General features: G+C 55.5%; 11 protein-coding genes across 11 annotated transcripts in view; 1 reads left to right on the top strand and 10 right to left on the bottom strand.

Moving 5' to 3' along the window:
- The window catches only part of VOLCADRAFT_106083 (uncharacterized protein), a gene marked incomplete at its 3' end in the record, with an annotated part of 4,022 nt that extends 3,246 nt beyond the window's left edge, over positions 1-776 (bottom strand). The window contains exon 1 of the mRNA XM_002953603.1: positions 267-776. Within this exon, the coding sequence (XP_002953649.1) occupies positions 267-294 (28 nt within the window). The 5' untranslated portion in view covers positions 295-776. The remainder of the gene's footprint in view (positions 1-266) is intronic.
- A 235-nt stretch (positions 777-1,011) lies between these two features.
- On the bottom strand, positions 1,012-5,316 carry VOLCADRAFT_75951 (uncharacterized protein). Its single transcript, XM_002953602.1, has 9 exons — positions 5,129-5,316; positions 4,824-4,916; positions 4,278-4,375; positions 3,847-3,895; positions 3,443-3,551; positions 2,738-2,923; positions 2,227-2,372; positions 1,768-1,904; positions 1,012-1,316 (listed from the first exon to the last, which is right to left on the bottom strand). Exons 1-9 carry the CDS (start codon positions 5,294-5,296, stop codon positions 1,187-1,189), a joined length of 1,116 nt encoding a protein of 371 aa, XP_002953648.1. The 5' UTR covers positions 5,297-5,316; the 3' UTR covers positions 1,012-1,186.
- Positions 5,317-10,875: 5,559 nt separating this feature from the next.
- VOLCADRAFT_121209 (uncharacterized protein) lies at positions 10,876-15,969 on the bottom strand (the record flags this gene model as incomplete). Its single annotated transcript, XM_002953601.1, has 8 exons — positions 10,876-11,554; positions 11,853-12,023; positions 12,409-12,629; positions 13,218-13,293; positions 13,778-14,128; positions 14,833-14,966; positions 15,342-15,521; positions 15,727-15,969. 8 exons carry the CDS (start codon positions 15,967-15,969, stop codon positions 10,951-10,953), a joined length of 1,980 nt encoding a protein of 659 aa, XP_002953647.1. The 3' UTR covers positions 10,876-10,950.
- Positions 15,970-16,615: 646 nt separating this feature from the next.
- VOLCADRAFT_109897 (uncharacterized protein) lies at positions 16,616-17,996 on the bottom strand. The gene is made up of 3 exons (XM_002953600.1): positions 17,675-17,996; positions 17,392-17,603; positions 16,616-17,136 (listed from the first exon to the last, which is right to left on the bottom strand). The coding sequence occupies exons 1-3, from the start codon at positions 17,941-17,943 to the stop codon at positions 17,003-17,005; spliced, it is 615 nt and encodes a 204-aa protein (XP_002953646.1). The 5' UTR covers positions 17,944-17,996; the 3' UTR covers positions 16,616-17,002.
- Positions 17,997-18,560: 564 nt separating this feature from the next.
- On the bottom strand, positions 18,561-24,811 carry VOLCADRAFT_94488 (uncharacterized protein; the record flags this gene model as incomplete). The annotated part of the gene is made up of 10 exons (XM_002953599.1): positions 18,561-19,562; positions 20,110-20,399; positions 20,725-20,886; positions 21,562-21,613; positions 22,083-22,248; positions 22,672-22,861; positions 23,322-23,541; positions 24,062-24,427; positions 24,592-24,654; positions 24,779-24,811. Coding segments are annotated over 10 exons (2,544 nt in total), but the record flags the coding sequence as incomplete, so codon positions are not given.
- A 1,712-nt stretch (positions 24,812-26,523) lies between these two features.
- On the bottom strand, positions 26,524-30,176 carry VOLCADRAFT_75942 (uncharacterized protein). The gene is made up of 7 exons (XM_002953598.1): positions 29,878-30,176; positions 29,667-29,814; positions 29,432-29,592; positions 29,151-29,293; positions 28,576-28,653; positions 28,103-28,240; positions 26,524-27,542 (listed from the first exon to the last, which is right to left on the bottom strand). Exons 1-7 carry the CDS (start codon positions 29,999-30,001, stop codon positions 27,213-27,215), a joined length of 1,122 nt encoding a protein of 373 aa, XP_002953644.1. The 5' UTR covers positions 30,002-30,176; the 3' UTR covers positions 26,524-27,212.
- Positions 30,177-30,587: 411 nt separating this feature from the next.
- Positions 30,588-39,728, bottom strand: VOLCADRAFT_106076 (uncharacterized protein; the record flags this gene model as incomplete). The annotated part of the gene is made up of 16 exons (XM_002953597.1): positions 30,588-31,724; positions 31,947-32,096; positions 32,393-32,539; positions 32,752-32,784; positions 33,451-33,549; positions 34,047-34,166; positions 34,501-34,584; positions 34,864-34,946; positions 35,197-35,278; positions 35,630-35,707; positions 35,825-35,881; positions 36,471-36,599; positions 37,168-37,354; positions 37,767-37,912; positions 39,427-39,617; positions 39,686-39,728. The coding sequence occupies 16 exons, from the start codon at positions 39,726-39,728 to the stop codon at positions 31,176-31,178; spliced, it is 2,178 nt and encodes a 725-aa protein (XP_002953643.1). The 3' UTR covers positions 30,588-31,175.
- A 2,113-nt stretch (positions 39,729-41,841) lies between these two features.
- On the bottom strand, positions 41,842-44,269 carry VOLCADRAFT_118445 (uncharacterized protein; the record flags this gene model as incomplete). Its single annotated transcript, XM_002953596.1, has 6 exons — positions 41,842-41,931; positions 42,124-42,177; positions 42,234-42,399; positions 42,893-43,070; positions 43,633-43,986; positions 44,263-44,269. 6 exons carry the CDS (start codon positions 44,267-44,269, stop codon positions 41,842-41,844), a joined length of 849 nt encoding a protein of 282 aa, XP_002953642.1.
- Positions 44,270-45,779: 1,510 nt separating this feature from the next.
- Positions 45,780-46,568, top strand: VOLCADRAFT_109895 (uncharacterized protein). The gene is made up of 3 exons (XM_002953679.1): positions 45,780-45,925; positions 46,030-46,162; positions 46,310-46,568. Exons 1-3 carry the CDS (start codon positions 45,822-45,824, stop codon positions 46,370-46,372), a joined length of 300 nt encoding a protein of 99 aa, XP_002953725.1. The 5' UTR covers positions 45,780-45,821; the 3' UTR covers positions 46,373-46,568.
- A 1,819-nt stretch (positions 46,569-48,387) lies between these two features.
- Positions 48,388-58,129, bottom strand: FAP125 (kinesin FAP125-like protein; the record flags this gene model as incomplete). Its single annotated transcript, XM_002953595.1, has 16 exons — positions 48,388-48,470; positions 48,853-49,126; positions 49,522-49,644; positions 50,336-50,854; positions 51,110-51,265; positions 51,732-51,842; positions 52,222-52,359; positions 52,528-52,608; positions 52,757-52,846; positions 53,354-53,899; positions 54,238-54,627; positions 55,111-55,173; positions 55,751-55,824; positions 56,222-56,369; positions 56,776-57,076; positions 57,660-58,129. 16 exons carry the CDS (start codon positions 58,127-58,129, stop codon positions 48,388-48,390), a joined length of 3,567 nt encoding a protein of 1,188 aa, XP_002953641.1.
- Positions 58,130-59,342: 1,213 nt separating this feature from the next.
- VOLCADRAFT_82431 (uncharacterized protein) lies at positions 59,343-66,655 on the bottom strand. The gene is made up of 11 exons (XM_002953594.1): positions 66,404-66,655; positions 66,037-66,165; positions 65,607-65,756; positions 64,893-64,998; positions 64,101-64,183; positions 63,753-63,848; positions 63,055-63,138; positions 62,312-62,437; positions 61,679-61,900; positions 61,100-61,180; positions 59,343-60,414 (listed from the first exon to the last, which is right to left on the bottom strand). The coding sequence occupies exons 1-11, from the start codon at positions 66,572-66,574 to the stop codon at positions 60,292-60,294; spliced, it is 1,371 nt and encodes a 456-aa protein (XP_002953640.1). The 5' UTR covers positions 66,575-66,655; the 3' UTR covers positions 59,343-60,291.
- Positions 66,656-66,783: the final 128 nt, after the last annotated feature.

Below are 66,783 nucleotides of genomic sequence, written 5' to 3'. Positions count from 1 at the left end.
GTAGGATTACATGGTTCATACAGATCAAAGCCGAGATCAAGGCGAAGGCTGGCAATGCACTTGTCAAGGCACGCGACGCCAGCAATTCTACCTCGGTGGACCAGCATTCCTAGCCTTTGCATATTTACCCCTCGGCTTTCGCACCTAGATAGATCTGACCGACCTAGATAGAGCTGACCGACCTAGATAGAGGCTAGTAGTCGGCGGAGCGAAGAATAAAAAGCGATACGAAGAAATGTTGCAACGGCTCGTACAATACGGCCCACCGAGCGAACTGCATCCAAAATCCAGCATTGAAATGACAGGTAGAATCCATCCAATTATTCCTGCCTACATTCACGTCATATTTGTCGTGATTAGGACGAAAACAGACAACCAAATCCAAGCAGACACCAAAATAGGTAGAAAAAAGAAAGGAAAACTTACAAACTCTCACTCTTGAAAAAATGCTTCTACAGCCGCGTCTGCAGGGTAGAATTACACGTGTCCATGCATAAAAGCCGTAATCCGCCAAAACTGCATCCTGCGTTTTGCTTCTTCGACGCATGTATACGCATACGCGCGCGCGCACACACTAAGTATTACGCACATTGCCCATGCACCATGCTACGCTACAATCGAAGTACAAAATCAAGGAGATAAGAGACCACAAGCAACGAGTGCATGCACCTCACGCACAGCAAGTTTGCACCCTTTGCACGTATATTCGCACATATCACCGTTTCTGCCTAGTAAACCGCTTACCTCCAATCCTCCATACCAAACTCTCAAAATCGTTTGATCGCTGTTATATATATGGGACATGCGCGCCGTCTCACAGGCAGAAAGATCACGGCCGTTTGTTCATCGCACTCGCCACACGTACACACTAACCCCGTATGGTACCCACCGCACGTGCGCAGAGAGCCATCGGCTTCCCCGGTTTGCCTCATATTTCCCTAGCTAATTAAAAATTGAATGCACACATCCATGCATACATATGCATACTCTGTACGATCCAATAAATTTTCTGGCTGTACCAGCTGGGTCAACTAAGCGCAAGCAGGCGGCCCACACACTCAAAACGAGCCGAATTGCTTGCCCTCAATATCGACACCCGTAACCATCCTCCTGCTGCTGGGTCTGTGCACTAGCATCTGTCGCCCGGTATCCTGCCTTGTCAAATCAAAGTGCAAAGTTTGTCGACCTACGATTGGCGGTGTCCAGCGACGGGTGCCACAGCGGCTGCATTGCAGGTGGTCCAGCCTGCAGTGACGCGGTCAAACTGGGGCGTGCCGATTTCCGACATGCGCCGGCCCATCGCCGAAACCACAGTCCTGCGAGCACACACACACACACACACATACACACACACACGCACGCACACGCAAAAGAAGCACGGGCGCAGCTTTTAAAACTAAGCAAACGACGATTGTGCTAGTGGCAGAGCTAACGCTGAAAACAAATTTTTCCGGTCCAAATGTGGATGGTGGCTGAATGGGGGATGTGGGCCAGGGGGACCCCAGTGCGACCGTCGAAATGATCCCTGCCAACACCGTAGGATGCATGACCGCATTACTGTAGCTGAGCAGCTGAATAGGCACGCACGTACTTGCATACATACATGCGACAGAATGACCAGGGTTGCACACACACCGTCCGGCCACGAGCAAACCAGTAGTGCAAGATCCGTGCTCGCGAGCACAAAACAAGGTCTAATGCCGGGAAACTCACAGAGCACACACAGAGCACACGTAAACAAGAAGTATTAACCGTGGGTTCACGTACCGAATGGCGGGGAGCGCTCGCGAGTAGCTTGGAGTGGGATTCGTTAGTGCTTGGCCCAGAGCTTGAATGTACGATGCACGCATGTTGCGCGCAAAAAGCAGGGGCTCAAGGTATGTCCAGTGTACTGTAATCATGGCCTGCGACAAGTACGAGTGATGACGACGTAGCATGTAAGGGAAAACGGTGCGGCAAGTTGTGGATGCAAGTGACGTATGTATATATACCAGGCAGCGTATCCACACGCGGCAAAAAGAATGCTTTGATAGTGACACAAGTGGGTGGCATCACTTGGACGACACCCATCGCACATTTACAGGCATCCACGTAAGGTGGATAGCGGGAATCAGCTCCCTTTTCAGCCAGACCCTCGGCATTCGCATTCGAAGAAGGCCCTTCAACGGTGGCATGCATAAATAGAAGGTTTGCCTGTGCACTTATTAGGCACTACTACACACACACCTTGGCTTCTGCGATTTGGGCCGCAGAGCGCTTGCAGGCCACTGCGGCTTCTGCCCGGTACAAGGAGCGGACTACTCCCTGGAGCCCCATCACGGTGATGTAGCGTTGCACCATAGCGCGGGTGTCGTTATAGATGTCAAGGTCCGCTGCGGATCCGTCAGTTGGTCGAGGACATGCGGGCAAGAGCACGCAGGCGACGTGCAGGGGGGTTAAGCAAGTAAACAGAGCACACTTTATATACACATACGTACACACACATACATGCGCAATATACACACACGGACAAAGTGTTAGGCTATCATGGCCGCCGCCACCCCCCATAGTCGGAAACCTCCCGAATACCCCCTCACCAAGAGCTGAAAGGGTTAGCGCAAGAGTAGAATGCGGAAGCACATACGGCGTTCTCCCATCTTACATCCTACCTTCCCCCTTCCCCACACCCAACCCGCACACGACCATACAGATGGTTTCCAATGACCACCCCAGCACCCGACGCCACTGCTTTGCGTACCGGTGCGTGACGAAGCCAGCAGTTCGTTCAATGCCAGCGTCATGGCGCTGTTGACGAACGACTTGCCAAGGAAGGTGGCGTCCATATCCGAACCCAGCCGTGCCGCCCAGCCCGACAGTGTGCCACATGCCCTGGGGTTGCCACCAGCCCAGAGAGCAAAGGCCTCATCGACGTTGTGGGGTGCACCTGTATGTGTTTCCGGGCAGGAAGACGGAAGCAAGGGATGGCAAGATTGGTTTAGCGGAAGGGACGGAAGAGGTGGTGCGAGAGGGAGGGGCGGAAGGGGCTGTAAAGACCAGCCAAGCACCGGACCCCCCCTCGGTCCTATTACTGCCATCACCATTCTCTGATACCTGAGTGTCGGTCACAATCCAGCAGGGGCGCGTGGTGCCAGCCGAGGTATGCAGATCAAGGCAAGAACGGAGGCAAACAGAATGAAACGGGACAATGCAGCCAGGTGTAAGGCATTCAGGCGTGGGCTGTGGTATAATGCCGGGCCATGGGTGCAGGTCCCGGTCCAGATTGCTGGCTACCTATAGTAGTACAGCAGTATAGCAATACGATAGTATACACGCAAGTCGATCATGTCGCTGGCGGTCCTCGGTGGTAACAGCAGGCAAGGGGGACAGAGTTGCATGAACGTTCTAAATCTGGTACACTCGTGCATGCACAACCAAGAGACAGCAGCTCCATGCGCGCACGCACCTGTTTCATCGCTAATGAGGATGTCGTTGTTCGTGGGGTCCTGGAAATATGTCCGGATCTTGTTGAAACCCTCATCCACCTCATGGAGGAAATACTTCAGTGCGGCGACCTGCATGGGCAGGGGGGGGGCTAGCATCATCAAAGCATTCATCAGCGTATACATGGAGCAAGAGACTCTCCACATCCTGAAAGATCGGATGGATGAAGCTACACGCACCCCGTCCGTCGGACTAATAATGCAAAGACCGACCGACCCAGCTACCCCCGACGTGGCACAGTGCATCTATACGGTATTTGGTTGGATTTGGCGGTGCATATACATACGCACGCACAGTTGCACCTTCCCGCCACCGAACATGATTAATCATTGTATAAATCACACAGCCACCGGCATAACTCATCACCTGGATGAGGCCAAGAGTCAGTGGGCCGTCGCGCTTGGAGATGGCATCTCTGCAGGTGGCAACAGCAGCATTTTCAAAATTTCAAATTTAGCAGGTCACGCAGGGGGGGGGAGCTGCAGTACATTTAGGCACGCAGCACGTGTACGTGCACGTGTAACGCAACATGCAGGGCGAGCGTGCTTGGGCCTCGTCCGTCCCGCCGACGACTGGGCGTGAAGATTACCTTTGCCTTTCATAAACCTAAAAGCTGCAGGAAGCGCCGTCGGTATGTATGTAGGTAGGTGCGTCCAGGAAGCACATCAGCAGTTACGGCAGCTATAGAGGTGATCGCACGCCGATCGCGTCCCCAGCCCAAACCCTGCAGATATATTATTCCTATGTGCCGCCGTGTTGTAGATTATAACCAACGCTAACGGTACGTGCAAACTCACTTGATTAAGGTATCGAGCCATGTCGCGTTACGTCCCGCAGTCAAGGCGTCATGTAGAGGCTCCACAACACCAGCCGCCGGCGCGAAAGAGGCAAAGCGCTGGGATAGGAGCACAGCAATGCGTCGTACATGGGGGCCAGCAGACTTAATGTTGACATGACAATAATGTCATCCACACGAATAAGCGGCGGCAATTAATACCAGGAAATATGTAGCTATGGCCACCAAACGAGATAGCGCCGGCGCGGATAGCGTTTGGCCAAAGCACGTAGACATGTCAGCAAGCATATATATCCAGCAGTTTGTCCTCGTTGTGTCTCATTGAGCATAGTAAGCCACGGAACGACGCTCGCCATGGGATACATACACATTGTGCAAGGATGGGCGCCTTGAGAGCACCTAAAACCCACAGTACGGTAGCATGTAGAAGGTGCTGGCAACGCCTATAAGGGGTGTGTGTGTGTGTGTATGTGTACATTTATATTCACGATTACATGACACTCATAGGGAGATGGCAAATATGTCTTGTGCTTCTGAGTTCACTTACATAGAACGTGCGGCGCGACAGACCAGAGTAGGAGTTCTTGCCGGTTGCATAGATCTCTAACGCAGCAGTAAAGTTGCCGGTAGTGATGGCAGCCTGGTGACAGTTATGCATTCGATGACCAGAAACAGCACAAAACAGGCTTCAGCAAGTTTACTTGCAATTTCATCGCACGCGCCCAATGGCTGCGCAACCGCGGCATCTGCATAACAGCACCTTGCCAACAACATTGAATTACCTAACAGTTGTAACCCCTCTTTGAGGAATTCGCTGACTCTGTTACTTTAATCCAACTCCTACCCGCTTACCTGTATGTCACAGTAGTCGAGAGTCATGTTAACATATCCTATTACGTTCGAAGCATACGTGTATCCTTCGAAACGTGTCTTTAATGTTGTTGGCTGCGCTTGGGCTGCACATAGCAAAGCCACTACCGATACAGTAATAGCAGCAGTAGTCATGCGTCGATTAAACATGGTGACCAAACAGATAAAACACAATCCAATATAATTCATATGTAAGCTTTGTCCCATAGATGCTTTTATGCTGCATGTTAAAGATCATCGCCCGTGCCTGGCGCGCGCCCATAGGCCTTCTGCCGACTCCTACCAGACAGACCGCACGCGCTCCGCACATGTTTATGATAACGAACGTAGAGGTTGACAAGCAATTGGTGATTCATTATAACTAAAATATATATTACTGTGCCCTACTTGTAAATATTTGAAGCAGCTGCTGCTGCAGCAGCAAAAGTAGGCAAACCTTATGAACCAGAACCCCATAGCGTGCATAGAAACATAATTTAATTGACTACCTTGTGTCACATTTTTGTATATAGGTACACGGCGATCTTGATTTAAGCTTAATTCAAGCATAGTTGACAGGTGTTGATGCATGTGCAAGCAAGTCGGCGGTGTGTTCCATACATGCAGCTAATATCATTTGTATGCTAGATGTTCGTTTTTGCCCCTGGGATGATTGGCTTATGACAAGGAAACTCGGCATATGCGTCCTCGCTACCCTTGAGTTGGACATCGGCACAGGAAGTCATCCAGTTCTCGATTGCGAGACGCGTTGAAAGTCATTCCATTAACTTGTGGATGGAATTGAATGTACGCAGCATGTATTTACCCTGGTCGGCAGATTACTGCTGCCGACCAACTGTCATCGTCCAGGAGTATGGTCCTCCTGCCGAACTGCCAGAATTAAGACGCAATTGCGCGGGGCGCCGCCATTCGACAGCTTGATCAGCTCATCACTGCTCGTCTTGCTCTGCGGAACATGGGGGGACATCTGCCTGCAGGGCAACTGCCGTGTGTAACACCAGGCAAAGAGTACTCAGGGAGATGCCAAGGGAGCTGAACCCTTCTTACATTCCCTCCCCCCTCGAGCGAACGTCCTCGGGCGGCCCCGGGCATATCCCGTAGGATTTTAGTTGTTTGAGGTCCCGTAGGATCGTGTAATGTTGGTTATCGTGACATTTCGTCAGTCCCCGTCCGAGATGGGGCCTTTGTTTTTACTCAGCTGGTAGACTTCTCGCCCACCCGGGCATCCACCTTTGGGGTAAGAGTATGCCGCATCGTGCCTGGTGTGCAATTAATTCGCAACCGGATTCGATCTGGGGAGTTCCCACCTCCTAGCAATTCTCACCAATGTAACACCAGGCAAAGAGTACTCAGGGAGATGCCAAGGGAGCTGAACCCTTCTTACACTCTGTAAACTCCCAGGGAAGCGGCCACGCTGCATACACACCCACACACCCTAATCTAAGCATCAGCACCTTCCCACAACGCGCTTCACTCCATCCTTTACGGTGTTCGACATTTTTAAGTGCTTATTCCCCTCGCTCGATCACGCATTCCTTGCATTTGCCGCCAGTACCGGACTTATGCATTGACTGAACTGAACTAGGCCAAAACGCTCGGGGTCCCTGCCCGAAACATACATACATACATACATGCATAACGACCGACAACGCGGATGTGCAGTGCATGCATTTGCGACGTAGCATACATTAGGACAGGCCACTTAGTCGAGTCGCTGTCAGGTACTGTCAGCAAGCATATACCTTTTCCGTCCTACGTGCTCTATCTGGCCTTCTTAATTGGGCAAAGGTGATCATCAGTATTGTGCGGTGTATGGTACATACATACACAAATACGTACATACATACATATATACATGCGAATGCGGTGTTTTGCAACCCAAGTCCGAGCAATTCTGTTGTATGGCTGCCAGGCGTGGGGCCCTTTTGCGCTGGCAGAGGTCGTGGACAGGGCGGGAAGGCGGCGGGATAAAGCCAACCTTGCGGAGGGCATGTTCGAAGCCTGTTTGAAGGATAGTGCAGTCCAGCTGCAGATTTTATTCATGAGGCAGGTAGTGGGGACGGCACGGCCATCCCACAGGCTGTTGTACGCGGAGCTGGCTGAACTCCCCTTACAATATTACATGGTGAAGCAGATTCTCCGTTTCTGGAGCCGCCTTCAAAAACAAGTGGGATCCATCGCTCATGCAGTTTTACGGCAGGAGATAACCGATGCCCTGACCAACCCGGAATGGGAGGGTTGGGGAATCTCAATGTTACGACTGTTTTCCTTCTTGGAGTGCAACATTTGGAGCGGAATACCGCAAGAAGTCGTGGGGGTAAAGGAGCGTGTTGACTGGTTGTTGAGTAGACCTCTACCAGAAGGAGCGATAATAACGGCACTAAGAGAGCGTTTGATGAGCGGCTGGGACCATACGCGTCTGACTGTCTTGCCAGAGGAGTACCCATCAGATGGGAAGCAACCGGGAGTGCAAATGGCGAAGTATAAGCACTGGATGGGNCTGCCCTTTTCGGGAGCCGCAGCCGTCATGTGGCCAGCACATGCTAAGGTTTTCATTCCTCGTTTAGCACATCGTAAGCTAATGCAGTTTCGTTTATGTTGCTGGGCTTTGGAGGCGAACAGAGCACGAAGGGGCAAGTACCATGTTCCCAGGGGGCAGCGGTTTTGCCACTGTTGTGGTCCTAATAGCCGAATTGAGGATGAAAAACACGTGTTATTGGAATGCCCAGCCTATAATGATATTCGTGCTGAAGAGGGATTCGATCATCAACAGAGTATGTTGGAGGCCATGCAATGGGAACCCGCACGCCTGGCGAGGATGTTGGAACGTATGTGGGCTCACCGAAACTCAATTACCCCCTTTGGACGCTAGTCTGGGCTGATGTGCGGTTTTTTTTTCCTTTTCTCCGTGGCTTTTAGGCGTTGTAGTATTGCCCTTGGGCCTTCGGCTCGTATGGGTAGTCTTACAGGTATGGGGTCACGCACCCCCAACCATGTAACACACACACACACATATATACATACACGATCCGATTGATTAAACCCCGATAAACTTTAGGTATCATGTTGATGGGTTGGCATAAGCTCCGAGCTTACGAAAGGTGTGAGTCACACCTTTCTTTCAAGATTCGCATCGTGTGCGTTCGTACGTCACGTTGGATAGACACGCAAGTGCGTCCAAGCGATGCCGAAAGAAGCTTTAAAAATGCACGCATACGCATGAATGAAAAAACATCATCATTAATCAATCTGATTTGGGGTGGCACAGAGGTATCGAACATTCCGGTGCACCGGTAGTGAGCATATGCACAGGCTGATGCCCGGTGGCCCGGTGCTCAGCTTGCTCCATCGTGCTCAGGCCGCTAGTCGGTCCCAAACTTTTAAACATAACAAACATGCTAATAACGCGTCCTACAAACTTCCTAAACTCAAGAAATTAGTACCCCCGGAGTTTAGCACAGACTTCACCGGTGCACCGGTTATGAGAGTGCCAGCTCATTCCTCACGTGCTCCGCGGTCAGCCTGGGTCAGTGCAAGACCAGGTAGCGCCTCTCATCAGCAGCAACACTGGGGCACGACCTACCCACTGAGCATGCTCACCACGGGTGCACCGGTGAAGTCTGTTGGGGGGTACTAATTTCTTGAGTTTAGAAGGTTGGTTGGACGCGTTATTAGCATGTTAATATGTTTTGAAAGTTTGGGACCGACTAGCGCCCTGAGCACGGTGGAGCAAGCTGAGCACCGGGCCACGTAATTTACCGGTGCGCCGGGCATCAGCCTGTGCATGCTCACTACCCACTGATCGTAGTCACGTATAAAGAAGATCGCTTATACGGCGCACCGGCATGTTTGTTAACTGTGTCACTTATCAAATACTTTCTAGCGTGTGCCCTTCTTACATACTAATTGTATCCAAATTACTCCAAAAGTATATGTCGTGGAAAAGCAAGACAGAGACATGTGGAAGCAAACAAAGCCCAATAAATAATCAGCAGACCACACAAGAAATCAGGGAGAAACCGCAACATGTAGCAAAACCTTGCGATCATCAGGAAAAGAGAGAGAGAATAGACACTAAGCGCCCGCCCCTGCGCTGTGTTTCGGCCTGGTCAGGGCCCCCGGTGCTCAACCTCACTTGAGACGAGCCGCCCACAGTGTAACACCCCACCAACTAGGCACACCTCCATGTCATCTGCCGCCGTCTGATAAAAAATTGATATTCCATAGAGCGAGCCCTGGTCTAATGAATATGGACTACTGTCCATCCTATTACTAAACCAGGGTGCGATCTTAAGACGACCAAAACTATTACAGGCGTGCCATAATATAAAAGATTATGACCTCGCTCGCCCATTAAACTTAAAAAAAGAACAAAAAAGCAGCGTACAGCTTGTCGCGATAATAATCGCCATGCAAGCGCGGATGGAGCGAGGCCTCCGAACAGCAGAGAAAGCAAAGATATCACCGAACATATCACTCATTAGCAATAAGTGAAAAGAGAGAGATCGAAACAAGTGAAAAGAGAGATTTAGCGGGTCGAGCAGATTCTACGCCACGTCGGCCCCTGCCGGGGCACTTCCTGTCCGCATGTGTTCCGCATGCACACACGCACGTACGTGTACATCCCGCGCCTACCGAGCACGTGCTCCGCCCCATCTGTCCAAGACAACCAAGCTCCTCGCTCCTATGCCCACTGGGCGAGGTTGCCATCGCGCCCAAGCAACCCAGATCGCCTCCCCTTGCCATCCAGCCGCATTCCAGGGCGCGTCCATGATGCCGTGCTCGCATCAATTCCTTGTACCATCATTACCGACCAATTACCTTGTGCCATCACAGGCGGTACGACATGTTTGTAGTAAACCACCATCTACCCATCTAAAGCTCCTACATATCCACCCGCCTGCTGCAGGCAAACTAAACATGTGGCGAACGAACCACGACGCGTGCTTACGATGAGCACATACATGCATGCAAGCATACAAGACAAGTGCCCATTACAAATAATCACAATGGACGGTCGTGTGCATGTGCGCCATGAATTGGATGCCTGCGTCTTATGAGTGAAGAGGATGCCAACCAACAAACAACTCGACCCCGCCGCTGCTGCCCAGCGGTGCAGGTGAGCGCCGCCGCTGGCCTGCTTCATGCACAACTGCTGCTGTGTTCGCACACCCCCTCTCACCTCTCACACGTATGTATGTCCTTTTTGGAGAGCCCTAGGCTGCTGACCCTTGGAGCCCTCTCAGGGCTCGTATGGGCCCGTTACACGTCCGGAGAGTAACGCAACTCCAGGAGGTGTAACACACACACACACACAGACACACACACATGTACTTAAAACACGCAAACCTATGTGTTTTTACACCACATCACGCAATAAGAATGGTGCTAACACCATTCCGGCCATCCACTAAGCAAGTGGCGCGGCTGAATGATGCCTGACCCGTGATGATGTGCTGCCGTGTGGTGCTATATATTCGAGCGTTGTTACTATTACACTCGTCCGATTGCACTGCACCAACCAGGGCGTCCTCACGAAGGCTTCCTCACCTGCATTTGCATGTGCGTATGTGTATATATAATACCTACCATATGCATTTTCGTCTCTTAGCACTACTCCGTTCATTCTATTCTTCGTCGCGTGTGTCGAGCTGAGAATTGCTGCAGCAAGTAGCAAGCACGCAATGTACTCTATCATCCTCTGTATTACACACCAGCAGGCACTCTCTCACACATACACACAAAACAACACGCGTACAGACATGCACTGTGTCGCCCGGCAGCTACGCCTCCAAAGCAAGTCATCACCGCATATGACTCGGGTGATCCGGTCCAACCGCAACCTGAATGGCCGTCTGGCCGCTGCTGCTCACCCCGCTGCTGCTGGTGCTCATGCCGGAGCGCACTGCCGGGGCTACGGTACCCCGAGACTTCGGCTCCGACGAAACCGGCGGAGGCATTTGCATGGCAGCCGAAGCATCCAGAGTTCCGACCCCAAACCTGCCCGCCATCCTGTCGCTGGCCGTACCGAACCCGTTGCCCGGAGCAGCTACCTGTATGGCAGGCAGGTACGGCATCCCCGTCCCTGCTGCCACTGCCCCGGCTTTCGTAACAGCCACAGGCGCTGCTAACCGATGAGCGCCAAGATCTCGGAGCCAAGAATCAACTAGCAGAATGAGGCCCATGACGATCGCCACTGGAACGACCCACGGGACGACGGGTCCGCGGTACACCATGTCACGATGTAGGACGATGCCTGTAAGTACGGCACACCAAGCCACCAGGGTACAGGCACGGCCTCCGAGCTTGTGTACGGGATTCCAGACGAATTCCCGCATCTTGGTGCCGGGGTCGGGTCGTACGAAGGCCAGGATGACCTGTAGTGCCGCAAGCCCCGCTACCACATACCTGCGTGGGCGGGCGGATGCGGGGAAAAGATTGAGCGAATAACGGATATGAATTGACCGCGATGGTTAGACTGCGAATGTGTTTTTAATATCCAGTAGGCAAGCAGGCACGTAAACAGCCCCAAAGCACGACTCCACATTACACGAATGCGTGACCGCCCGTGTGTCATCAAAGCGCGCCCATGACGGGCCCACCTTGCTTGCCTTACATCATTCGAAACTTAGATTTACTTTCCGCACACGTCCTCCACCTCAAATGAACACAGGCAATTCCAACCCTAACGGAACGCTCCACCCACCCAATGGCTGCGTGCGTGAAGTGCAAGGAGTCTGACGAGCCTGGCCGGCGAAAATACGCCATCGCCAAAACGAAGCCCACAGCGAAGGTCCCAAAGCCGCCTAGCTGCATGCCTATATGGGTCCAATACCACAGCGCCTTGCCGCCAACTTGCCGTCCATCGAACAGCCACCTGAGGATTTTGACGAGCGAGAATTATATTATTATAAGAATTTTAGTTTTAATTAAAGGAATTTATTTAGTTTTAATTGTAATGATTTACCGAAGAGCGAATACCATCGACGGACATGCATACATACGTGTGCTTACATGCAGAGGCGAGGACAAAACGTTGCGACATAAGCTTTTGCCTGCTGTTCTGAACATCAAATAGGAAGGCCGCTGTATGCTGACAGAGAAAACTGTTTAAAATGCGCTCAGTGCGTCCTCCCTGACATTCGCCCATCATCTATTTAGGGATCCTTCAATCCTTACCTTCCCATTCACTTTCCCCCCTTTTTAAATCCTCGAGTCCGGTTGCATGGGCCCCCCCCCACGGCCCCATACCCAAATCGTACCTATGTGCGGGCACCATGGCCCCGATCGGCAGCAGCAGCACCCAGGCAATCGTCATCAGCACACCATGCGCCAGTACGGCAGCACGGCGACGGTTAGAGACCACGTCCAGCTCCGTGACCACTCCGGAACGCAGATCCACAAGCCCGCCTCCGAAGCCGTCCGCCGGGTGCTCAACCAGGCCGTCCTCAGGACTGACTGCCCAGCTGTACTTGAGAACGCCCTGTCGGTACGTACACATCCCAAGACTTACAATCCTGAACTTTGAATTTAATCATTAATAACACTAATTGATCTCTTATTAACAAGACTCAATTTCCTATAGATAAATCTATCGGACGACGTTTGACTGGTTCGATTCGTTTTTTTTAATGCTCGCCCCTAGAAAGGCCCCCTACCCTCGATCCCTCTTCGAATCCCGGTAGCCCTAATTTTACGAAGCATTATATCCAATACAAAATACATAACATAAAAAGCTTTGCTATTGAAGTACATCAACAGGAAGGGTAAGGACATCCTTCCTGGGTGTCTTTTATTGGGGGGATGTGCAGCACTGTGTGCCCGTTGTATCAGGCTACGAAGCGGGGCATTACGGCAGATCTTTTCCTGGGCATGCTACCATCAGATGTGGCGCCTGCGCACTTGCCTGTTGAGAAGATTCAAGGTCCAGTAAGCGCGACGAGCTCTTGGCCCGGGGATCCGAAACCGCGCGGCTAAAGCACATCGTGGTATAGGGTTTCGGGGCTGCGTCACCGGGGCCGGCTCGCTTCTCCTCCACCACTGCAGCCCCGATCGCCCAACTGGGACTCACGACGTCCGCGGCCGTCATCTCGTACGACGTCACGTGGTAGGTATTCACGACTCCGCGACCGTCGGCGTTCACCCACCTGCATTTACATACATGCATACCCAGTAGGTGCCTTGGCGTATCACTCCTAGCAGAATGGCTCTTAAACAAGAGAACGGACAAATTAGGGACACGTCAAAGGCAAGGCGCGCCCCAGCACAGTTCAACGAGTTGCCCTCTGCTGCTTGGGATTTGCAAACTGGTGATATCCCTTCGTTGCGGGGTAGTGATGGTGTTGTTGTTGGTGGTGGTGGGATCGGCCGGCTGGGAGCGGAGCTCCCAGTGAAAGCTGCTGGATATGCCTTTTTGGGTGTCGCAATATGTGGTCATAAAAATTTGAACCTTTCAGCTTCAAGGTGCGTTCCAAGGTATTTCCAACGCATTTCCGGTGCCATATTTCGGGGCTTTTGGCGGCCTCGCAAATGTCGAGCCCCTAGGTAGGCTGACAACTACTCCCCAGCAGCATCGAGCGCCCCGTCTTAAGTGCCTACTGGGGGCTTGAGCTTGGACTTCATAGGACCCACCCGAGGATTACATCAGCGTCGTACATCCGTGCTGCATTTTCCGGGAAACCCAGGGACACGTAGCCGCCTACTGCCGCCTCCACAGCAAAATGCACCAACTTCCCCAGCTCCTGTTGCTGCTGCTGCGTTTTGCTGATAATGTCGCTGCTGCCTGTCCCCGTACATTTATTAGATGGAGGCACGGAACCGCCGATCGTCCAATGTACAATCACCTTCCCTAGAGCTTTAGAGCAGGCGTAGCCGAGAGTGGACACCTCACAGGCAGCTGGCGGAGCGGGCGGCTGCGGAGGGGTGGGAAGCGAGGGTGGATCCATCATAAAGTCAACCAATTGGCGCGGGGCGTACGGCGGCCTAGGAGGAGCCGGAGGACGTCGTGGCGGGCGTGGAGAAGGCGGAGCGTCTGGCGATAGCGGTGGCGGCGGCAACGGACTTGGTGGGGGCGGTGGAGGCGGCGGCGGCGGCGGGGGCAGCGACGGAGGCAACGAGGGCGGCAGAGGAGATGAAGGCGGCGGTGGTGAAGGCAATGGTGAAGGCGGTATAGGTAGCGGCAATGACGTCGGTCGAGGGTTCGCGGGCGGCTCGAAGGGCGCATTGACGTTCCGTGGTTGTGAGGGGGGGAGAGGTGGGAAGGGAAGAGGCGCGGATGGCGGTGACGGCTGTGGCGGCGGCGACAGCGGTGACGGAGGCGAAGGCAGCGGCGGCCTTGGCGATGGTCTTGGGGGCAGCGGCAGTGGAGATCGTGGCGGCGGGCGTGGCGGCGGCGGTCCCGTCGGCCTGCATGCCGGTGCTGCGCAAGCTGGATCAACCATCACAGTCCAGTTCGACACCCTGCATGATACAACGTTCGCCGTCAGTCGCGGGGAAGAGGCGGTACAGCTAATACACACGCGAGTAGCTGTGCAGCTATGCGGAAGTGTAGCAGAGCAACTGATAGACAGCTAAGCAAGTGCAGAGTAAAAACCAACCAATGGGACCCTTAACAGGGGTACTTGGACAGGGTCATGGTTATTGTGCAGACTCCCCGCCACGGCCAGCTAGCTCATCCGCCCGCTCACATGACATTGGAGTAGCCGCAGTTCGTCAAGCACTCGTGCGTTGCAGAAGACGATTTCAACACCACCGTCCTCCCTGCCGCATTGCACGGCAGTCTCAATTGTACATCGTACGACGAGAAAATCTCTTCATCAGGCTGCAGCAGCACATTCGGGAGCGTCCGATGTCAGTTAAAGGTAGTTAGGTAGGTTTGCAGGTAGGTCAATAAGTAGGTAGGTAGGTAGGTTGGTTGGTGGGTTGCCAAAAGGAGGAGTAGGTAGGTAATTAACTGAGGCTGGCGAGTGCATGTAAGTCACGCAGCGAGATCCGCACAGCATGAAACAGCCGAGTCCCCACCGTGAATCTGCTGGTTACCCCAGCAACCCGATACGGTAGGACCTTGCTGGTGCGCCCACTGTACGTTACCTACAGCTGCACCCACACGACCGCAGAGACAGAACTCCACGAAATGTAAATTTCCCAACTCCCCACCAAGACATGTAAACACACGCGGACCACATGGCCTCCACACCTCAATGTAGCCCGGCAGCGTGTTGCTGTGAGGTGCTAGGATTATGCGGTTCTCGCAGCGAGGGTCCCGAAAGTACCCTAACTCCCAGTCCTGGCCGGAAGGGCTGTGAACGGTGCCCAAGGTGCTCGTTAACAGCGCCCGCCGCTTGTCGGGAGCGCCGTTGCGAGCCGTGTAGGAGACCTGTGAATAAAGAGGCGAGAAAGCGATAGACAAAGCCAGAAATTTTGAGCGCTTTACGCTTACTCGCCAGCTCGTGAAGGCGCCATCAGGTTTGGAGGTAATACTCATTACTGTTCTTAAACTTATTAAGTTTTGAATCAAATTAAATAAAAATTTAGTTATTTGGTAATAGAGCCCCTCATCGGTCGACTGGCAGCCTGCTTACCGTGATGGTGTGCGCGTGACCCGGACACAGGCGGCTATCGAGCAGTTCGCCGCCGAGATACGCTGTCCAGGCCGTTCCAATCGGATCCGGGACAACAAACCAGTGGTGTGGATACACCTCCGCCCTAGTGGGGTGGTCATGGCAACTGGTAAAGTCTTCGATGAGGTCTGGATAAGAATACGTCCGGCGAGTGAGCGCTGCAAGCTGCAGCAGCAGCAGCGGCACGGCCCCTAGGTACCACATGTCCAGAGTGCGTCGCCGTTCGAGTTTATTTCGCATTTGCGGAAATGCATGCAGGTTAATTGACATCATACTTGAATTTTTCGGGCAGCAGCATACATCATCACACGAACGAACTATCAATAAACTAGCATTCTTACCTGCAATTCATCAGGCTATATAATCATTATACCTGACACATGTATTAGAACTTTTCTTCAGTCTGTCAACATGTGCGGTCGTGTGTCTCAGCCATAAAGGCACGCGCTGGCACGTGTCGACCCGGACGTTGCTTGCCGCCTTTGCCATGAATGACCCTTTGTTGCTAATTCCCTATTCTTGCTGCAAAGCAACGTACGATAATATAGTCAATTTTGCACTAAGAGCTGTACAATTGCCACAGATTCGTAACCATTTGTCTCTTTTGCTGGCGTTGTAGGCATATCCACATCGCATACCAAGGTAAAATTTTAAAGCCTTCTTCCGCACGGCGTTCCTTTGGTTGCGCATTGCGATTTGCCTGGGTCGTTTGTTTGTCGGTTGTTCGACTGCTTCGTCCAGTCAACCGTCGGAAACCTACGCAGTGAAAGGCGGATAGCGTGGTAAGATCCGCTGCTCCTCCATTTCTGCATAAGTCCTTGCACTCATGTGAGTGGCCGCGGGCTTGAAAGACAGACATTTTTCCTTACATGGGCGAACAATGCGCCAGGAACGAATGACCAACAGCCGCATCCGCCCGCATTTCGTCAGCCAACCTGCACGAAGTCCGATGCTGCCCAAATTCACGACGAGGGAATGCAGAACGCAACCATCCAATGCTATATTCGATCCATTGCTACTGCCCATGATAACGCTCTGACTTGCCAATCAAAAACGAACAAATAAAGGTTTCAAAAGCGTTTGCGGAAAACTCCTCCCTGCATTGCTCCAACATCTAAAGACACCTGACGTTCTGTGTCCACAGAAGTCCGGCAGAAGACGAACTCATAGCGGATATGTCTAACTAGCATGGCTACGGATGTGGGAAACATCAGATCCTCCCTGCAAAGCATGTCAACTAGCTAGCTGCAACGCCGGTCGAGCCGTAGCCGTTGGCACCTCGCTCCGTGGCATCCAATTCCTCAACCTCCTCAACGTCCGGTGTGGTGATCTTTTCCAACACGAGCTGCGCGACGCGATCGCCAACTTTGACTGCGACGTGCATGGAACACAGAAGGTAGTGTGAAATTTAAATGCTTTCAATTACTGGTGAAGTCCTAATGATAATATTGACCTAAGTGCGTTTGCAATAAGGTTCGAAGCTAAGGGGGACAAATATCTGATGGCATGTGCACATGTTGATATGCGAGGCACGTATTGCAGAAGGCCCAGCAAGGGAGACCTACAGCGGATTACAGTCAAGGGATGTGGCTCTTGAGGCGGAAGGGATTCTGAGTCAGCACATACCGGGGAAGTCCGTGTCTGAATGGTTGAAGAGGAGGACGCCGACGTTGCCTCGATAGTCCTCGTCAATGACGCCCGCACCAGTATCGATGAAGTTCTTGGCGGCCAGGCCCGAACGCGGAGCAACACGTCCATAGGTGCCCTTGGGAACGCGGATGGAGATGTCCGTCTTGACGAGCGCCTTCCCGCGAGCGGGGATGACCGTGTCCTCCGCGCTACGAATGCCAACCAGGATCGGAAGACGTTGGACAATTGCGATGGTTTTAGACTCTTCCAGGCCTTTTACCTTGACAAATCGTATCCAGCTGCTCCCGCGGAACCTCGCTTTGGCAGCGTTGCCTTGTCCGACAGCTTCTTAACAAGCAGCTTTTCCTCGCCTTCTATCCGTGGCATTTTTGCGGGCTTGCCAGACGACAATGGCGCATCCCTGGTAACGTTTTCGTTGCTCTCAGCAAGAATCTCCATCGCTATTCGTTTAAGAGCACAGCACAGCTGGCGCTTGTAGAGAAGCTGTGGAATCGAAATCTTACAATAGCCTAACTTCATAGCTTTCATTTTATCGCACAGCGAAATGTTTCCCCGCGCATATCACGTGGCTCCGGAGCAAGTCCGCTCGTTTGGTTGTCCTTGCGCGGCCTGGGGCCAGCACTTCAAATTTTGCACGGTACGGCAACAATTAAAAAGGGTTGATATAAGAGTTAGCTGGTATGCACTCTCGTAATACTCTCGTATTGAAGCAAGACCCTTCTTACTAAGCTGTCTTTCGCTCGTCACATTTGGCGTTCGGCCACCCATACTCACAATTAGTATAATTATTACAATGTTGTAGTAATTCATCACAAACGTGCGTCATGGTTGACGCAAAGACACGTCTTCTCCTGGAAGACTTGAACACAGATTCTCCTTGGTTGTTTCGGGTTGCATATCCGGCCTGTCCCGTCCGGCGAACCCATAGCTACTATAAAACTAAACGATATGTCAGAACGCGCATTACGGCTTGCAAGAAGCTAGTTTTAATGCGTCCTTAACTTGCAGAGCCTCCGAAACATACCTGCGTCCGTTTGCATAAACTCGAAAAGTTAAAAATATGTAAGAGCTTGGAATACGAGACGCCGATGATGCTGAAAATGGCATGCCAGCGAACATTTTCTGGTAGGGTCTGCTGTTGCAGTTTACGTCAGGCCAAACAAAGTGCCCACGTCCAATAACTCCAGACCCTCGAAGCCGCTTTCCGTGCTGGATGGCTCCAGCTCCGCCCCTAACCTCAACCTTGGCGCCCTGCCAGCAAAGCATATCATGCAGCCCGTCGGGGTCATCGGCGGCCATGCTGCGCTGGCGGCATCAGCGACGCGCCAAGTACCCAGCTCCCCTCCACAGCCGACGCCACCGCCACCGCGCTGCATCAGCCTTGCCTTCGGCGGCGCCGCTACTGCTGCCAGCCGTTCACCATGCAGCGGAAACCACAGTTCCAGTGTTTGCCGCCGGGGCGCGTACACTGCCAGCAGCAATACATACTCCGCGCCTCCAGCTCCGCCACTGCATCCTTCATCAACCCCAGACCCTTGAACATGCTCTGAACCCTGGCATCCGCGCACATCTTCCCCTGCAGGCGGCGGCTGCGGCGGCGATGACAGCGGCTGCTGCATATCTTCGGACGCTGCGGATGCGGCTGCTGCGGCAACAGATCCGGTGGCATTATTGGCCACCACATCTGAACCATGGTTCAGTCGCGTTTGCCCCCGATCGCGAGTCGCCCTGCCCGAGACCAGACCTCTCTTATGATGCCGACCCTCGCCATCTTCATGGTTGCGGTTCCGTTCGTGTCCATTCCCATGTGCGCCACCGCCGCTGCTGGCCGTATTACCATGCCCCCCAGTGCCACGGCGGCTACGGTCGCACTGAAACGAGACACCAGTACTGGTGCCACCATCGCCGCCGTTGCCTTGATCCGGACTGGGCCCCAGCCCCGGAGCCCCCACCGCATCCTGCTGCCCTCGCTGCTGCGGTGGTGACGGCGGCGGTTGGCAACGGCTCTGCTGCTGTTGCAGCTGCGGCGATGGCGGCAGCGGAGGCTCGTAGACGTCGCTCCGTTGTGCCGTCCGCTGCCGCTCCAGAAGCCTCGCTACCGCTTGCGCTTGCACCTCCAGCCATGCCACCTGCGCGTCGCGGTAGCCCTTGCAGGCGAGAGAGAACGCGGGGGAGAGGACGCAGCGACAGCAGTAGTGGCAATGGCAAACGGAAGCAGCAGTCGTGGGAGGCCCAAAACGGGAGAGTGGAATAGGGGAGAAAGAAGCAACGCGAACCCAAAAGCCCCAAAGGCCCCCAAAAGCTCGAGCTTGTACGACGAGTGGCCCAACAGAAAAGCCTCTATTTTGTGAGTGTGCGGCCGAGGCGAGCTGACGGTTCAGAAGTCAGGACGGCCATGCGAAGGCAAGATACGATGGCACCAAAGTGTGCACCTCAAGACGTACGAGATGCGTACGAAATGGAGTTGATGTAAATGACTGCAGCCCCTCCACGAAATCCGCATACCGTGAGACGCTGCCGCAGAAGCGGAGAGGGATTTAACCGCTCCCAATCTGATTCGCGAACAGCGCCACGAAACACTACACCACACCTTTCGGGACTAACGCTGCGGCTGCAGCGCCAGGCTCCGTCCCTTCAACTCCCCCCTCAGAGCATTTGTTTACTTCTCACCTCACCTCACCCCGGCCCCCGCACCTTCCACATCCTGCTGACCAGCATCGCGCCGACCTCCACCAGCAGCAACCTGCCCAAACTGTCCACAGCCGCCACCAGTGAGCCGTAGGGCGCTGGAGATAGCGACAACACCGCACGCCCCTCGTCATGGTACTGCCGCCACACGCCGGTGGCGGGCAGTCGCTGACCGGCATTGGCGTCCGGAAAAGACGCCAACGGCGTGGCGGCGGCGGCGGCGGCGGCGGCAGAAGCAGCACCGGCACCGCTGCCACCCGCAAGCTGCAGCGGGTTCATGACCAGCGATTTTAGTCCTGCGGATATTAAAGAGGTGAAATCGGACGAAGAAAGATATGCAGGAAAGTGGGTCGCGATTGACAGCGGAGGAGGCAGACAGAGAAAAAGTGCCAAACAAGGACAGGCGCTGATTACAAGCAGGATGGCCTGAACTGGCGGAATGATTGGAACTGGCTGTGCCATCATTACAAGTACGGATCAGCCACATAGGAGCCAGTTGTCTATGACGCAGCTTCATAAAACCCTGCAGAGCTAGAAGCAAAACGGTTCGCAGGGTTCTTGTTGCAAGGCCAAGGTTTAAAAGTGTGGTTCAGGTCCAGTCGCTTTGCAGTTTGCACCCACCATCACGCAACGAAAGTGGCGCTGTCGCCACGTTGCGCGCCGTACGGGCGAGCCCCCATACGCTGGTGGCTACGGAACTAATGTACGACAATGCACCGCCGCTGCCACCGGACGATTGCTCGTCCACTTCAAGCGCCGCCAGGCAAGAAGATCGCCTGCCCCCTGCCGTATGACAGACCGCCAGGCCGAAGGGTGCATAGGTGTTACAGCGGCAATGGCGCAGTAGAAGCTAATGGACTTGCATGGCGACATACATCTCGGTATTCACAATATAACACACAAAAAAACAAAAAAAACACGCAGCAGACAGATGTTCCGACATATTCACAGATGAACATGTACACTTGTACACTTTTTACGAGTTTATACATGCTGTACATGGCGTTTACATGCTGTACAGGCGTATACAGATTTCCATTTCCACAGATCCATCAAGAGCTCTGCCCTCCGCCTGGGGAGCTGACAGGAAGCTGTCTGGTTAGCGACGGCTCCCGCTTTGAGACGGACGAACGACAATACTGGCTACATAAGCGACATGCAACCCAAGAAAGTGAGTAACGCATACGCAGCAATACACAAATACATAGCATGACCCAAGTCAGGCACCCAACACGTAGCCCCCTAGGAACGCGGGACGACTCCTTCCCATCGCCACTTCATTCCTTCCCCCCTTCGGAAGAGCTGTAGTCGTCTCTCCTGTAGCGGTTATGCTCATCTCTCCTGCCGCCCTCTTCCACGCATATTGCGTCTCTACCATCACACTCACTTTCACGCCTAATCCCCTACCCCACACTACCATACCCCTCCTATGTACTGTACACAAGCCTGGTGGCTCACCCGCCAGAAAGATGGTCTTGCCGGTGGCAGTGGGCGAGGACGAACCAATGCCCTGGGCGGCAACAGCAGCCCCTCAAAGTGAGGAAGTGAAGGGAGCAGGTAAAGGAAGAATGTGGCAGGGGGGAAAGACAGGGCGGGAAAGGGAAAGCCAGGGCGGACGCCGCCTGTACGCGATGGAGCGATGTGATGCGGGTGCAGCCTCCCTAGGGAACATTGTGGCTCACGAAGGGGATGGGAGGCACAGCCGCGGCGAAGGGGCCCACCGGGTGACCCACACCGCCACACCGCCACACCGCGCGGTGGCCTCACGAAACCGTCACCGAACTTGGCGACGTGGCTCCGAAAAAACAGGACCTCCCGTCCTGGAGATAACTCTTACCCTAGTTCAAATCCCCACAATCCCTACATGTACACATCCCGACACACCATGTTGTTACATTGAAAAGTGAAAAAAATGATATTTTATGAATTATTTTTGGGCTCCAAAACCAAGCGGGTTGTAACCAGGCATCTCGACCCACCTGGAGAAGTGAGTACAAGTCCCGGGGCCGCTGCCCACAACACACAACGGAGCTGTAGCGACCGCGAGCAGCTCCCGGCGACATCTCCCACTTTTGCACCGCCAAAGGTTTAATTTCGGGACCGGCGGGTCCGGCAGAGGAGGAGGAGGCGCCCCACAGACCGAACCTGCGTGCCGTACCATTGAGAGTGCCGTACCATCTATACCATGGTGCGTGGTCCATGAGCCTCATGGCTCGTCTGGGCCTTACGAGCTCTCGCGAGCTTGCAACATAACATCGTGCGTGGTGTCAGTCCGTGCGGGTGCACCCTTGGGGCATGTGGGCGCTGGCAGCAGCTCCTCCCACAGCCTGCAGCTCCCTCCTCTTTCCTTTTACAAATGGCTTCGGAGCCCAAGGCATATACCCGCGAACGATGGTAACATTCTGAACACGTGTTCACATACATATGTACGGACGGACAGGCGATTACTGAAGAAACGGCCGTACATACCACTCGCTATTGCGCATAGCGACGGGTCTTTTCATCAACCCCACGTACAGACACAGACATTACCGACATACCGACATGTACACAACAAATTGTGCTCACATTGGCTGTCCGCTGCCACCTCCTCGAGCTCCGCTTCCTGCGCTATCACCGCGCCGCGCCCTCGCGGCCGCTGCCGTGTGCGCCATGTAGCAGGTGGTGGCGGCCGCACGCAGCTCCCAGGACGCCAGTCGTACTACCGCATCCACCCAGCCCACTGTCACATCCTCCGCAGCTTCGTTGGGGTTGAGACCTGCACCCAAAAGAAGGGGAAGGAGAAAGGCGCCACCGCCGCCGCCGCCGCCACGGCAGTCTTGACACCAGCAGCAACCCGCAAATGTAATCACAAAGAAACCACCGACATCTTTTGACTTTTGACAATGACTAACCAACGCGCGCAAGCCGCACAGAACGGATAACTGCGCATAAACATAAACCACACGAACATACGCGATATACAAAACAAGAAACATACAAACATAGAAAAACATATTTACACCTTCCGGCGTCGTGAGGGAGCTCTACAGCCATTCCACGGAGCGCCACATCACTGGAGCAGTAGCGTTATGCAGCATGTCGCAGACTTCACGTCGCAGAAAGGTGCAGCGGATAAATAGAGATGAAAGCCAGGAGAGGTGCCACCATCGCATTCTGCTACGCCATCATCGTCGTACGGCACACCACCGTACGATGTCGTGCAATGTCGTACTTACCCATTCGCCAGGTCCTTACGGCGATGCTAACCACAGGTCCGGGATGAACCTGTTGTCGCAGTAGCACTGCACCGCTGTCCGCGTGGTGAAGCTGTAGCGCTCCACCTCGCGTCCCAGACAGCAGTACGACAAGGCTGTAGCCTGGGTGTGGGTGCTGCGGTACGGCAGCAGTACCTGCTGCCTGCTGCTGCCGCTGCAGCTCGTGGTCCTCCAACATGACCTGGGTGCCGTACCGTGTGCCGTGGCGATCCAAACACAGTGAAAAAACACAGCCGTGAAAAAATCACGATGTTGAAAACAACCGGGTCAGAACCGGGGCAGAAGGCACCTTGCAAACACGGGAGAGGAACAGCGGCCACTGAGAAGACCTAAGCGTGGTCGGAATGCTGGCGGCTTGAAGGGATTTACAGCAGCCAGGGCACTTTACCCCCCCCAACCACCACCACCACCCGGACCTGCTGGACGAGCACCTGCTCCCCCGGGCCATCCAACCACCACAAAATCCATCAAATCCATTTCCTCCCTTTGCTGACGTAAGCTGCAGGACTTCAAGTTACAACCCCTCTCTCTAGGGTGTCCACCCGTTCCCCATCACACAACATATATCCGGTACAACAACGTTCCAACCGCAAGGAGGTTGATTTATACATTATCTGGTTGTTAGAATTGTAAATTTATTGTAAGCCTATCTTATTAAAACATATTAATGAAATTTGGAAGCTAATGCCGTCCCCCTATACCTGAATGCTTGCGAAAACGCTACCGCCGGCACCGGAGCTGGTCGTTCGCCGACGGCCACTCGCACTGCGACCCAACCACCCTGGAGCCCCCGCCGTACCGCCGCCTCCGCCGCCTCCGGTGCCGCTGCTGATGCCACGGCCTTCCTTGGGGGTGCAGCTGGGCGACTGTGACGGCGGCCGGACAAAGGCTAGCCAAGCTAGGGCAGTGATATCGTCTGGTGAGCTAGCCGGAGGGCCACTGGCGCCTGGGCAGGTAAAGCGCAGAGGAACGGGCGGCAGTGGCGGCCCGGCCGCGGCCGCGGCAGTGGGGATAGGGCTGCTGCGGGGCCCCGCGCGCCCGTGAGTCGCCTGTCGATCCCGAAGCGCCTGAGAAGCGGCAACATCATCAACCACACCGGCACGACAGTATTACAGTCCGCAGCAGCATCTAGGTACGTTTATTAGTCTCAGGATTTAAAGCGCATTTAGCACTGGCGGACTGGCACACGAACGGCACACAACTGGACGTCCGGGGGGGGGGCTGTACTCACCTCCTGTCTTTGTTCCTCGTCGCCATAATCGCTATTTCCATCCTTCTGGCAGTCTTCGGATGCCTCCGGGGAAAGGGCGTCGGCTTGAGAAGCAGCAGCAGCAGCAGCAGCGTCAGCATCGCGTCGTGAAGGCCCTGAGGTCGCACAGGCGGAGCTGGCCCCCGCCGGGAGCAGCGGGCACACGCACAGGGTAGGGCCCCTGGCGGCCGCGAGTCGTGACCTGATGCAAGGGATAGCGGAGGCAGGCGGGAAGGGGGCCCCAGGCACACGCGGGTGGCTTGGGGGATGAGAGGAGGCGGCCCCGGCAGCTACTGTGAGCTAGTAGGGGAGGCGGGGCTCGTTGCCTTTTCGGGGGAGGCTCTGAGGTGCATGCCGCATTCCTCACCACCCTGACCTACTGATTGACTGACTGACTGACTGACCGACAGACTGACTGACTGACTGATTGACTGACTGATTGACTGACTGATTGACTGACTGATTGACTGACTGACTGAATCCAGTGTGGTATACCTCCGTCAGTTAGTCTGGCGAGGTCGGGATTGGGTGTTGTGGGTTGTTGTAAATTGGGGAGGCAGATGCAGGACCCGTTGTGTGCCGCGCAGCTTGCTGGGCACGTACTCAGGCGTGCGTGTAGTGCCCAGAGGAGTTTGACCGGCATCCGCAAGACAGGGTAAAGATGGAATACTTGAGGAAGATGGAGGGGAGGACGCGGGTAGATGGGGGGAAGGCGAGTTGGGGAAGGGGAGCGCCTCGGGCACATACCCACGCGGCGCTCTGCGTGTGGGCTGTTCACGTGCCTGGACGTCTTTGCGTCCCCGCCACCCCATGACTCTCGTCACCCCCAGCATGCCGCGTGGCACCAATCCACACACGCCCCTTGTGAAGAGCTTCTCCCGGGAGTACCGCATGCAACAAGACGTACCCGTCGGGGTGCAGACTAAGGAGTAAGGACCCGTCCGCCAGCGAGGTGCCATTCAGTTGCAGCAACCGACGTAGAGATTCTCCTTCCATTTGTACGGTTTCAAATGCGCACTAAATATTGATGCATTGGGCGCTAAACATTTAGCAAACCAGGCCCAACGTGAGCCTGCCGAAAAATGCAGATGAGTCCCATACTTGATGCAGGCAAAAAGGGTTTAATCCAAGGGGCCTCTTTGCACACTTACGCTCGAGTTATCGTGGGGAACATACTCGCGTACGGCTGCAAGTACGGTTTCGCTGCTCTAGGCTTTCAACCGTCATGTTTGTTAGGAACATGTAGCACAGCATTGGTTACACATATCAAGGCATTCATGGAAACATTCTGACTGTCTTGAAACCTCAACGTTTGCATGTAATTGACAACCGCGGCTTTACCGAAACAAGCAGTTATGGTAGGCAAGCAACACAACCTTTGTGTGCTTAGGATTGCTCTCATTACTCTGTATATGCCATGCAGTCGGATATCGAGTCAACCCTGACCAGGATACAGGGCCACAAGGTAACATGGACGCGGCTCGACGCGCGTCTCATAATCGCTCATCATGTATTATTTCCATGTACAGGGGGTGCTTGGCGTTATCATCGTCAACAACCAGGGCGTGCCGCTTCGAAGCACGTTCGAGCATGTAAGTTTGGCCACATACGATGGGCGCACTTCCTTGCAATGACTCACGCACGCACTCCATTCTATGTTTTGGCATTACAGGACGCAATGACGAAGCAATATGCTGACTTAATACCCAGCCTCGCGGACCTGGCGCGGAACCTTGTGCGGGATTTGGACCCACAGGTGGGTTCCTTCACTAGATCTTACCATCCTAAGAATAGTATTTGTGTTCAATCCGCGCACCTGGGTGGCGCATACCACTGTTTGCATATTCGTTGCTGGATAACACCCCCCCAACCCCAAACCCACGTCACCGTGCAGAACGACCTCGAGTTTCTGCGAGTCCGGTCTCATAAACACGAAATCATGGTGGCTGCAAGTAAGCAATACCTGTTTATCTTAGCCATAGTTAGATAAGTACATAGCCAATGGAGGCTCAAAGAACGAATCTAAAAAGGGTACTACAACCCATGCATCGTACTAGTCGCCCCCAGACTAACAAACCTCCCTGCTGCTGCACCTAAACCTTGACGGCCCGTTTCCACCACCGCTGCACCCCATTCTCAATCATTTCAGAGGACGACTTTGTGTTAATAGTCATCCAAGACCCCGCAGCCTCAGCATGATGGGAGACTTGGGAAACTAGTCCCACGCCCATCAATCAGTGCAGCTCCAAGCACAAATTTGTGGCGCTACGTATTTTCTACCCGGGTGCTGGCGCATGTGGCCAACCACCGTCGAGTCTATGCCGTCAGTAAAAATGAAGACGAGGGACCTTGTGCCATGACTTCGTTCGTTTACGCTGCTACAGCAAGACCACGCTGCGCTTGCACTACTTAAAATAGCCAGCCTTTCGGAATCACGGCGTACTTCATGATCCCCAATCATGCATGAGGGGGGGGCGTTTGCCAAAAATGGGGATTTCCACCGATGCCGAGCCCCATCGACGCTGTGCCCTGCAAAACGCCTCTCTAGCCGGACCCATATCCCAGCCGATCTGGGTCGCATGCTGAGGACGGTCAAGACGTCGTCATCTCTTGGGTAAATGGCCAGCCATCAGCTTGCGGCCGTTGGTGCTGGGACCGCTCCCCAAAATCGCATCGGTGGCTGACGAGCCCTCGACGTCGACTGAGTGAAGAAGCATGGGTGTTCCCTCGTCTAGATCTAGAAGTGCGCGCCGCTGCGAGTGCGGGGCTCCCGGTGACAAGATGCCGATTGTGGTGTCCTTGTCTTTTAATAGCCGGCCCAAGTCTACGATCGTCACGTCTAGATCCTTCGTGGCGTGGAGCAGGAAGGTGCCGGCCACGATGGTCACGAAGCCGCAGCCCTCGGTCAGAACTTGCTCTACGCTTTGGACGTCCTGTTGATTGGGAGCAAGCGACGGGTAAATAGGCGGCACAGGTGGAAGCGGGCGTTGCGGTCCACGTTGACTGGGGACAGCAACTGGACACGGCAGATCATGATGGTGGACGCTGAGACGAGACGTGTATTAATGGAAGACGTACAGATGTGGGGTTGATTTGCGTGTGGAGGCAATGGCTTGGACGGACGCATGCTATGTACATAGAAGTGTGTGATGACTATTTCCTCTCCCATTGTCAAGAGATTCCCTGGACAATCCCAGACATAACATGGTTGTGCTGGGCATGTATCGCTAGGCCGTCGCATAGCCTGTTTTCCGTCTGCCATCGTGGTGGTTCACTTGGGTGCGGGACCACACGTGTGCGTCATTTTACTGGCCACCGGCGCGGGGAAAAAGCGTATCCGGTTGACCATCATAACTATAAATGATGCCTTCCGTGCTACGTGCGGTTACCTCCGAACGTCTCCCGTTCTGGGTCCCTGGCATATCCCAGCCCGATTACACAGAATCACACGCTGCCTGCCACCTCTTCTTGGCCAACGCCCTCCCAAGCTCACCCGGAACATGATGATGGATGCTAAAATGGTTAACAACGTAAACATAACGTAGTACACGGGAGATACGATAGCAGTGTTGAACAGGTCCAATGCTTTATTGAGGTAGTTCATCTGGGTCATGACGCACGCTACCACCACCTGTTTGGATCCGGAAGACAGCAAGTTATCATGGTTTGCACGATGGCCGTCTAGGGACAGAGTGAGTCAGTCAATGTAATGCGCGTCCGCTTACTGCCGAAGCAGCAGCAAATCCAAGCAGAGCCCCAGCCCTGGCCCCTAATTGGGAAGGGTATCGCAAGAATGGCAATGGGTCCGGGCCCAGCGACGTTGGAAGTGACCAACATACCTAGGGGAAGTATGCGGCGGATCTAGGTCTTCAATATCGAAATCCGACCCTAGTTTCCCGGTTCTCAGGCAGAAAGCGATGCCTTCCCCTTGTGGATTGTTCCCTTGGTCCCTGAGCCAGTACTTACCAGAATGCAGACGTACGTTTCCCCAAATAGGAGCTGGTTGTCACCCTGGAATGTCAGCTTGAGTGCGATTCCCAAAGCCTGAGGAGGTCGGAAGTAAATGTTGGAACGCTTCCTCATTGTCATGGTTACGATGCAAATGCGGCGGCACGCAAGCAAAGCATTTATGCAGGGTCAAAAAGCGAGGCACTTGTACAAGGCGGGGATCACACACGCCAAGGCACAATCTTTCAAACGACAACTGGTGGTAGGTGATAGCGCCCCGGCGCCCTGCAGTTCGTGTTGCCGTTTCAGCAAGGCAAGAGTAGCATTGCAATTTTACTTGGCTACTACAGGAAACCATTCCTCAAATCAGGCCGACCGTGTTGCCGTAGAAGGGAGACCCTGAAAGTCAATACCTGATAAATATAGAATCGAACCCTCCTGTAAACCGTGTTACAGCGGGGCTCGACTCGTCAACTCAGATGTATGTCCAATAAGCAACGCGGCTCTTCACTGGTTCTGCAAAATCCCCGCCAGCAGCCGCCCTGCCAACCCTCCGTGGGCCACGGCCGCTACCCCATGCGTACAAACCCCACCTTGCAGCTCATCACAGACAGCGAGCCTGCCAATGAGCAAATACCCAGGTACACGAATATGTTGCTGGTTCCATGCTGGGGCGCCACGAAGAGGATTAAAAAAATAATGACGCACACGGAGAACACGGCATATCCAAGGAACGCTGCGTGTAGCAACACAAGGGGTGACGGGGTGGGCATTAAAGTTTGTTGAAGGGCAACCAGTTTTCGACAAACACGACAATTGTAGGTGCCGATTCCCCGACCTCCTTTTCTGTACCCGGCCACTCGTTCCAACTTACCGGGCTGCATGGCTAGCTGGAAAACCTCTATCACGGAGTTAAGCTGGCGCTCCGGTGGAGCATGGAGCACAATTGTAAGGCTTCCCGTGATGCACAGAAGGCACCCGAGGCTGCCGAACATGTTAAGCTTCTCTTGCAGCACGATGTGTGCAAGCACGGCACTGCGCACGAAACCCGCGTTTTGTTAACCGGGGGAAAGCTTTTGTGGGGCATCGCCATTTGCATCATGCCCCACCTGACGATTATACTGAGCGCCCCTAGCGGCGTCACCAAGATCGCAGGCGCAAAAGCATAAGCCGCGAAATTTGCCGCCTCGCCCACCACCATAGACATCATCCCGGCCCACCAGACTGGCTCTTTCAGGTAAGAAAATCCACCGGCCCCTGTGCGTGGGTATGGCTGAGTCAGTGCATGTCGGCAGTCTGGTAACAGCTGAAGCTCCGCACCCGCTCTCAGCCCTTGCGCTGCTGCAATCCGGAGCCCTCTCTTTTTCACAATAAAGCTAGCGCCGATGAAAATTGATGAGCTAAGGGCTAGGCAAAGACCTATAAACTGTTCCTGTTGGCTCATTGCAATTCAACTGGCCCCAGAAGGGGCCCCAAGACATAAACGTTAAATGTATAACGGGATGAAAAGCGATAGGCAATATGCAGTTCTGCTGGGCTCCCAGTCGGATGCAACAGTGCGAGGAGTGACGTCCGCTATCTCGTTTCCTTGGCAGGCTGTAGAAGTAAGATGGATGTAGCTTTTGTTGCTATCCGGTGTTGGCGAACCTTGCACCTGGGCCTCTTCAGTCACTATCGTACTTGCTGACAGTTGCCAATAAGATGTCCACATTAGTTTGCACTTCCGATCATGCGTTCCCAGCTGCGCCTAATAACGGCTTCCGCACGCTAATAATGTGCTTTTAGAGCAATGTAACCCTACTGTAAGCTCAGGTGCTTCCATTTCGACCAGCGGCGTTAAAGTTTCGCCGTGCCCATTTTGCCCCTTCTTGTTCCTCCAAGTCACGAGCAAGCTACAATAGCCTTTCCTTGAGCAGCATGTATAACACTCCTCAGTTGTCTCCCCTCGGCACGACTAACTACTTCAACTGCGTACGTCACGCTGTTGCTGTATCCTTGAAAGCCACGATCCCCATATTTTGCGCAATAGTCCCCTCGCCAATACTTTAACCGTAGTGAGCCGCAAAGGCTGCTATTCAGAACCATTTCGTTACTTAGGCGATAAGTCCAACTGCATCCCTCTGCTAGCGCGACGAACCTGAGCGTTCAGTATGCGCTGCCATCCGACCCAGTGCCTGGCTCAATTGTCACTCCCTGCTGCGCCTACTGCACCGACCCAACTAACACTACTGCTACTGCCATAAGTTCCCAACCAGCTTGTAAAGGATACACAAAATCTTCATCCCATGCATGCACATTGCTGCAAAAGCCTGATGAAGAGAGTTGCAGCTCCTAAACAGATCCTGAAATGCCATAATGCCCGGCAGGATAAGTATCCTGTTCCGCGCCTGATCCCCTTCCACGGAGCACCTACCCAAAACCTGCATCTCTTTCGCCGAAAGAGAGAAAAAGGAAGGGCTTGAAAAGGGGAAGAGAATTAAGGACATGAAAACACGGTAGACGTCATCAATCGTCAACACAGCTGCCAGAACTCCACAGCCATTACACACCCGGCCCGCTCACATCTCTCTCATCCACCCGCAACCCAGCCTCCGTTCTGTGCTAGCAGCAACCACTTGTTAATAGAGGTCGTTCGGAAGCCCGTCCACCAGCGCATCACCATAGCCAGCTGCCGCCTGCGCCTGCGAAACCACCCCGACCTGCACAACGGCCTCCGCCACAGCATTGTCCCCTTCGTCGCCGTCCTTGCTCTCCACTTCGGCCCCCTGGCCCTCCTCCTGCCTTCCGACCTCCTCGGCAGCCTTCACGCCAGCAGCAGCCCCATTTCCTGGCCCTTCCTCCTTCCCGGTGTGCTCCTCCGTTGTAGAAGGACCCGTCTCCATACTTGCGTCCGCACCGCCGCCAAAGCTGCTGCTGCTGTCCTCTCCTGCCTTGCTGTCGCCACCATCGCCATTGCCATCGCCGACATTACAACGCTCGCTTTCCGTTGCCGCTGTGTCTGCGCTCGCGGCAGCCGTTGTTGCGGCGGCCGTGCCGCCTGCCGCCGCCTTGGCTGCCTTCAGCTCCGACTGCAGTGCGCGGCACAGGCCTTCCAGCCGTTCCTTCTGGACTCGTGCTCTCCGAAGCTCTTCCGTCTCGGTGCGCAACTTGCCCGTCAGAGCTTCCACCTGGACAGCGAGTATGATATACATATGCACGCACATCCCAGGAAAAGTGTTAGCATTCTCTTAACCCAAGAATTTCATGCATCCTCACGATTAAGCAGAATCCCTTGATGCGCGCCTCAGCAATCCGCCTCCATCGTGCACCCGCTTTTAGTACCCTGGCGGATGTGCATCCCGTTCGCTTCCCAACCCGACCCAACCCACGGATATATGAAGCCTATGCACCTGCTGCTTCAGCTGCAGACGGTCCTCCACGAGCGCCACGATGGTCTGATCATTGGCCTCAGCCCGCCGCCGCGCCTCGTCGCGCTCCCGGGTTAGCACTGTGCGCGCCTTCGCCCCCGCCTCCATCTGCTCCCTCAAACTGGCAAATGTCTGTACAGCGCACCACAGAACGCATGAAAATAAGCAGGGTAGCGATTGCGCGACTTCAGCGCGCGCACAGAATCCAGCAGGATGCGCGCAAGGGGGTTGCGCGCTTGCGGTACGGGTGCGACCGCAATAGTGGGCTGTTCCCCTCTTCCCGGGTATCCATGACTTCTTTCATGTCAGCAAGAGACGATCGCATGCTCCGTAGTTCCTTTCCTCTAATAATATTGTACGAGAAATCACAAACACAGCGGAGAGTATCCGCAGCAGCTCGGCCAACCTGGCCGTTCCATACCTCTTACCTCGTTGCTCTTAGTGAGCGTGTCCTGGAACTCGGCAAACTTGTCTGCGTAGTGCTCAAGCTGGGTTTGCAATTCATCCTTGGCGGCCGTCAGCAAGGCGTTGCGCTGCCGCAGAGTCTCCAGCTCCACCAGCTGAGGCTTAATGGCCTGGGAAAGGGAACGGACATCATACACGGATATTATATATCTATACGCCTGTAGCAACTGGAACACACTCTCCTGGTCCAGGAGGAGATGATGTAAATGCTATCCTGTTCTACATTTCAGGAGGACAAGGGCTACTGTGTCGCCATGGCTTATTCCAAGCATGGCCCCTCTTCTCAGCGTGCAGAATAAGTTTTGCTCTTTGCGCTCCTCACCTCCATCGCTGCAGAATACTTGGAGTTGGCATCCTGCGGTGGAGAAAAGACACGGGGCCGGTGCGTCTACTAAGTGTCAGGATTCAACCAAGGACTCCCCCGCTGGCCCTCGCGGACCCCGCATCGCAGCGGCTCTTACTTCTCCATTCCTCAGGCTAATCATGCACCGGCGGGCATTCCACGCCGACTTGGATCCCTACTTGTTACCGCCTAGGACCGACGGGCCTAGGCAAAGGCTTAGGATGGCAGATAAGACCATCAGGAGCCGTTCGCCGCGTGACATACGTGCACGTGCTTGTAGCTACGGCGGTCAAAACAGAGTTATTATCAGGTTGCCGTGTACAGACGTGGGCCCTGCCTACCTGCCCGCCAGAACCCAACAGTCGAACGACGTCCCTGCATGCCGTGCGACTGGCACTGTGGCATTGAATTGGCCTAGGCGGGTGCTCAGTGCCCCAGGGCAAACGAACGCCGCGACGAACAGCAAAGCGTCTGGCATGCACCCCTGGGCGCACTTCGTAATAGATTTCCCACGCACCCAAATCGCATACATGCACCCAGAGTTGCCTTCGTACCACTAGTTTGTACATATTCAATCTTCCTTCATTCCTATGCATAATGCCTGATGCGTTTGAAACGGATGGCATATGCCTCCACAGCAAACTCCGCACATACGCAAAAGGCCACCCGGTTACCCACCTGCAGTAGATCCGCACGCTGCTGCAGCTGTGACGCCAGCGCTGTGGCCTGCTCGGCACGGGCATTGGCTAGCTGCAGCTCCAAGTCCTTTCGCTGGACCTGCAATAGCCATATCAAAAACACCGCACCGAAACCAGGTGAGGCAATCATTTCCCGTCGCTTACTGCTTCAAATTTAAGGCATGTTATAACGCCACACACAGCCCGATCGGAAGTGCATCGGTGCGCCGAGGCACTGGACTGTGTCGTCACTCTAGCAACACACGGTTCTTCACGCGCCCGTTCTGTGCCCTCAGAAACAAACAGCTCCGTGCCGGTCTTAAACTCCCGTAGTGTGGACTCCACCTAGCCCAACTCCAAAACATGCATGTAATACAGCATCAAGAGGCATAACGTCGCCCCGGAAGTTGCTTGCTGCCGCTAAACGTTGCATCCTGGCACAAATGTTAAAATTGGAGAAATACAGAGAAGATTAGCATGGCCCCTGCGCAAGGATGACACGCACACGCATCCTGGCATGGCACCCGCACGTCCGACATGCTCCACTTACACAGCTTCCCATTTCTTCTCTATTCCCGGCATAGCATTCAACCTCACCAGCGCATTGAAGCTTTCAAACTGCCCCAGGAATGAATCAAGCTTGGCCTTGAGCTCCTCGTTTTCCGCTAGCTGCCGAGCCCGCTCCGATGCCTGAGCGTCCATCTTCTCACTCACTTCCTGCGAACCATACAAGACCATGTCGCTGTGGCATTCAATGCAGCCCAAATCTAAACGAGGTTTTTTCAATCCTCAAGTAGCAATACATTCTGCAGGAACAAAAACACTGCTTTTGAGGTCAGCCAGAAACAATGCCGATATGTCACAGAACATATTAGAAATATTTGCGCATCCGCGTCTGCCATGCGTGTCATCACATCATGTGCCATGCCAAACCCCTACAGCACGAATCCAGCCTCCGTCCACATCTTCAGGTGTCTGCCAGATATGTCTAGTACCGCTGCCCCTCAGGGCGACTGGACACACAGCGCCTTTCCTTACGCCTCCTCCTCACATTTATTGCCTGCGTGAATTTCGCCTGGAGCGCTTGCCGCTGCCGGAGCTCCTCCTCGTTGCGCCGTCGGCTGTCCTCGGCAACCTGCACCACAAGCGCATGCAGCATCGCAAAAAGCACAATGTCAAGGAAAAACGAAAAATTTAAATTTAACCCCTTGAAACCCCCTCAACCTCGCCCACGTTGCCGAGCACGCCAAGACGAAGCGCGGCCCCTGCACGATCTCCCCGGCTCCGCAATATCCATCCTTTCTGGAATACCCTCAAGATCCGATCAAATTCCATTCAGGATCCAGGTCCCAGAACCCTTTCCCTTCGTATCAGGTGCCCGCAGCCCTTGCGTCGTACCGTCCTGCCCACGTACCTCCCGGGCCTCCTTCTGCAGCTGTCTGCACAGCTCCTCCAATTTATCCTTCAGGAGGTTGGTCTTCTTAAGCTCCGACTGCACTGCAGGGGAGCAGCAGGTAAGGTTGTGGACCGACCCACGGGACATGGGTCGTGGGTTTAAGGGCGGATGCCAACATTAGTGACCCAAAACCATGCGGTTCATAACTCAACATGCTACTTCGCAGCGCACAAATATAAAACTTTTGGCACTATCTGCACCTGACGTGCCCTCGAATCCGCCGTAACAAAACACATCGAATCAGATCGTCCATTCCCAGTTAGAAGTGAAGGTTCTCTACGGGGTCCTCACCTTTGTCCTTTTCCTTCGACACCGTCTCGTGCTCCCTTTGCAGGTCCAGCAGCTGCCTCTCTAGTCGCAAAAGCTCCGAAAGCTGCAGACGGAAGCGGCAGATGCAATAACCATCCTTCTGCATGGTACCAATTGTATGCCACGCATGCTACCGCCGGCAGCTCACTGCTGAGACGGTTTCCTTTCAGACAAACCGGCAAAGCTACGAACAAACGTTGGTAGAGCACCGCAAGTCGTTCCGCCTCTAATATTCTCTCGATGCATGTCAGAAACTCGTGGTTAGGAGTGCTGTCCATACAGTTGCCGCGGCAAGGCGGACTGCCTCCACTTCCCTTCAACAAACGCACCCCTTGCCAAGATAGTAAGAACCCCGACAAACCGCAGGCGGGCTCGCAGGTGAGGGGAACTCCAAACCATCTATCCGCTGCCGTACCTGCTGCGTGTACTTTTGTTGAATGAACGTGATGCGATCCTCCGCGCTGTTGGTCCGGTCACTGCAGTACTTAGCCACCTGGCGACCGAGCAGGAAAGGCGGAGCAATAATAAATAGCACAGCGTAAGATGAAGCAGCATCGAGGATGCGACCGTTCACACGCCTCACTTCCGGTTTGCTATGCGTGTTGCTCACCAAAACTGTTACCTTACGTAGCCCGTCCCACACGCCCCGAAACGCGATGTACACTCGCTGCCCATCAGCAATGGTGGTGCCGCATGACGCATCGTTAGCGGCGAAACTATAACCCCATGATTAGGCCGTTCGCGGCTGTTTCTGATGTGGGTCGCAAGGTGTAGACAAGGTGTAAACCCTCCGTAGGACATGCAAGCAGCGCTGCTGCTGCTGCTTCAAAGGCGGAGGTGTTCACGTGCCACGACGGCCATGGATCCATGATGGTTCCAACCACGAATCTCAACCAACCGAACAACAACAACGAGATCTCTACAAAAAGGCACCCTGATGCTCTAAGGGCAGTGCCACGGCACGTAAACCCGTCTACGCTTCATTATCACAGCCATTGTGTTTCAAAACAGACCATCGACCCTTAACGTACAGCATGTAAGCATGTACACCCTTGCCATAAACCCAACAAAAGCGACCTGGGACGGGCTCCGCGCAGGGCTGTTAACACTCTAGCCTGATCTTCCAGCATCTTTCGCTCCCAATGCCCCAACCACGCCGGACCCCTCCTACACGGGCTAGAGACGCCACTCATGGCGTATCTGTGTGAGATCTGATGTGATCAGAATGATCTGGATGATCTGGCGCGTATACCGACCTCCCGTAGCTGCTTTTTCCGGGCCTTGGCGGCCTCTCGTTCTGCAGGTCCGCCATGTCCTGCTGCCACCGCCCGTTCAATCTCCTCGATACGTGTGCTGAGCACATTCACAAAGTCGGCCGAAGGATCCTGTGGTCCCATGGGAAGCGGTCGAGTTGATTTGCAGGGTGCGATGAGCGGAAAGGCTCGAACCAGGAAAACCAGAAAAGTAAGTGTTAGAGGATCCCAGGGGACCTAACTGAGTGTCGAGTGAGGCGCAGGACGGTTGCCTAACTGATTGGCTTAGGGTCCGCAGTGGCCAAACGGCTTTGCGCCCGAACAGCATGTCCGGGCCGTACGACAAATTGCTGGTGATCGATGGGCATAACCGTTTCACAAAGCACTTTTCAGGGGACACATTTTCACAGACATGCCCGGCATTCAATAAGGGAGGGACAATCGCGAGCCTGTTGAATGATCCGAAGCGAAACTATGCTGGTCGAGCCAGATCTAACGCGTCTTGGGGTTTACATGGCGATGCCACCACAGGCAGCCATGGTATTGGATCGAAACATTCCGAAAACCGCATATGAAAGTCTTTAAACGTGTTTTGTAATTCCCCAACGATGAATACCCAAGCCCGCTTAGCGTTTTCCCGCGCCCATTGGCACGCCTACCACACAGCGACCGCTCAGCTTCAATAAATCCAAGGGCCTACCTGAGGCTTTGATTTCTTGTTTTTCAACGCTTGCCCTGCGAGCTCCTGCTGCCCTTTCGGTGAGACTATCACAGCTTTGGGCGAGCCAGATGCCTGATATGGTTCCGGCGACGATTGTGAGCTGCTGCTTGGAGTCTCGAGCTCAAGAGCGGCGGCCTCCGAGTTCATGACGGCGCTGAGGCCTAGGCTGCGGAACGGGATGAGGGCGGCGCTGAGTATCGACTATATAATATGGCCAAAAGAATGCTTTAACTTGTAAGAATTGTATTGGAAATGGTTACTCACGCAGTATGCAGTCTTTCTAATTTGTACGGTGGTGCAAACTACACAACCAACCGCCTCAAGTGGCATGCACCGAGATGCATGGAAGTGTGATATCCCCTTGCTGTTGACTTGCCATGCATCTTAACTTTCAACTCTAATTTTTAATTATGAGCAACTACAGGTAACCGCTTTGTAATTGCCTTAAAATGTATATCGAGGACTTTGAAGCATTTTACCAACAAGCAGTGGAACTGTATAAAGCTAGACCTACAGAAACGAGATATTCTATTAAATTCCGTCACAGCCAAGGAGAGCTGGTGTTGAAGGTTACTGACGATCGGACGGTGCGCTTTCGGGACGGTGTTGACGCCTTACATCCATGCAAGGCAGAGAATGCAACACGTATGGGGTCTAGAGGCAGCTTTAGGCTCCTGATCATCTTACATGGCGGCGGCGTATTTGCGCTCAAAGATCTGTGCTGCTGCGGTGCAGTGCCTGAAGTTCAAGACAGATCAGCAGACGGATCTCAGAAAGCTTGAACGAATTACGACGATCTTCTTCCCTTTGATGGCCTGCGGGGAGCTACCAGCTGAGGGTGAGGCCTGCGGGGTGACCTGTGGGCAACACGCAAATGCGTTGGCCTGGCAGGGCCCCGGCGATGCGGTGCCCCCCTCGCCTGTGCTTGCTAGGCGTGCTATCAGGAAGGGCAATATCCGGTCTGGTGTTACGCCGGCTGTCATTTATCCTCCAAACCGTCTTGCAGCACGAACTTTTCACCCTGTCCATTGTTTCCGTCCATCCGTCACCTTGAACATTTGCATAAGACAACCAGAGGCGAGCGCGTGGCTTAGGCGGCCTGACTTCTAAGCTGCCGGCCCTTAACCCCTCTTTCCAATCAGCCAGCGTCTGCTTGCCCATCCTGATTGAAGGGGTGGCGGGACCAGAGGCGGGGCAGCAGCAGCAACAACAACAACAACACGCCGGGGTTGCCCAAGCCGGGGGCTCGTCCAAAAAGGCGAGGCGCCGAGGGTAGACACCGGCGCCACTCTGAAAGTTGGATGCTTCTGTATGGCTTAAACCGAAGGGCGGCAGCGGCAGGAGGTAGGGGCAAAGCTCGGTGCAAGCATAGACAAGTGCAGCCGCAAGGCCGCGCACAAGGCACTGCTTAAAGCCAGCGGTGGGAGTTGCTTGCGGTGCTAAGGGTGCGCTGCTCTGGGCCGCGCGTCAAGGCCTGCAGGCGATTGACGGGCTTGAGAAAGGACATGGTCACACGACGTGTTTCTTGGACATTACGTGGGCGCGTGTTGCCCGGAAGGGACCGGACCGCTACCGGGTGCGGAGGCCTGCACGTGTTAATGGAATGGCATGGAGCCTACGGCATGGTGACTAAGGGCTGTGGCGTCGTGCTGTCCGCCCGCCGCCCGCGAGCGCGCCCCAGCTCGGTTCCAGGTTGCGTGTGTGTTTTGCTTGGGTTGTGTAAAGGTTTCACTGTAGGGGTTCTGCAGCGGTGGGGCGCGGAGTATGAGACACAACACTCTTCTGGATGTCATGTGTCTCTCATCACCAGTATGCGGCGTTGCGTGTGGTTGCTTGAGTGGATATTGGGATCTAGTCGGTGTCGCTGCTGCGGCCATGTCATCGTGAGGTGAACCAAGCACGCTGCAGCGCGGGGCCCGGCCGGGGCCCAGAAGAAGAACCCGTGCCTCGACAAGGAGGGTAATATAAGGAAAGCCTTTAGGTGCCTTTTCAGGTGCTATTTTCATAGTTATTAGAGCAAATCAGCGGTTGGGGCACCGGGGAGGTGTTTTGCCTAGATAGCTGCGGAGGCTTTTTGGGTTGACAGAAAGGGTATGGGGAGGAGAAGTTGTGTACAGATCGCGGGCAGCGCACAGACATCACCGGTACCGATGGGCTGGGAAGCGTCGTCCTTGTTTACTGACACTGTTGTGCACCGTTGGGGTCAAGTCGTCACTAAGGTGGGAGGAAGTCTCTCACCGTTGGGCCGGTTTCCTCATTTCCTGATGGGGGCCATGTGAGAGGGTTCTGGCCACCATGACTTGCGGAGCTCACGTGGCATCCCCAAATTTTTCGAATTTGTCCTACTAAACGGAGTTCCACAGAAGAAAGACGCTGGGTTGCTCTCGCGACCTGCTTTTTTGTAAGCCTTCCCATGCTGATTTCTGTGCCTGTCGATGGCGGCAAGTGGCCCACCCGTAAGTTGAAATCTTGGCACTACATCCATCCGTAGACTCACCGACCATGGTTGCTACACGCAGCCAGGGTTCCATTCGAAACATTTAGTAGGAGGGTCGTAGTGCCCGTCCGCCCGGTATCTGTGCTGGAAAGTGACCGAAGGAGACCCCATATGCCAGCGAAAAGCGAGTCGGCAGTCATGGGACACGCTGAGAGGCTCCGGCGCTTTGCTGTTGACAACAACCTGAATAGGTCAGCATGGTCACCAGCAGCAGCGAGGAGCCGAAGGACCTTTCCTTACTTGAGTGCTTGATGTTAACCTGGCCGGTTTGAGAGCGCAATCAACAAGGTGGCAAGCAATACTGTCCTACAAGTGCGGGCCAAACACCCCACTGGCGCACTGCGGTGTTGTAAAACCTTTCATGGACACATGTGCGCTATATGCTATACTATGTTGCGCCGCATGCGGAGACCCGTCAAAGGCGCAGAATCGCGTGGGTGGCCACGGAGGTCGTGTCTACTTTGCCGGTAGGTATGCACACCCCGGAAGCGAAAACGGCCCTGCCCTCGCGCCTCATGCTCCATCTCTTGGATCTGTGATAGAACCCGAAACATTCCCAGATGCACGGAAAACACACACACACACATACACACACGTGTGGTGCACCCCGCATCGCCTCTTCGCGCCTCACACGCGCCACGAAGCCGTGAGTGCGGATTCTTTGTGTGAGATGTAGGGAGGCTCACGAAGGCCGCGGCACACTTTCGCAGAGCTTCTCTCTTTACACGTTGCCACGTAACACGTGACGCCAGGTCCTTGCCCAAGGCAACCCTTGCCTCCCCCCCAGTCCCGCTACCACGCCAACCCCCTTTTGCATCGCACGTGTTCTGATCTTTACGCAATACCCCCAACCCATTCCGCAACCTCCTCCTCACAAACCCGTCGTTGCAACTACCACCGCATCGCAACTACCGTGCAACTACACAGAGAGCTGTAGTCGTAACAGCACCTTTGGCGCCATCTCTGCTGGATTGGCGTTCCGGGCACCCTGTCAAAATGCGTGGTTGGATTGCCCCCTTCTACTTTTGACGTCCCGTGCTCCCTCGCCCAATTGTGCAGCGCGCGGCCGAGGGCACGGCCCAACACCGAAGTTCCACGTGGACAAGGCATGCAGGCGTGCCTGCACTGCACAACCCACGTCGCACAGCAGCACCATACATAAAAGGACGGCGAAGAATTGTTCCAGGGATTGCAACGAACAAATGAGCCCTCCTAATCAAACTCAGTCACAAGCCACGAAGTCGCAAACCATGAACTTTTACGAAGGAAATCAGCAGAGCGCGACACAGCGGCCCGAGGAACTATATATTGTGTGTGTCAACGATAAAGGTGTGAGCGCATTACGAAGGAAAACAGAAGTCGCGAGCACACTGTCACTCCTTTGACCCCGCTGAGCCGATGCCGGGTCTTCTTTTGCTCTGTACAGGTCTGTGCTAATGCTACGAACCGGAAGTGCGTATGCACCTAATGTACACGACACACAAGCATACACACACACACACACAAGCATACACGCACACACACACACACACACAAACAAACAAACACATACGCGCGCGGCGCGTGTGCAAGAATGGAAAGGGAGGCCCGTGTAAAACACAACAACACTTCCTCATCCGGTAACCTACTCGCGAATGGAAAAAATTTAATACACTTCCATGCACCATCTTCGGTACCTCATGGACTGTTCGGTTGGTCAGTTGGTTAGGTACTTGGCTATGGCCCTCTGATGCGCAAAACGCTTTCATATCATCATCCGCCTCCCTTCCAACCCCGCTCCAGCTTTCATGTACAATCTCTATGCTGTACATATCGTACATTTTCCGGTCCAAGACTGACCGTTTGCAATGATAAGCAGCATTTCTAGCTTTGTTTATGGGTAAAAAAGAAAAGAAAGAAAAGAAAGAAGGAAAAGTAAGGCGGAATGGATGCCCTTTTCCCTCCCTCGTCCCCCCAACTCCTCCTGAAGCCAGGAGGTAAACAGAAAGCCGGAGGACGCTTTCTCGTTGTGCTCAAAACTCCGAAACCACACCTTGCGCCAAACAAGTTCATTCCACATCAGCCGCGCCAGTCATCAACACCGCGCATTCTCAGCTCAGCTCCAGATTCCCTCATGATGAAGTCAGCTCCTCAGCTTGCCTCAGATCATCTCTTTTTTACAACAGCTTCTTGCCGATTTGCGCCGCGGCCTGACTGGCGGCATTGATCATCGCATTCAGCGCCTCCTCCTCCCGTGCTGCCGCCTCCTGTGGGTCCGTACATCCCCGTACATCCCCGTGCAAGACAACCGATCAGTGCGCCAGGTCCGCTCAGTTCAGCCTAGCTCAGGTGCCCGGGGCCTCTCCCGATACCAGGATGCCACCCGACAGTGACGCACAACCACACACGCCGTAAACCGCCACATTGGCACCGCAAAGCATACAGCATGCGCGTCTCACCCTGACTGCGGGGCATGCTGCCTGGGCGCGCATGCCCCGGCGAAGAACACACACCTACAACACACATACACATGACACACGTCGCTAATGTGTCACTGTACGTCACACACCTGTCGCCTGGCTTCCGTTTCCTTCCGCCGCTTCTCCTCCCGCCACCCCTCCACCAGCCCGAGCACCAGCGCGGCCGCCATAGCCGCCAAGGACGCCCCCGCCACGTGGACGAGCTGGCCCTGGGCTGCGCCTTCGTGAGCAAGCAGTCCCGCCAGAGGCGAGTACCTGAGGACACCGCCGCGGGGTGCATGAGGGGTTGGGGGGCACGAGGCCATGAGGAAGGATTACGCCCGAGCAATCACGACATACATACAGTACATAAGAATGATCGGAGAATGAAGGCCCGTGGGCCGCGAAGCCAATAAAATAACAACCAAACTAAGAAGGGCGATGGCAATGCCTTCCCGGCCGGGGTGTCCATTACTCGAGTCCTGTCTCCGTCGCCTAGTCCATCTGGCGCCATTTCCCCCCCCCCGCCCTTCATCCCCCACGCACGACGAAGCAGCAGCATTCAATAGCGGCTTTTGAGACGGGCCGCGGACCTCTCAGCCTCCTGGGACCTTCTGGGCGCTTCTCGGGAGTTTTTTTCTTCCTCCTGGAGATCTGTGATGTGATGTGTTGTGTGATGCTCCTTTGCGGTCTTTTCCTAATCAAGAAAATAAGTTTGAATAGTCTCCGTGCTGCTTTTGCGTCCTACGGCCCTCCCCACCGTTCCCACCTTGACACAGTAGCCGCGAAGGTGAAGGGCAGCAGACATGCCACCTCCAGCGGCTTCTTGGTCAGCCGGGGCAGTCCAATGCCAACCAGGAACAGCCCCCAGGAGGCTGCGGGGGCTGCGGAGGACAGCAATGCAGCAGACTTGGCGGGGAGCAGCCACCAGGCAAGGGCTGCGGCGGCTGCGTGTCGGGGAGGAGAGGGCAGAGACATGGGATGGTTTGGAAAAGGGACTGGTTAGTGGGGGAGGGTGGCGGGGGAGGATGGTTAAGGGGATTGTGGCAGGTAGGCGAAAAGGTTAACGGGGAGGCCACAAAGCCACAAAGTGGTTCTGGAAGGTAGAAGGGTCAACGAAGGCATCAAATAGCGTTTTTTTTCACAGGTCAGTCTGCGCGCAACAACCAGCAGTTTTGAAGGCAGATATGCAGTGTAGCGATGTAGCAGCAGCTGCTGGCGACTGGTGTTCCTCACTGTTTGTTGGTACCCAATTTTCGTTCCTATCCTCCTCCAGGCCAAACGTCCGAAGCCGCGCCTCGTGAAGGAATAGAACGAACGTCTTTTAAGGGGTGAGGTGAAAATGGAGGGAAAGGCTTCGACGAGTGTTCAAGATTGAAGCCTCTCCTTCTCCAGGTGCATATAAGCAGCCATGACCGGCTCGCCCACACAGTATCTAGCGCCAACCGCCACCACCACCATCCCGCCACGAGGCTAGGCAGCCAGCACACTGCACCTAGCACCCCGCACCTGCGCCACAAAGGACGTAGACTATCCAGGTCGCCAGCGACCCATGGTTCCTTTCCACCACCCGTCCAAAGATGTACGTAAAAAACACGCACTGAATGAGGCTCTCCAGGCTGGGGTGCGTGAAGGATGAGGTGAGCAGTTGCCAGGGCTGGGGTTGTCGGTGGCTCAGGAGCAGCGCGGCGGCGGGCAGCAGGGGAACCAGCGCGCAAATGAAGAAGATGACGGCGTTGGTGGCAGCGATGGCGTAGGTGGCGCTTCGGAGGTCCTCCGGGAGTGCGGTCGCTACCGCCCCCCGTTGGGCGGGGGCCGCCCGGCTGGTTTTGGAGCCGCTTGTGGTGGTTAGGGGGGAGAAAGCTGGTGGGTTTCGCGGGCGGAGACGCGGGGCAAGAGCGAGGGTGAGGGAGGCGTAGAGGGGGAAGAAGCTGGTCTGGGCGGGGCAGGAGCTCAGGGTTGCCTGGAGCGCCTGCGTGAGGGGCTGACGGCCTCGGGCGCTCATGAGGTGATAGGTGTTAATTGAGGTGTTTGATGGAAAAGTGCAGGAGAAGGAGAATTGAATTGGGCGAGGTTGAGGAAGATATGAGTAGGCGTGATGACTTGTTGACCGGGTTGCGACGGCTTTGCGGTACCTACCGGCCATCGCGTCACGCAGAAGCGATTTGGCCAGGCCCAATGTGGCTCCACTTGAAGAAGTGGTGGAAGTGCCTTCTTGCAGATTCCCTTTTTTGTTGAGGGAGCAGTAAGTGGTTGCTGCGACGGAATGCCTGGAAGCTGGGAAGAGCCGAAGCGGAGTGTTTGCTGCCACGGATTGGGCAACACTCCGGGAAGTCAAGCCGACACTACGCATGCAACGTTTGCCGCAAGGATGCATTTCTTGCATATTTTATCTATTTATGGAAATGAGTTGGAAACTACTAAGAAAGAAGCTGAAGCCTGGACCGAAAACGAGCGGCGCTATGCTGCTTGTTCCGCTCAAATTGAAGTGTAGTTGAATGAGACTGCATAACAGGAACAATTTTTACGGAGTGTTTTCAGCTGGGGCAAGAAGACAGCTCCTCATAACAGTTCCAAAATGGTGACCTTACACAAAATGACACAATATCATTTCCAGTAATGAACCATTACTTCTTAGGATAACATCATTTATTACTTAGCGACGGTGTAGTCTCGAAATACAGCGAGTTTGTCCGGTCAAGGGGTTAACCTGTGCTGATTTGGCTAACGTCCTCCTCTAAAATTCAAGCGATTCATGTTCTTCGTGCACCTTTTATACATTTCGCTATTTGCGGCTGACAGCTAATGAGATTGCTGTCGTTACGCGGGTCCTTTAGGGGGCTACGGCTAGTGACCCGCGGGGCGATGGACCTCTTGCCTTCATGGTCTTTGTCATTGCCCAAGGCCCCCACCTCAAATGGGCAGCAGTTTGAAAAGACCTCTGCCGCAACGCATGCATACCATACCGAGAGATGGCATGCGGTGGCAGCAGCTACAAGTCATCCAAATGTGACTTCAAGGTGCAACCCGAGCCATTGAGACACCATTGCTTCAGATTCTTACGAATTCCTTGTGGCGCAACACATTCCATAAGGCTGCCTGTATCGCGCATCAACTAACGTAGGCAGAGAAGATGGGCTGCAAAAATTAACATACACCACGGCCGCTGCAACAGCATTGCAAAGGCCTTCCGTAGTTTGGGGTTGGGGAAGAGGCAAGGCAGCAACCAAGAACTCGAACTCAACTGAAAAAGGTAATGTACCCAATCCGTTTACAGTGCATGAAGATTGATATGGAAATTTTCCAGTACAAAGGGTGTCCGAAAAAGACTTCAGCTAGTCACCCACCGATGACCAGCTGGTAAGCCATACTAGCTATAAGAGTGTAGAAATTTGCTTATCAGTAACATATGCACTGGCAGTATTAAGTGAAAGCGATGAAGAGCTAATACACATACAAGGACTGACAATAGGACCTCAACAAGTGCAGAATCAAGAATCTAAATCCAAAACTACTTGGTCAGGATAAACAACAAGTGAGGACGGCTCCTTCAAAAAGCTTCACTGGGTAAACCGTACACTTCAGCTGGGCCTTGTGTGAGATGACGGTCACTTATCGCTTAGGCTGAAACCTACCCAAGCACGCAACTGAGGCTAGCCAGACAGACTCATCTCCCCTTTAACTTTTCATCAGCAGAGATGGCCATGTCCCTGGCTCGCACCGCCTGCAGCGGCGTCGCTGCTCCCCGCAGCGCGACCACCCGCGTCGCTGCAGCCCGGCCAGCTGTTCGCCCAACCCTCAGGTAGCTTCTTTGTAACGCATTTTTGTCCTCAAGTTACAAGCTTGGAGCTTGAGCGCTGTAGCCGTGGTAGGTCGCTCAATCGCGGCTCCTTGCGTGGTGTGCAGGACTGTGGGGCAGAAGGCTCCCGCTCCCAGCCGAGGTGTTGCCACCAAGGCCATCAATGAGCTGGCCATGATTGCTGGCGAGGGCGGCTTCATTGCCGGCACTGCCCTGACCATGGTCGGCATCACCCTCGTGGTAGGTGACGTCTCGAAGGCGTTTGGCTCATATCCATAAACTGACAATCCATGAAGTCTGGTTTAGGATGCTCTCATGAATTGATGTGAAAGGTGTCTCCTACGATCGTCAAGTCATAATTTGCTTGCTTGACCTCTCGCGATGCAGGGCCTGGCTATTGGCTTCGTTCTCCTCCGCGTGGAGTCCTTGGTTGAGGAGGGCAAGCTCTAAGGAAAGCAGCATTTCGTTCGTCTTTGCTGGGGATGCATGGGGTCTTATGGCTGGTGAACAACGCTGCCTGATCGCAGGCACGTTGATCGAAGGGGCGTATTTGACGCGTATTTTTGGGTGCCCAGCCTCTTGGCTGATTTTCCCGTCGCGCGGCTGTAATTCGCCGCAAGTTTGGTTGTAACGTCTCAGTGCGCCGTCGCTGGCCTCGCACTCTCCATATATAACGGCCCAAATAAGCACCATTGTATGCACGTCGCTGTCCAACAACATTTGCATGGACGGCGCGGACGGGGTTCAGCATGGCAGATGCTACTACAGGTACATTTGGGGAATGTGTTAGTAATGATGGCCGGCATGCTGCAATGTGCGATGCTAAGGGTAAATTGTGGCGGTGGTGGACATAAATATGGATATCACTACATCTATTCCAGCGGACCCTAGGGTCTGGATTGAATCGTACCCGCCGATTCTCGTTTGTCTGAAAGATAAAGCGGCACAGCTAGGCAATAAATCTATAGCGAAACCCCTGTGCTGCAGGAGCCAGTACCAATCCGAGTACAATCCATAACGTATGAATCGTATATGCGCAGCCAGCAAACTCAAGTGCAACAACCAACCGTATGCTAGGTGTGATGAAGTGCATAATGACCGCCTGAAACCATCCGAATCTTCAATTGTCACCGACCAACACACTACATCAACCCCCAAACCTTTCCCAATACATAGCACACACCCTCCGACGCCGCTTCAGTCAGCCTATCTTTATCACCCCCTGCCCACTCACCCACACCCACGCTGCCAGTCTCACCATGCGATACGTCCTCCACATCGAAGATCGTACTTGCAACTCTAGCAGCGACCCTTGAACATGCTCGCTATCCGGGGCACGTCGAGCATCACCGCAGCCCACCATTTGCCTACTCTCCACATAAGCCACATGTACATGCAAAGCCTTCGAATGCGCAAGCTTGTTTCAGCTGGCTACGTGATAGGCCAGCCGACTCCACAACTTCCCACAGCAATGAGCACGAGGTTGAACCCTGCACCGTACCAAAGTCCCCACTAACTGGGCTCATTAGCAAAAAGACAATTCCGCTCGACCTTTTTGCCCAACAGAGCCCATTCCAAATGCTTGTCACCACCCATTAGCCTTCCCCAGGCTTACATCCCCATCAGCATTCCCCAGGCATGGCATGCTCGCTAGAACTCTCCATCCCTCAACGCCCCTTGCCCGCACGCAACCCACTACTCCGCAACCGTCTGTGAACTGAGCCTGACGTGGAGAACCATAGACAGCCACCGTGGAAAGCTCCAGGTCCATGTCAGAGCTGCAGACCCTATCCTGGCCCTCAGCTAGCACACAAAAGCCGCTCTCCGCCCCAGCAGCCCAGCTCCCAAGAGGGGGAGCCAGGGGCTTCCTAAACAGGGGCTTCCAGGGGCTTCCTAAACACCTAAGCCACCCGCCAGCCAGCCAGCTCTGCCGCTGCGAGAAGAGGGGGGCCTTATGTTGATCAGGAAGCCCCTGGCTTCCCTTTCGACGGAAGTCGTTGAGCCTATCTTACGCTGAGCCTAACGTCGCGCCAGGGACATTTACCCCGGAATACGATAACATGAGCAGCCACCCAAACGCGTTGAGATTGTCACCCAACACCTCGGCTGCCTCCACCTCGCGGCAGACACTGCTCTACGTTACACACACAGAATTCTACTCTAGAAGTGATAGGGTGATGCAGAAACCCAAATCACAATGATGCACGCGGGCTGCGGCGATGGCAGCAACAGAGTAGCTGCTACGATGCTTTGGCGGCGATGGCTCCCACCCCAGCGGTGGCGGCTTGCAAGCGAAGTGGACGGAGGAGTACAGGCCGATCAGGCTCAGCGGTACGGGGTGACAGCGGGGGGTGCTGCTGCCGGCGCGGTGCCACCGCCGCCACGGCGGCAACGTGCAGCGGTGACGGCGACGACGACGACGACGACGGCGATGGCTGTGATGCCGGCGACAGCACCGCCCGCAGTCAAGGGATGGCGATGCCGCTCTCTCTGAAGCTGCTGGTCATGGCCGCCATGCTGGTGCTAGGCCGTCGGGAGGGTCCTGGGGCTGTGGAGTGGAAGCGGGGGGTAGGGGAAAAGGTGCGACTGATTAGATTAGAGAGGTTCAATTCTCCTCGAGCGGAACGACATATAAAATGACGCAACTTTTCAGCGAAGCCGGCGCCATCAGAGTTATTAGAACCATCGAGAGGTATATATAAACTGGGATTCCTAGGATCCCTGCTGTTGGCGGGGTTGGCCGCCTTCGCCCCAGGTCCGACCTGGCGCTGCGGTCCCAGTCCACTTAAGCGTCAAAGTTGCGACCAGGTCGACCAGGTCAACCAGGTCGACATCCTCCTCGACCTATTTTTCGTTCTGGCCCCCCATGGACTCCTTTTGCTGTAAGCTGTGCCCTACCTCTGCCCTACCTCTGCCCTACCCTGTCCCACCTGATGCTCGTCCGTTGTTCGACGTTGACAGCTCCGCAAGCGGCGCCAGGCCTGCAGTGGCGGGCCTCGAGGCCGTACCGCTGCCGCTACCGCCACCCGCGACGGGGCTACCGCGCGGTGTTGTGTGGCCCAAACCCCAACTGGGCGCGAGCTTGATCGTCCCGGCGGGTGTGTGGGCCGCGATGGCCTTGTTAATGGGGCTCTGCGGCCGCTGGTGCTGGCGCTGGACGCTGCGGAGGGCCACGGCCATTTCGGCACTGCGCTTCTTCTCCGACTGCACAGAGCCGCCAAAGAGGGAGAGGGAGAGAGACAGTGGCCGGAGGGAAAAGGGAGGACCATTAAATTCAACCCTACTTGCTGGTCTCCCACCATTCAAAACTTTTTTTATTCAAAAAAATACGAACGTTTTATTGCCAACTCCTAACAAACAAACTAACGAAAATAATAAAATAGAGTCGCCAAGTAGTGCGACAGCACCGAAATATTAAAAAACCTAATTAACTCGCGACAGCGAGGCTGTGCTTTATGCTAGGTGACATCACGCCGATCGCGAGCAAGCGTTAATACAGAATATTATTGCACCAAAATCTGACCCCAATCCCCCACTTCAACTTTCCCTCTTCTCCTGGTCTCATTTTTTTTCCTCGTGAGGTCGTTTCCTGACCCTACCTGGAGCTCTTGGCGATACCTCCCAACTTCTGTCTCCAGCTCTCGAATGTATTCCACGGTCTTCTCGCTGCGCAGGTCCCCAACCACCTGGGCGGTCACATGGGCCTTGAGCTCGGCCTCAACCTGCACACGATCAAGGTGCACGAGGGGGAAGACAGGGAACCACGAACGAGTGGAGCTGATGAGCGAGTGCAAGGCGGGAAGAAAAATGGGGGTGCTCTGAATGATGATGTGATCAGAATCAAAGAAACAAATGCCGGCCGTCTACGGAATGCCGGCGGCCTACGGAACCATCTGCTGTAAGAAAGGGCGGAGGAGAGTTGGGGTGAGGGGAAAGACGAACCACGAAGGAGTGAAGCTGCTGCCAGGGTGAGGGGAAGGGAAAGGTACACTAATGTGGCTCAGGGGTGAAAGGGAAACGCGGGGAGATGGACGACTGCTGCTCTCAACATGTAGGCAGCAGGCAGCTAGACACAGCATGTACCCCTACCTGCCCGGCCACAAAGCTTGTAGAAGTAAAAGTTCCTCCCAAGATTTTCAAAAAAATGATCCATTTGTAATCCCGTTTCAAAAAAGCATATAATATTTCGGTAATGGCTATGCATGAAAGACAAAATGCCTACAGTATAAGCACAGCAAACCTTTGAGGCACAGTCCACAACGGGTATCCATGGATAGCTTACATCAACAAAAGGATGCTATTCATGCTTTTAGCTTATACTGACTCGAATGTCTGATCAGGATACGATAGGTAAAACACGGGATTTCGTGCATGTGCACCCCGCCTCAACGCATCATTCCCCCGCCCAAGTACCTGCGCGCGAAGCGCGTCGAGGTCCACTGACGAGCCCAGCGGGTTATGGCCGCTTGAGCTGTGTACGACAACGGAGCCGAGCATGCCGCTGGAGCCACGGCCGGGGGAGGACTGAGCGCCGCCGCCGCCACTGCCCGCCGCGTTGGCAATGCCAACCCATCCGCCAAACGTCGGATTGCCGTTAGCGTTCCCTGCCGACGCCGCTGCCGACGCCGCCGCTGCCGCCGACGCCGCCGCGGTGCCGTTGAGGCTGGCGGTGGACAGACCGCCGCTGAGGGTGCTGCCGCCGCCCGCGGCGGCGGCGGCGCTGAGGGCGACGAGCCGCTCGTGGAGGTCGGCGGCCCTTTCCTTGAGCACTGCAAGCCGATTACCGTCCAGGCGAGGTGGCCGCTCGCGCTGCGGCAGCCTGAAGACCTTGATGCCATTGCCTCGCTCCGTGACGGGCACCACACCCGTCTCCATACGCCGTACCAGCTCCGTAACCCGCTCGGAATAGTTCGCCAGGTAGTCTAGCTCAGCCTGCCCAGGGGGGGACACCGAAGGGAGGGTTTCGAGGGGGGCGGGACGGGGACCAATGACTTACAATCATGGTATAGACAGGCAAACAGGGGCGCGGGGAAGAAGTGGGAGGAGGGCTGCGGTGGAGGAGGAGGAATAATTGGAGAGATGATTTTTTCCATTGCATTATCAACCGAATGGAGGAGAGGGACGGGGAATAAGCGAACCCGCGCTGGGCACACCATCATCCACACGCCCACTACCACCCCAACCCACCAGAAGCGCGTCCTTCTCCGCCCCATGTGCCGCCTTAGCCGCATCCAGCTGCTGCTTGACCTCCGTCAGCTCCTCAGCCCGCTTGGTCAAAAAGTAGGTGGACTGCTGCTTCAGATTCTCCAGTTGGGCCCTATGCTCCTCAGTGCCCCGAGTGAACTGAAGACCAAAACAAAAAGGGCAGGAAAGGGCGAGAAACGGAGGCCGCTGTTTTTTGAGATGAAAAAGAGCTATTATATGCCTCTCAACAGGCAGAACACGGGTTCATCCAGACGGGGTGAGTCATGCCGTACCGCCCTGGGCCCTCCAAGTCACGCTTCCTTCGTGGTGGATCGGCTCGTAGGGATGAGCTGATTTCCTGACCCCTTCAAGACCCCTTCAAAGTTAGCCTTCCTCAGCCTACGCGCGCCATGCAATCGACCCGGGCCCACCCCAACCCCAGGAGGGACCTCCTCTTCCCCCACCCCCATCTCCGGCTGCCCCGCCTGACATCTCCATCCCTTTCCTCTTCCCACCCGACCCCCCTCACACCACCACCACCACCACCACCACCACCACCACCACCACCACCACCACCACCACCACCACCACCACCACCACCACCACCACACACACCCAGGCTCACCTGCTGCTGCAGCAGCTGCGTGGCCTGCTTCTTGACCGCCTCCCGCTGCCGCTTCTCCGCGGTGATGGCCGCGCTGTGCTTCTCAACCAGGCTGTTCACTGTGCCGGTGACCTGGCCGGTAAGGGGGGGGGTCGGGGTTAGGGGGGTCGGGGTTAGGGGGGTCGGGGTTAGGGGGGTCGGGGTTAGGGGGGTCGGGGTTAGGGGGGTCGGGGTTAGGGGGCTAATGCTTTAACTAATACTACTACAGGCTACGCAAGGAATTTGCGTCCCATGGTGTGTCTGTCTGTCTGTATATGTGCGTCTGTCTGTATATCGGAGGGGGAAGGACACCAAAGCGGAGGGGGAAACCCAACCCTACAGACTGTGAGGTGACATGCATCCAGACATCTACAGACATCTACAGACATCCACCGGCAATCAGGACACCCAGGTCTATCTACCCACCGAGACACCGGCGTACCTACCGGAGCTCACCGACCCACTGACTGACCTGCGTGAGCTGGTTTCGGAGCGTGTCGATGTCCCGCATGAGCCGAGCACACTCCTCGTCAGAGCGCCGCTTCGCCTCCTCCAGCTTGTGAGCCGACTCTGCGCGCTCAGCCTCCAGAGCCTTCGTCAACTCCGCAACCTGCAGTACACCGCCGTACAGCGCAGTAAGCAGATGCCGTACATCGTCTCAACAATGAACCAGCGGGGCTGTAGCCCAGGACTGTGACTAAGACTGTGTGTTTTGCGAAACCCAGTTGCATTCCTTTGATGGATTCCGGATCCTGTATGCCGTACTCGCCATCCGTACCTGCGCACGTAGCTTCTTGATTTCCGCAAACTGCGCGTGTTCCTTGCCGGCCATGCGCTCTCGTGCCAGCTCCATCTCCTCCTGTGGGCGTTTTGTACGGCACCAATCATTTTCACAGCACGTGGCGCCAGTCAGGCGGGGAAAGAAGCCAGACATGCCAGGAGCGGGGGGGACACAAGTTGAAAAGTGCAAGAGCTGGGCCCTAACGCAAACCGCTACACTGCCGTACCTTTCTTGCCGAGAGGCGCTCCTCGTACTGCTGAGCCGTTGCGCGAGCCTGGTTGAGCTGGGACTCCAATTTGCGGATCTGAGCCTCCAACTATACCGATGGGGAGTGGGCAGCAATAGCAATATCAATAGCAGCAGCAATATCAGCAGCAGCAGGTCATCAAGGATTTTGTGTGTTGACCGGGGGACTGAGAAGAAAGGAAGGAAAAGGAGCAGCTCAGCTGTCATTGCAAAACAAATGCCGAGCTGCGTACGTGCGCATACGACACCCTTGTCGAGCTAAGTCCCCAGGACCACTTCGCACCGCGCCGCGTGACAGACACACAACCCGGGGTTGGTCGGTGCAGTCCGGGTACAGCCGAAAATTACTTTCTACGCTAAAACAACAGCCACATCACAGTCAACAGTTTAAGTCTCGCATGTTGCAGCCGTACAGTCCGACTGTCGTACAACCACGACATCTTTTACAAGCAGAAATTTTAATTTTCATGGATCAGGAAGGTGGTAGATTCGCGAGAGTTAAATCAATATTTGAGACATTGCAGGTTTCTTCTTTACTGTATTTTGATTTGTTTGGAGCGCAGAATCGCATGCTCACCACAGATACTCTTGCATTGGAATTCGTGTTGGCGCCAGCGCCACCCTGACTGGTCCCCACAGCCCCTCCCTTGGCCCCGCCGGTCCCCCCCGCCGCCGCCGCCGCCGCCGCCCCCGCCGTCGTCCCGCCATGCCCGCCGCCGCCGCCGCCACGGCCCCCATCGTTTGTAACGCCTCGCGCTGCCCTTTCTCCGGCTTGCGACTGCCGCCGCTTAGCCTCGTCCACCGCGTGTACGGCACTGATCTTAGTGGTGGGGCCCCCGCCGCCGGGCTTCCCCAGACTCGCTAACGCCGCTGCAAAGGTGTCGAACTCGGCGGTACCGCCCTTGAGGGAGGCGGCGGCGGCTGCAGCCGCAGCGGCAGCGCCTGCGGCGCCGGCAAAGCCGCCGCCGCCGCCGCCGCCGCCGCCACCAAAGGCGCCGAAGGCCGGCCCGGCGGCTCTTTCAATGGGCCCCGGGTCGCTGCGCCAGGAGGGCCCTGCGATGCTCTCAATGAGCTTCTGGTAATGCGTGTGTGTCACCTCCAGCTCGTCCTTGAGAGCCGCCACCTGTGCGTGAATGCGAAGGCAGCCATAAGTAATAGGGAGTTAAGACGGACCACCGACGATTGTGATGAGCAGATACCAGAGGTAAACGGATACCCCAGGATTGGTAAAAAGAAGGAACATGAACGACATGAAAAGATTGAGTGAGAGAAGCGGGTGGAAAGGGGAGGTGTGAAAGGACAAAGGGCCCAAGGAAAAAAGACAACTTGTGTGGGTTTGCATGGAAAAGGAATCGATAGGTAAGGGAGGAAAAAGCCGTAAAGGCAAGGAGGTGGACGGATAGCCCTCCCCCTTTCGCTCGCTCTCGCTCGCTCGTTCGCTCTCGTCACCCCCTCCTTTACCTGCGCCGATAGCTCCTCCACAAGCCCAGGATCTGCACTGCCAAGCCCCGCCGCCGCCACTGGCCCCCCTGGAGTGCCCGGGGGTGCCAACAGGTTCACGTGGGGCGCCGAGGTATTCGTCAGCACCTTAGTAGCGTACTGCAACGTGGCGAGACTCTCGTCCACCTCGTCAAATACGGGATACACACACGCCAGGAGCGTCACCATCGTGTTGCCGCACAGGCAGTTCTTGAGCACCCGTGTTAGCTTGGCGTCTCTGTACGGCACGTGTGGCGTCGGCTGCTGCTGCTGGTACTGGTACTGCTGCGAAGAAGAGGTGGCGCTGGATTGACTGGCGAGGGAGGTGGCCTTGGAGGGCGGGGAGGGCGAGGGAGGCAGCCCGCCGCCCGCCTGCAAAGAGACCGGTAGGGTCCGGGGAAAAGCGTTGAGAATGATGAGACGGAAGGGGTGTGTGGGGGGGGGAAGAAGGGAAGGGGTGAAGGGAGACGGCCTCGAAAGGTGCTATGCGGCTACGCTAGCTGTCCCACAGGCGTCTAGTGTGGTGGCGGCACCTTTTGATCGCGATTAAAGCACAGTCATGTCCATGGTAACGATGTTATGAAGGAAAGCCCGGAAACTCAGGATCGTGAAGTGGTGAAGGCTTGCGAGCATCAGGTCCATCATTGCCCATCATCGCCCGTCATCCGTCGCGGGCCGCAGCCCACACCACAATCATTGCCGCGGGATGCAGTGTAGCCCGCCAACCCACCGGTGCCATGTTGGGATGGACGTCCACTTACCCGCCCTTCCCGCCACCTACTGCCGCCACCTTCTGCCGCCCGCCGTCCCTCTTACTGCCACCCACCGAAACCCTGCGCCCCACCCCACACCCACCTGGGACAGGGCCACCACCACCTTGCTCAGCGCCGCCAGGGACTTGGTCACCGCACTCGCCTCCTGCACAGCACCAACACCACCACCACCGCAGGTATGGAAAACAGGACACCTTCCCCCCCCCAAATAAATAGGATTTCATTGAGACTGCGCTCCTGCTGTTTCACGTGGCTGGATGGGCGATGTGGTCAAATGGGGCAAAGGAGCCCCAACTGCGACATCGGCCAAATGCATACACAACATTGAACACCACCCATCCCATATTCTCTTCTGTGATGCACCCCAACCACCCTCAACTACCCTCAACTACCCTCAACCACCCCTAACTGCGATCACACCCACACCCGCTGAGGAGCTCTGTGAAGCTCCCCGCCTCCATAAACTCCGCTCGAACGCTGGGCCGTTCACGTTTTGATCCCTCTCTCTTGTCCTTGTCCTTGTCCTTGTCCTTGTGTGACCCACAACATAAGTTGCGGTAACACAGGTAACCAATCCGCGTTTTTCCTGCCCTGCAACGCCCTGTCCTAAACCACCCAGCGGATGAAGGCCGTATTCCGCAAACCACAAACCTAATTCAGCCCAGCAAAACCCAGCATAATGTAACTCTGCCGCCATCCCAGCCCAGCCCAGCCCAACCCACCCGTAGCCTGTGTCCCTCCGGCCCCGTTCGGCCCTGCTTCTCACTGCCAGCCAGGTCCACCAGGTTCAGGCGGCCTGAGAGCTCCAGGGGCACCGGGGGATGGATCAGTAGGTTGGTAGTTGGCAGTTGGCGGTTTGCAGGAGGCAAGGCGTAGGTACGTCCTTGTCCAAATTGTGGAAAAGAAGCGATCGCGAATCAAGTCGAAGATGCGCGCCGCGTCTCTGAACGCGCGTGCGTGCGCGCGCGTGTGTGTATGTAGACGTGTGTATGTCTGTGTGTATGTATGGGCGAGTGTGGGCCTGAGTTCCTACCCCAGCCAAGCCAGCCGCCCGCACCCCATGCCGCACTTCTGCCGCACCAGACCCTTCCTCCTCCTCCGCCTCCTCCTCCTCCTCCTCCTCCACCCCACCCCTTACCGACTCGAACCGACCTGGCCCACCCCGTCCCGACCCGACCCGGCGCCATGCTCACCGGTGACCGGCTGTTCTTCCCCCCGGTAGCTGACCACACTAATACTGAAGATGGTGTGCGCCCGGGAGGAAATGTCAATGGGGCAGCAGGCGGAGCGTACGGCGTAGCCAGCTTGCAGTACGGAGAGCATGTCCTCCGCGTCTGCAACCTAGGCGGGCAGGACGGCGAGGGGGGAGGACGGCGTAAGACGCGGTGAGAGAGAAAGCGTGTGGAGCCGTGCCGGTTTAGGACCTCGGAGGCGACGGGTGCACGGGGGGCCTCGCGGGTTGGGGACTGCATGGGTTTGGGTTGAACTTGCGTGGCAGGACTACTGCTTGCTTGCGCTGGATTTGGCTTTGGGAGTTCTGGAAACCCATCGCTCGGTAAGTGCAAGGTATGAGGTAGCGACCCGGAGGCGCTGTGCTACGCACGCGGATAGGTCGCGCAGCTGAGGAGTAGAGCAGAGGGTAGCGCAGCGGTGAGGCGCTGGTTCCGCAACCTCCTGTACTACCCTCTGATCGTCTAGCCAAGTGGAGAGAGCAGGACAGGCAGTACCCTCCCCTTACGCGCCGTACCTCGATAAACGTCAAGTCCTTCACAAACGTCATGCCGTACGCGTCCTCCATGACGTCCAGACATGTACGGACGTACTCCGCGGGGTCCCGTAGCGCCATGGCCGCGGGTCGCGAGGGGGAGGATGCGGGCGGGCCGCCGTCGGAGGAGGGGAAGGAGGGCAGGGGCGGCACCGAGGACGAGGACGGGGCATGGCCGCGGCCGTCGCCGCTCCCCACTGGGCGCGCTGCAGCTAGGGCCTTGATGTACGCCTGTGCGCCAGCCCCCAGGTCCCGTACATTCTCCATGTAGACCTCTACGAAGCTGCGGGTGCGACATGTGGTTGACCGGCCGCGGTGCATGTGTTTTTAGGGGCGTGTTGACCCAGGATGGAGGGGAAGGCAGGGGTGAGGAGGGTGCGGGAAGGGAGTTAAGGCTTTTGTGAGCCTGTGTGTGGTTGGTGGGGGATTCGGTGATGGTGGTGGAATGGCCGGGAGTTCCCGAATAAGTTTAGGAGGAGGATCCAGGTGATTACAAACCCCGAGCGGGGGAGTTCTGGGGGTCCGGAGCCGGCGCCAAACTTGATGGCCTCGGCGCCAAATTTCGGCCCGTACGCGCTGTACGGCTGACTGTCGGTTGGACTTGAACGACATAACCTTTTACTATACGCCACCCAGGAGATCACAACACTTGGCCGGACTCCAACGAAGCCTCTTCCTTGTAGCAACAATCGACTAAAACGGCCTCGTACCCCGCATGCCCAAGATGTTTCGTGGGTCTTGCAGGATTAAGGCCAAGGCGTAGAAGACGTGGTTCGGGCTGTCCACCGCTTTACAGCCACGCGCACCGAAGCACATGAGGTGGCTGTCACCAGCTCCCCAACCCGTTCCATCCCGAAGAGACTCACCTCACGAATAGCTTCACCCGCACCACGTTGCTGCCGGGGTTAGACCCCGCTTGGTCGGCTTTGCGATTTGCTTTGTTTGCTGCCTTTGAGATCATTTCGCATACACGAGGGATGATGCCGTATTCGTTGCGGTCTAACGGCGCCGGCCCATCCGGTGTGATGGCCGGCTCCCGCCCGAGCATGGAATATGTCTTTCCGCTCCCTGTGTGACCATATGCTAGGCAGCAGGCGTTGTAGCCTTGCATGACGTGCTCCACGAGCGGCATGCCGATTTCCTGAAAGACCGCGTCCTGCTTTGCCTCTGGGCCAAAAACATTGTTGAATACAAATTCGTTGTTATGGCCTCTGAGGGGATCCTTCATGTACAAGACGCGATGGTCTGCGTGCACCAGGCTGGGGCACCCATCGGGCGTAGGCCGCAGCCGGACGCAGACCTTTAAACGCATCTTCCCCGTATCTATATGCTCCATGAGTTTCGATTTAATTTGGCAGGCAATCCAGCGCTAACAAATGTACACTTGTGCTGGGGCCATGCGCTTTTACGCAGGCAAGATCACATGAAGCTCGCTCGTTGAAAGAGAATCAATTAATATACAACTTAAAAATTGGTTTGCTTGCAGGAATCCAATAAACGGAGACTTCTAAGGCGCTCGACTTGCACCGCCGTTATTGCATACAGCTCATCTCAGGATTGCCGCTTTATGTTCTGACGAAATTAAAGTGTGGATTACACCAGCGTCCCTAGCGATCGGAAAGAGTTTTGCGGCTCGTCATTCACGACGTTTGTACGAGCCACGGGAAATGCTGTGAGTCAGTTGTAACCATGGTTCTGTCATGACCGTCACCCCCTTCACTAATTGATCTGGTGGTAACCCAAGGTAACGTTTGTGGGTCGTCATTATTAGTAGTATAATGCAATGTAAACTTTCGCATATGAAAATGTTTGGGCTGGCCCCTGCTGCTCAATGGTTCATATGAAGTATGAGAAGCAGAAATAGTTAATCTACCCGCCCACATTCCAATATTTTTTGCGTGTTGGCGTTTCTAAAGGGCTTCCTCTCCAAAGTGCTGCCCGCTTCTGTCCCCATCGGTTCGCGCTCTTCCCAGGGACTATTCGCTAACGCTAAGGTCCTGAGCTGGCCTGCAAAACAGGGTTGTCGCCGTCTAGCGCATCCTGGATGTGGACTTCCTCAAGATCCTCCACAGTTTTGGAGCAGTGCTCCTGCTGTTCCCAGCGCCGCAAACTTGTGCCCATGTGTTCCGATTCACCAGCAATTTCCATGCCAAAAAGCGCGGGGAATCAGGGATGGCTCATTTCTCACATTCTCACAACTCCTCGGGGCACTCTAACATTTTACGGCTTACCAATTGAGGTCGCCCGCTGAAGCTCAGATATCCCAGCTGCATCCCTCACCCCTTCGCATGTAGAAAATATGCACCTAGAGCACAGCGTCGTAGGTTTAACCCGCTTCCTTCCGCGTAGGAGTCTTAGCTCTCTTTCACGACCTTATTGCAAAAACATCCTTGCGTCTTGTGAGGCCGTCAAATCCCTTCCTTCCGCAAACTGTTGTCTTCCCCCCCAAAAAACCCTACTACGATGGCCCTTTTGGAACCTCATCAGGGACACCTCCTTGCACAACATTTACTTGAGCACATGCACAATAAATGCACAAAAGGCCGAGCCGCATAGGACGCATTACAAAACCGCAACGTTCCGGGTCAGGAGGCTTCCAAACACACAGGAGGTAGTCGCAAGGTCTTGCCGCAGTTCTGCGGAGAGGTATCGTATACATTATCGAATACGCCTCTCGAGATCAAGAGCGCGGCAAACGAAGTCCCCGCATGGAAAAACGTCATCGCCGGGGAGACGTGTCCGTCCGAAAAACCCAACCCGATACATCAATTCATCAATCCAGCCACAGCTCCCCGTCACCCTCACTACCTCCCCCGCCATCACCATCACCACCATCATCCACAGCCTTTCGATCCCCCCCAAAGGATAAGTCCTCTCGAAAACACCCTCGTTTTGCTCGCGAATGACAACCCACCCACGTATTCTCACTCACACCACACCACGAGAGCAACTGAGCTGGGAAAGGTACCCTCGGCACTGCATTATACACGCATACACGCACACATACACGCATGTCGCTTCGCGCCCCAAAACAATTCCGCCGGTAAAGAGAAAAAAAAGGAAGAAAGCGCGGCAACAGCGTCCGGAGGTTTGACCACCCACGCCGACCCCGATGATCTCGACCCTAACACACGCTTCGCTCGCTCCCTTTTAAAGTCGTCACATGCAGCAACCGCCCTCCTCCTCACGCATGCATCCTCACCACCACCACAAACGCACGCTCACCCTAGCCCCACGTCGACCGCGGTAACCCGGGGACTTGTAACCGCGTCCGGCACCTCCATCACCTACCCTTCCACTCCACGCCTCCCACACCACACCACACGACACCACTCCTCATCCTCATCCTCATCTGAGCTGCTGCTGCTACTGACATCGCCCTTCTGCTGCTACCATTCCAATCCCGGTCGCACGTTATTGCGCCGTAACGCCACGCCTCCCAATCCCTGGGTAGTCCTCTCTACCCCACCTCCCCCCTCCCCGCAAAGCCTGGTCGATTCACGCCATGGCGAAGACCTTGGAGCTGAACGACCCGCTGGCCACCTTGTCCGCCACCCACCGGCGGGCCCAGGCGTCGTAGTGCACGATGGTCTCCAGGTCGGGTGAGGCGACCAGCTCAGACTGAGGCAGCGACGGGTAGCAGGGGGTTAGCAAGTGGATAGGAGGGAGGGATGGAGGAGGAGGGGGAGGGGGAGGGGGAGGAGGAGGAGGAGGAGGAGGAGGAGCAGGAGGAGCAGGAGCAGGAGGAGGAGGGGACGGTGGCATGATACTTTTACATTACACAAAAAAGCATCAGGAGGATGAGGAGGGAGGTGAGGGGATAGGAGTAGCCAAGGAAAGCCGGTTGTGGGGAAAAGGGAGTGCCCGGCCAAGAAGGGACGCAGAGGAGATGAGCTGCTGAGGGCGGGAGTCTCAGGAGAACAAGATATCTAGGGGGTAAGGGGGCGGCCTGCGTGCATGTAGACCCAGCGCCGTCACTAACCCCAAATCGTGCACATGGAACTCATAAGGCCCATGTGGGTTTCGCCGGGCCAATCATGTGTGTGTGCCTGTTGTGTGCCTGTTGTGTGTATGTGCGCGCGTGTTGTGTGGCTCCGGCAAGCACTGGCTGGTGTGTGTGTGTGTGTGTGTGTGTATGTGTGTGTGTGTCTGTGTGTGCATGGTCGAGTCATACGACTTGCAGCTTGTTCAATGTTCCGTCCTAGGATCGTGCAGTGCCAAGAACCTCCGCAGAACCAGTCGCGTAGGACTGCTACCGCCACAGCCACCACCGCCGCTACCCGGCAAGCCACCGCCATTCACGCACCTTGTGCGCCTCGCAGCAGGCCTCGTTGAGCTTCATGATGTCCAGATAGTGCACCTTCTCGTCAATGAACATCTGTACTGCCTGCGGTGTCGTACGTGAGCAAAAAGGAGCAGAATGAAACAGAAAAACAGCAGCGAAAGGTCTTAAAGTTGGAAGTCTGCCCACGCAAAATTTTTCCGCTTCTCTCCTTGGGGCTTAACCAACTATGTGCTCGTGCGCGCGCGTGCGGGGATTTTCCAGGAAATTCTTCATACCGGCTCCACCCCTCCCCTTACCCTGCCCTCCACCTACCCCCCCCCCTTTGGCGTTCCATTCCGTAGTCTTACCCCGCCCATCCCAACTCCTCCGAAGTTTCCTACATGCTTTCCACTTTTACACATAGCATTCTCAATCTCCACACACGCCACTTTTCCCGGCAGCGAGACTTTCCCGAACTCCACAACTCCACCCACCCTCCTCATCACCACCAACACAGTCCCCCCCTCGCAGCTCCGAAACTACCACGACATTCATACAACCCTACATCTCCCTCCCCCTCCTCCTCCTCTGCACCTCTTAACCGCTCTTCCCGGCCCCCACCTGCTCATTGGCTGCTGATAGCACCCCAGTCATGGTGCCCCCCGCACGTCCTGCCGCGTAGGCCAGGTCCATGGAGGGGTACTTGAGGCGGTCGGGGGCCTTGAAGGTGAGGGAGGAGGCCTTGGTGAAGTCCAGTCGGGGCCAGGTGGCGTCGCTAACTGGCACTCGCTCCGGCCAGCTCATGGTGTACATGATCGGCAGGCGCATGTCGGGCCAGCCCAGCTGCGTGGGAGAGCAGGAGGAGGAGGAGCAGAAATAGGGCGGAACAACAGATGAGGTGGCGAGAAACCCTAAGTCAACAAGGCGCTGAGATCTCAGTGGGTGGAGGGTGGGGGTTTACTCGGTATTGGATTAATGCCAGCGCAGTGAGGGGACCAGCCTAGGTGCGCGAAGAGATTCGAGGGAGAGACATGACAGAGAAGAGGAGGAGCAGATGGAGGCAGTGAGTGGGTGGGTGGGCGGGCGGGGGAACCAAATGCGCAGGTCAAGGACCCAGGAAGGCCCCCACCCACCCACTCACTCACCCAGCTGCCGCCTCTCTCAATCTCTCTCCCTCCCGGGCCTCCCACCCAACCTCCTCTTCAACCCACCTTCCCCAAGCGACCCGCTCCCCACCACATACCCACCACACACCTGGGCCAGTACCGAGGAGTCCTGTGTCTCAATCATGGAGTGGATGATCGACTGGGGGTGGATGACGATGTCGATGTTGTCGTAATCCACGCCGAACAGGTAGTGGGCCTCGATGACCTCCAAACCCTGAGGAGGCAATTGAACACAACAGCCCAGCCCAGTCCAATCCAATCCAACCCAATCCAAGCAAACAGACCACGAGAGGTGTATGTGAAAGGTGCAGGCGCTGTGGTGCGCGGACAAGGCACAGAAGAGACACAGCTGATGCGGACAAGGCACAGAAGAGGCACAGCTGATGCGGACAAGGCACACAAACGCACAAGGCACACGCAAGGGTGATGCGAATGCGCGGGAGGTGTCACCGAGCCAGACAAAGCTCGCCGTTGCCCCCGTGCAAAGCCCCCCCGCGCGACCTCCCACCAGCCTCCTGACACCGGGGCCCGGCCCCTAACGGCACTGGCTCGGGTCGCCGTACGTTCGACTCGATGTCCCTGTCCCAAGTCCCAAGTCACAACTCTCTAGCCCGCTGTGTTTTAACCCCGCTCACCCCATGTGCCCGTCAACAGCCTCCTCCCTCCCCCTGACCCCCTCCCCTTCCCACCAGCTGTTGGTAAATCTCTTTTGTAAGAAGCGCTCTAGTGCCCTTAGCATGTAAACATCGGTGAATTTCAGGCAGTCCCAACCATCACCATCACCACCTCCCGTGCCGTGGAGGGCTCCCCCCTTTTACTCTCTCTCCGCACCTTGTTCATGAGCGTGGCGCTGTCCACTGTGATCTTCTTGCCCATGGACCAGTTGGGGTGGCTGGTGGCCTGAGCCACCGTCACCTGAGCCATCAAACATACGGACGGGGGGGGCGCAGGTAGGCTAAGGTCGCTTAGGTAGGCACGTGAAGAAGTTCACCACCAGCAATGACAAATGCAAACAAGCTCGTTCAACCTTTGTTGCCGCTTCTAGGCACACATACATGCATACATACATACATGTGCAGGTGGCTGGCAGAAGTTAAGGCCTGACTTCTGCTCCTGGAGGTTCCGGGTTCAAATCCGCCTGCCGACCCCTCGGTGTGTGAGGGGCGATGAAATGGGAGGTGGCCCACCATCTTGTGGACGGTGTAGGACGTGATTATGGCAACTTGTGAGCTGGCCAGGAACTAAGTCGTGGCGCCGTTGATCCGCTAGATTTGGTTGGATGCTGGTGGTGAGTTGCTGAACCCAACGAATACATTCTGAAGTCGGATGGGGTGAATGGATGAGGGTGCCCTTCTCGCAGGGGAGAGCAGGGAACTGCCTCGGGAAAGGGGGCCGCTGGTGAAGCTATACCACCCTGTAACAACATCATACATGTACATATATATACATACATACACACACAGACATGGGGTCGAGGCCTCTCCCCAAATGGTAGTGTTGCCGTCCCCTCCCACCGTTGCCCTCCTCACCTCCTTGAGCTTCTCCAGGGGCCAGTCCCGGAAGGCGCCTCCACTGGCCGTCAGGATGATGCGGCGCAGACCCCCCTCCGGCAGGCCCTGCATAACCTGCAGCGGGCCACCCCCGAGGCGAACAGGCGGCACGGTGGGAGGGAGGTGGTTATGGACATAAAGACAGACAAACGGAAAGAAAGACATGCAGACCACGTTGGATGCGGTGTGCAGTAAGATGATGCTGCAAGGCGGGGCGTGATAACCAACCGCCTGCGGTACAACAAGTTCTTGTCCCCAGTGTAATGCCAAGCCCTGCCACACACAGACACACCACCACTGCCCCGGCCTCCCCTCTCTTAACCCCACCTGAAAGATGGCGCTGTGTTCGCTATCCGCCGGCAAGATCTTGGCGCCGTACTCCTGGGCCAATGGCAGGATGAAGGGACCGCCTGTACGGCCATAACCGCCAACTGTCAACCACCACACCTCACTCAAGTGTACTTAAAGTGCTCGCTTCGCTGCTATTGATGCGGCTGCTGTTGCTGCTATCCGCCCGTCCCGCCAGCCGCCAGCCTCCCCTTCCCCCCAACCGCATGAGAGGGGAGTGACGGCCCCCCCCCCGGGGGGAAGGAGGCCCCATCGCGGTAGCACTCACGTAAGAGACTCTGGTAACAACATACCTGTATTGCCCGGTAGCACCCGGGCTACCTCTTATGCTGCACTCTTAAACTGCTCAACTAGTGGAAGCGCTAGTCAGGTGCCGTCATTGTGCCAAAACAGGCTACCCAACAGCCAAGGAGGCCTCATGGCTATCTTCAACAGACCCCCTTCTCCAAGAGCTAATAGTTGCGAGCCGGGGGGAGCGTCGCCCATCATCCTGAACCCACATCCGCAATTCTACACCGACCCCGTCCGGGTCGCACCTTCATCATCATCACGTCCCTACGGCCCATCAATGCACTGTTTAGCGATCCAGCGGTTCCTCCGCTTCCCCCCTCCCCTTCCATTCTCCTTCCACTTCAAGAACGCCTTTTGGTCGGTTCTACTTCTGGTACACTCTTGCCCTTCTGGCAGCAACTTCACTCGTTCGTGGTTCGTCTTTCCTCCCCTTCCATCAACATCCCGGATCTCAAAGCCCCCCACCCTTCCCTGCCTCACCGGCAATCAGGGTCTCCTTGTTTGCCAGGCAAATGTCCTTCTTGGCCTTTATGGCGGCAACCGTGGGCAGCAGTCCCGCACACCCCACAATGCCGGTCACCACGGACTGCGAGATAGCAACGCAAGGCAAGGGGAATAACACAAAACATGGGAGGGGAAACCCATGAACCAGGTGATGCCGGGGGGGGGGAGAGATCAGGACATAGAAAGGGCTGCCAAGCCTGCCAAGCCGAATGCAAGCAACAGCAGGGCAGCTTGCCAAGCTGTCTGTCCTGTCCCATCCTGTGCAGACTCGTACGGAAATCCGTACATCAAGGCTGTTGGACTGGGGGGTTACCCCGGCCACCAAAGCACCCTCCCCCCCCAGGGGGGTCCCCCCAGGAGCTAAGGTGCCTTCCAGAAGGTATAAATTCGGGGACGACGCGGATCGACGCGGTTATCATTGTTGCCATTAGCTGCGGCGGTGTGCGGCGAACGCATCCCCAGGTCTCCCCCCACCTTCCTTCCCGCCACCACTGCCACCACCAGGCGGCCCCTGTCTGCCCCTTCCCTCTCCTCTCCGGTCCCACTCCTCATCCTCCAGCCTCCAGACTGTGGACTGGGACCTCGTTTTTGCAGCGCCAACCCAGCACGCCAACGTGCTCCGTAGTACACGTTCGTACCCACTTCGTCCCGTACAGACCCTCGTTAGGGCTCCCCTTCCCCTCCTCGCACCTCCGCGGCAGGGTGCCTAGCCACCTCCACCGCCCCCTCATCACCAGCCAGGATGACCGGCTGGGGATGCACGTCCTTGATGGCCTCCTTCAGCTCGGGAATTTTGGAGGCGTCGCGAATGGCCACCATCTCCGGCTTGAATTTACGGACCTGTGCTCAGGATCCAGATTGTATACAAGTTATATACAAAAGGTTAGAAAGTGGGTAGGTTGGGGAGGAAGCGCTTTGGTGGGAAAGCCGTACACCACCATCTACTGCTTACGATACAGGAAGTTTATGGCTTACACGTAGCCAGTTTACAAGTATGCTTCAGTGAACAGCACCGTCACAAACGCTGCGTGTGCTTGATTTTTCCAAAGGGGCTGCGGTTTATCCATCCAGCTTGCGAGTTGCAACCCCGAAGAACAGGAATAGCTGCTCAGGTATATACCTGATCTGCAAGCAGCTGGACGTTGGATCCAGCGGCTAGCGCAACAAGCTTGAACTTCTCGGGGAACTCAGCGATGATGTCCAGCGTTTGGGTGCCGATGGAACCCGTCGAGCCCAGGACTGAGAAGCGCTGCGCGGACGAATGGAAGAATGTTTGCTTAAGAACGGTTTATCGTGTCAATGCAAATATGGGTAAGCAGCTGTGGGTGAGCAAACATGGTTAAGGGCTGTTTGCTCCTGGTCGTCGCCGCGAGCGACATCGCTTCAAAGTTTAGGCTCCCAGCCTCGACGGCAGCGCGGTCAATTGTCGATGTGAGGGGCAACAAAGGCCAATTTAAGGTCAGCGCCCTTCAATTGTTGCTCCACACCTTTGGCTCGCTGCGGTGCTCGACCTCAGGCGGCACAACACGCTGCGGCCACGCGGGAGGGGGCAGGGCACCTTCCTTCGCACGAACAATCAAGCGGGCCCTGCACGGGCGCGAGAACTGGGCCCCAGCGCCCCTTGTCGCCCGCATATTCGGCTGCTGCGTAGCCTGCATGTTTGTGGCCTAACGCCTGCACTGAACCCGTACGCTCTACGTGGCAGCCGAAGGTGGAGATGAGTGATTATATGCCTAGAGTGATCAATTGAAGTGAGTTGCACATTCGCGAGTGAGGAAACGAAAGAGACCAAAACGTACGGCATGAGTTGATCAAGCTGTATTCTGCGATTCCAACATCACATGGAAACAATGTTATCTATGTCTCT

This window comes from Volvox carteri, assembly GCF_000143455.1.
Source record: "Volvox carteri f. nagariensis unplaced genomic scaffold VOLCAscaffold_37, whole genome shotgun sequence".
NCBI lineage: Eukaryota > Viridiplantae > Chlorophyta > Chlorophyceae > Chlamydomonadales > Volvocaceae > Volvox > Volvox carteri.
This window is presented reverse-complemented; position numbering and strand designations above follow the sequence as displayed.

What these genes read in the sequence shown, in the direction of transcription:
- VOLCADRAFT_109897 (XM_002953600.1), bottom strand. Translation starts at nt 17,943, where the DNA reads ATGAAAGCTATGAAGTTAGGCTATTGTAAGATTTCGATTCCACAGCTT. An exon ending in GCTGGATACGATTTGTCAAG is followed by an intron (nt 17,604 to 17,674) that starts GTAAAAGGCCTG and finishes TGGCATTCGTAG; the next exon opens with CGCGGAGGACACGGTCATCC. An exon ending in TTCAGACACGGACTTCCCCG is followed by an intron (nt 17,137 to 17,391) that starts GTATGTGCTGAC and finishes TGCACGTCGCAG; the next exon opens with TCAAAGTTGGCGATCGCGTC.
- VOLCADRAFT_75951 (XM_002953602.1), bottom strand. Translation starts at nt 5,296, where the DNA reads ATGTTTAATCGACGCATGACTACTGCTGCTATTACTGTATCGGTAGTG. An exon ending in TCGACTACTGTGACATACAG is followed by an intron (nt 4,917 to 5,128) that starts GTAAGCGGGTAG and finishes AACTGTCACCAG; the next exon opens with GCTGCCATCACTACCGGCAA. An exon ending in CCTCATTAGCGATGAAACAG is followed by an intron (nt 2,924 to 3,442) that starts GTGCGTGCGCGC and finishes AAACACATACAG; the next exon opens with GTGCACCCCACAACGTCGAT.
- VOLCADRAFT_75942 (XM_002953598.1), bottom strand. Translation starts at nt 30,001, where the DNA reads ATGAGCCAACAGGAACAGTTTATAGGTCTTTGCCTAGCCCTTAGCTCA. An exon ending in TGTCTGTGATGAGCTGCAAG is followed by an intron (nt 28,654 to 29,150) that starts GTGGGGTTTGTA and finishes CGACCTCCTCAG; the next exon opens with GCTTTGGGAATCGCACTCAA. An exon ending in AAACGTACGTCTGCATTCTG is followed by an intron (nt 28,241 to 28,575) that starts GTAAGTACTGGC and finishes GGATCCAAACAG; the next exon opens with GTGGTGGTAGCGTGCGTCAT.
- VOLCADRAFT_109895 (XM_002953679.1), top strand. Translation starts at nt 45,822, where the DNA reads ATGGCCATGTCCCTGGCTCGCACCGCCTGCAGCGGCGTCGCTGCTCCC. An exon ending in GCTGTTCGCCCAACCCTCAG is followed by an intron (nt 45,926 to 46,029) that starts GTAGCTTCTTTG and finishes CGTGGTGTGCAG; the next exon opens with GACTGTGGGGCAGAAGGCTC. An exon ending in TGGTCGGCATCACCCTCGTG is followed by an intron (nt 46,163 to 46,309) that starts GTAGGTGACGTC and finishes CTCGCGATGCAG; the next exon opens with GGCCTGGCTATTGGCTTCGT.
- VOLCADRAFT_82431 (XM_002953594.1), bottom strand. Translation starts at nt 66,574, where the DNA reads ATGCAGGCTACGCAGCAGCCGAATATGCGGGCGACAAGGGGCGCTGGG. An exon ending in CCCTGGAGAAGCTCAAGGAG is followed by an intron (nt 63,139 to 63,752) that starts GTGAGGAGGGCA and finishes TTGATGGCTCAG; the next exon opens with GTGACGGTGGCTCAGGCCAC. An exon ending in ACTCCTCGGTACTGGCCCAG is followed by an intron (nt 61,901 to 62,311) that starts GTGTGTGGTGGG and finishes TCTCCCACGCAG; the next exon opens with CTGGGCTGGCCCGACATGCG.